Source organism: Schistocerca piceifrons, chromosome 9 (assembly GCF_021461385.2).
Source record: "Schistocerca piceifrons isolate TAMUIC-IGC-003096 chromosome 9, iqSchPice1.1, whole genome shotgun sequence".
NCBI lineage: Eukaryota > Metazoa > Arthropoda > Insecta > Orthoptera > Acrididae > Schistocerca > Schistocerca piceifrons.
The window spans coordinates 157,201,931-157,272,954 of NC_060146.1; the positions used below are offsets into that span (position 1 = coordinate 157,201,931).

At 44.4% G+C, this 71,024-nt stretch overlaps 1 protein-coding gene and 1 pseudogene across 1 annotated transcript; both read right to left on the reverse strand.

The window, feature by feature from the left end:
- Positions 1 to 19,651: 19,651 nt before the first annotated feature.
- On the reverse strand, positions 19,652 to 54,603 carry LOC124716792 (myogenesis-regulating glycosidase-like). The gene is made up of 5 exons (XM_047243341.1): positions 54,492 to 54,603; positions 43,488 to 44,467; positions 29,821 to 30,255; positions 24,645 to 24,801; positions 19,652 to 19,851 (listed from the first exon to the last, which is right to left on the reverse strand). Exons 1-5 carry the CDS (start codon positions 54,601 to 54,603, stop codon positions 19,652 to 19,654), a joined length of 1,884 nt encoding a protein of 627 aa, XP_047099297.1.
- Positions 24,282 to 24,398, reverse strand: LOC124717419 (annotated as a pseudogene).
- Positions 54,604 to 71,024: the final 16,421 nt, after the last annotated feature.

Consider the following 71,024-nt stretch of genomic DNA (forward strand, 5'->3'; position numbering starts at 1 on the left):
ACGTAGTGTAGGCAGTCTCTTTAGTAGATCTGTTACGGTTTCTAAGTGTCCTGCCAATAAAACGCAGTTTTTGGTTAGCCTTCCCTATAATATTTTGTGTTTGTTCCTTCCAATTTAAGTTGTTCGTAATTGTAATTCATAGGTATTTAGTTGAATTTATGGCCTCTAGAATTGACTGATTTATCGTGTACAGATTCCTTTTAGCACTCATGTAGACGACCTCACACTTTTCGTTATTTAAGGTCAAGTGCGAATTTTCGCACCATACAACAAGGCCCCGGGAGTAGACAACATTCCATTAGAACTACTGATGGCCTTGGGAGAGCCAGTCATGACAAAACTCTACCATCTGGTGAGCAAGATGTATGAGACAGGGGAAATACCCACAGACTTCAAGAAGAATATAATAATTCCAATACCAAAGAAAGCAGGTGTTGACACATGTGAAAATTACCGAACAATCAGTTTAATAAGTCACAGCTGCAAAATACTAACGCGAATTCTTTACAGACGAATGGAAAAACTGGTAGAAGCGGACCTCGGGGAAGATCAGTTTGGATTCCGTAGAAATGTTGGAACACGTGAGGCAATACTAACCTTACGACTTATCTTAGAAGAGAGATTAAGAAAAGGCAAACCTACGTTTCTAGCATTTGTAGACTTAGAGAAAGCTTTTGACAACGTTAACTGGAATACTCTCTTTCAAATTCTGAAGGTGGCAGGGGTAAAATACAGGGAGCGAAAGGCTATTTACAATTTGTACAGAAAACAGATGGCAGTTATAAGAGTCGAGGGGCATGAAAGGGAAGCAGTGGTTGGGAAGGGAGTGAGACAGGGTTGTAGCCTCTCCCCGATGTTATTCAATCTGTATATTGAGCAAGCAGTAAAGGAAACAAAAGAAAAATTCGGAATAGGTATTACAATTCATGGAGAAGAAGTAAAAACTTTGAGGTTCGCCGATGACATTGTAGTTCTGTCAGAGACAGCAAAGGAGTTGGAAGAGCAGTTGAACGGAATGGACAGTGTCTTGAAAGGAGGATATAAGATGAACATCAACAAAAGCAAAACGAGGATAATGGAATGTAGTCAAATTAAATCGGGTGATGCTGAGGGGATTAGATTAGGAAATAAGACACTTAAAGTAGTAAAGGAGTTTTGCTATTTGGGGAGTAAAATAACTGATGATGATCGAAGTAGAGAGGATATAAAATGTAGACTGGCAATGGAAAGGAAATCGTTTCTGAAGAAGAGAAATTTGTTAACATCGAGTATAGATTTAAGTGTCAGGAAGTCGTTTCTGAAAGTATTTGTATGGAGTGTAGCCATGTATGGAAGTGAAACATGGACGATAAATAGTTTGGACAAGAAGAGAATAGAAGCTTTCGAAATGTGGTGCTACAGAAGAATGTTGAAGATAAGGTGGGTAGATCACGTAACTAATGAGGAGGTATTGAACAGGATTGGGGAGAAGAGAAGTTTGTGGCACAACTTGACTAGAAGAAGGGATCGGTTGGTAGGACATGTTTTGAGGCATCAAGGGATCACAAATTTAGCATTGGAGGGCAGTGTGGAGGGTAAAAATCGTAGAGGGAGACCAAGAGATGAATGCACTAAGCAGATTCAGAAGGATGTAGGTTGCAGTAGGTACTGGGAGATGAAGAAGCTTGCACAGGATAGAGTAGCATGGAGAGCTGCATCAAACCAGTCTCAGGACTGAAGACCACAACAACAACAACAACATGTCTTTTCTAAAACGTTTTTGAATGTGCTTTGATCTTCTGATGACTTTACTAGTCGTTAAATAACAGTGTCATCTGCAAACATCCTAAGACGGCTGCTCAAATTGTCTCCCAAATCGTTTATGTAAATAAAAACAGCAAAGGGTCTACAGTACCTTGGGGAACGCCAGAAATCACTTCTGTTTTACTCGATGACTTTCCGTCAATTACTATGAACTGTGACATCTTTAACAGGAAATCACGAATCCAGTCGCATAACTGAGACAATATTCCATAAGCATGCAATTTCACTACAAGCAGCTTGGGTGGTACACTGTCAAAAGCCTTCCGAAAATCCAGAGAACGATGTTTTCTAAATCCATGTTGAATGTGTGTCAATAGATAGTATCTTCGAGGTAATTCATAATGTTCGAATACAATATATGTCCCAAAATCCTGCTGTATATCGACGTTAAAGATATGGACCTGTAATTTAGTGGATTACTCCTACTACCTTTCTTGAATATTGGTGTGACTAATATCTGACTCCTAGTCCCCATAGGTGTTGAAGAAACTGAAGGAAGAAGAAAAGAAGTATGATAATACAAAATAAATTATGCAGTACGCAAGGGGGTCGCATATTTAATTGTGATCAGGGACTGGGAGAAGGAAGATAATGAAAACTCGACTATATTATATTACCCTGTTGATATTCATATTGCCAACGCCATTGCCGCAGTGGTGACACAAATCACCGAAGATAGACGCTGTCAGACTCAGCTAGCAATTGGATGGGTCACCGTCCGGGTCTGCAGAGTGCTATGGGCTAGTGGGGAGCTCTCACCCCTTGCGAGGCCAACTGAGGAGCTACTTGATAGAGAAGTAGCGACACTGGTCACGAAAACTGACAACAGCCGGAACAGAGGTGTGCTGACCACATGGCCCTCCGTATCCAAATCCGGTAACGGCTCAGGGCTGAGGGTGACACGGCAGCCGGTTGGTAAAGTTGGATCCTCAAGGCCTGTTCCGGCGGTATTTGTTTTTTTATATATATTCATCTGATAACATCTTTTCTATACTCTCTCCACACTGTCACTGGATGACACTAGAGGCAGTGGATTTAATTGCTTAAAGGAGAAAATATAAAAATGCAGCAAGTGATGCAGTGAAAGGGAATACAAACATTTATCATTTGGATTTGCAGCTCCTTGTGTTTACCATGTTTGCAATTAAAATTGCAGGATGTGAGGTCCGCCAGTTATGCAAAATACCGTTTTCTCAAGTACTCAAACATGTTTCAACACCACTGTGCCATCATCAGTGGCTTTCCGTTTTACTTAGTCTGTAATGTGAAGATTTTTACTAAAAGATTACAAAATTATGTGGATATTTAGTTCAAACAATAGTTCGTTTCTTTTTATTAATACATTTACACTTGGTGTACATGATTTTTCAGGACCACTTGTGTATTATTTATTGCAGGTAGCTCGTCATCTGCAATCAAAAGATGTCGATGAGAAATTTTGTTGGGAGTTAAACTATCATACAAACGTAATTTAGTTTGTCGAGATATTTCGCGCTTATATTCGTTTTTACTTACGTTTTCCTGTGGCAAACCTTTTTATTCTCAGCATCATGAGGAGGTGTCGTGATGCAGACGTAAATATAACACTTGTTTTCACAAATAAGGTCGTAAAACCACTTTGCACTTCACCAAAACACAGTGCAATTGTGGTTGTTGTGTGTCCCAGTCCAGTCAGTGTTCATTTGTTCACCAGAGAGTTTGGCGCCAAATTTGAATTTTGTTTACATTTTATCTCTCTCTCTCTCACTCTCTCTCTCTCTCTCTCTCCGTGTGTGTGTGTGTGTGTGTGTGTGTGTGTGTGTGTGTGTGTGTGTCTGTGTATTTTCAGTACGCTTCTTAGCTGTTGGTGTTGTCTTTTACATGGTGCTTCTTTTATATATAAATGGTAAGTCTTTGCAGTGTGTAGTGTATCCATCTTTCGTGTGTCTGTGTGTGTGTGTGTGTGTGTGTGTGTATGTGTATGTCTGTGTGTGTGTTTGTGTGTCCATGTGTGTGGTTAGACTTTATCTGTCTGTGTTGTCTTTTTTGTTGAGTTCCTTTAATGTGTTAAATAGTGTGCCCTTGCAGAGTATAGTGTATTTATTTATGACCTGTTTTCCTTCTGCTATTGCATTCTGTATGTGGAAGTTTTCCTCAGTAGTCAGTTTGGTGAATATGCTGTGGCTGGTTTTTCTATTGTAGTTGGGTGGTGATTGTGCGCTATAAGGTGGTCAGCAAATGTGCTATGGGAGCTGTTGCGTTCTGAATATCTGGTTACGAAGTTTCTGCATGTTTGTCCTATGTACACTGACTGGCAAGTGTTACATGTGAGTTCATATATTCCTTATCTGTTAAATTTATCTGTGGGTGTTTCTTGTGTTCTGATCTTTTTCTGTGTTGTGTTCTCTGTCTCGTATCCTATTTGGAGTCCCTGTTTCTTTGCTGCCTATTCTGTGAAGAGTGTTGTTATTGTAGGTGGGTATGTGCCATTTCGTTTTGTGTGTATGTTGTTGTTCTGTTGTGTCTTTTGTGTGGCCATTGTTTGTTTTTTGTGTTGTTCTGTGTTGGGTGAGGATTTCTGTGTGTGTGTGGTCCAAAAATTACCGACAGGAAGTGTATACAAAATGGCTAAGCAGGGAAGGCTAGAGGACAAATGTAAGGATTTAGAAGCTTATTTCATTAGGGTAAAGATAGACACCGCCTACATGAAAATTGAACAGGCTTTTGAAGAAAAGAGAAGCAGCTGTACGAATATCGAGAGCTCAGATGTAAAACCAGTCGTAAGCAAAGGAGGAAAAGATGAAAAGTGGAAGGAGTATACAGGGTGTTCGCAATTCCCGTTACAAATCCTAGGACTTGCAGAGGGGAGTGAGCACCTGATATTTTGAACAGGAAGTCTTGTCCGGAAACGTAATGTTTCCGTTCTACGACGGTTTCAATTCAAAGACAGAGGAAGCTCTGCTGGCACGAGTCCTGGTCGCTGCACTAGAAACTGAAGAGATACCAGGTGAGATGGACAGTGTGTAACAGAGCGTGCTTCAAAGGTAGAATGTCTTGTGAAATCATTATTATTTAACAAAGCTTGTAATTTTGTAGGGTGTACTCATCCATTTTCTTTAAATCTGCTGCTGCCTCAGGCTCATGTTGTCCCCTGCAAATGGTTGTTACGCCATGTGTAATAAATACAAACATTAAGTTTCAGAATTTTTATTGTGTCACTTCATAATTGTTCTGACATGCTTACAACACTGACGTATATTACATGCTTCTTGCATGAAAATTAATAAGACACTGCTCTCCCATGCCAACATGGCTGTCCCTTTATATATAAATCCGAACAATTCTCGGTATTGTTATGAAGGATTTTTAATAAAATTACATTTAAAACTGTTATCTTAACATTAATGACAAATTTCAACAGTTGCACTGGCACTTATAGAGCAAATACATTTTCCGAATTTTACGCATTTAACGTTTTAGAGGTGTAAAAATATTCAGATATGAAATATTAACAATACTTTTACTGTTTTTATAAAATGCAAAAGATACATGGGTCGGAAAATGTTCCTACCAATATATATGTTCCCAAGTCTCCCATTGAGTGTGGCAAAATAGGTCTTTTATTTATTATTGAGAAAATACGTAAAGAACTACCGATGTTTGCACGCCATTTATAACATTTTCACTAATTAAATTTTAATTTTTTAATCAATTCTGATTCTCTCAGTTGGTTTTTCGTTTAAATACTCCATACTTTCATTTAATTATTGTTTTAACACAAAGCCGTCTCAGTTTCAAAGAAATGACTTCGACTAATGTACTCGATCATTTGTTCCAGGTTTCACCCAATTACGTTAATCCTAAATGTTCCTACCAATTACAGGACTTACATACTTTAAATGGGTTTCAATGGACTGTTACGTCACAGTCTGTAACAACGTTGGTGGTCACCACTTCGAGCCGCTGTTGCCATGCATCAGTACTGCTCTATAGGTACAGTATGCTGAGTCCTTTTTTGTTTTGGGATAATATAAACACGTAATGTTTAAGTGTTAACACACACAAATGTTTTAAGTGATAGTGAATGTTTCGTTACGTTTCCTTTCTAATCGCTACCTAACAATTGTACCGAGTCAGCCTAATTCGGTTCTTCGATTAGAAGTGGATGAGTTAAACATCTGAACTGAAACCGCCGTAGAACTGAAACGGTGCGTTTACGGACATGAGTTCCTGTTTAGAATATGATGCAATAACCCCGCTCTACAAGTCCGAGAAGTTTGTCACGGAAGAACCCCCTGTATACAAGTGGAATGAACTTACTTGACGGCAATATTACAGAAACTGAGTAAGAAGAGATGGGAGATATGATACTGTGAGAAGAATTTGATAGAGCACTGACAGACATAAATAGAAAAGAAAACGCGCGTAGACGACATTCCGCCACAGCTGCTGATAGCTTTGGGAGTGCCAGCCATGACAAAGCTATTCTACCTTGCATGTAAGATGTATGAGACGGGAGGAATACCCTCAGACTTCACTAATTCCAATTCCAAAGACAGCAGGTGTTGACAGGTGTGATAATTACAGAACTAGTCATGATTGCAAGACACTAACACGAATTCCTTACCGAAGATTTGAAAAATTGGCAGAAGCCGACATCGGAGAAGCTCAGTTTGGATTCCGATGAAATGTAGGAATACGCGAGGCAATACTGATCTTACAACTTACCATAGAAGATAGGTTAAGGAAAGACAAACCCACATTAATAGCATTTGTAGACTTAGAAAGCTTTTGACAATTTTGACTGGAATATTTTGTTTGAGATTCTGGAGGAAACAGGGGTAAAATACAGGGAGCAAAAGGCTATTTACAACGTGTACAAACGGTACAGAAACCAGTTGGCAGTCATAAGAGTCGAGAGACTTGAAAGGGAAAGTGTGGTTGAGAAGTGAGTGAGACATGGTTGTAGCCTAGACGTGATTTTATTCAGTTAGTACACTGAGCAAGCAGGAGTAGGAAAAATCAGAAGTAGGAAGTAAGGCTCTGGGAGAAGAAATAAAACTTCGAGGTTTGGTGATGAGATTGTAATTCTGTCAGAGATGCCAAAGGACCTGAAACGGCTGTTGAATGGAAAGGACAATGTTTTGAAAGGAGGATATAATACGAAATTTAACAAAAACAAAACTAGAATAATGGAACGCAGTCGAATTAAATCAGGTGATGCAGACCGCATTAGATTAGGAAATGAGACATTAAAATTAGTAGATGAGTTTTCCATTTGGGCACTAAAACAGACGATGGCCGAACTAGAGAGGATATAAAATGTTTTTGAAAAAGAGAAATTTATTAACATCGAAAACAGGTTCAAGCGTTAGGAAGTTTTTTCTGAAGGTATTTTTCTGGAGTAAAGCATTGTACAGAAGCGGCATATGGACAGTAAACAGCTTAGTCGAGAGGAGAAGTTTTTGACGTGTGGTGCTAAAGAAAATGGTGAAGATTAGATGTGTAGATGACATAACTAACGATGAGGTAACAGAAATGTGGAGAAAAGACGTTTGTTGTATAACTTGAGTAAAAGTTGGGGTTTGTAGGTAGGATCCGTTATGAGATCAAGGGATCACCGATTTAATATTGAGGGGAGTGTGGGGAGGGTTAAAAATTGTAGAGTTAGACGAAGAGATGAATACAGGAACAGAATCAGAAGGATGTTAGTTGCAATAGTTATTCGAATGTGAAGAAGCTTGCTAGGTTACAGGAGCATGGAGAGCTGCATCAAATCAGTCTTCAGACCACAACAATAACAACAGCAACAATCCACTCTGTGCAATTGCTCTTCCAAGTTCTTTGCCATTTCTGCCTCATTTTTTTTAAAAATATTACGTAACAAGAATGTTCCTAATGTCCTGCAAAATATTATTTACATATTTGGTTACGTAATGGGTTTCGATTTGTTATGCCACCTTGAGGTGAGAGCTGAAACAAATGCAGATTTAATGATGTGCTAGTTGCACACATATTACTTACACAGAAGATACAAATAATGATGAGATTAGAGTGCTTACGAAGTAAAATATTACACTTTTATGTCATGGAAAAGTAGTTACGTTTATATTTATTTATTTATTTACATATTATGGCCTTCATTGGACTACTCTAGCCAACTTAATACAAAGAATTTTTCAGTTTCCTGTCAGTCCAGTACTTCTTTATTCTCTCTGGTCTCATCCTTCTTTCTTCATCGGAAGTCACCCTTCCTATTGTCTGTTTGTTGATTCTTGTTTGCAGTCTGGTTTGTTTGTCTGTGAGTTTCTTGATTTCGTCAGGCTTGTTTCTTAGGTCTTCCAATGTAATCTGTAGCTCATCCATATCTTCCTTGAGTTCTGTAATCCACTTAATGTTGTACTTACTACTCCACAATTTTTCTATTATTCTCCTGATGATCCTGTTCTCTGGTGTTCTGATTAGATGTGCGAAAAATGAAATGCGTTTCTTCCTGATTGTACTCATTAGTTACGTTTAACTAATGAAAAATAAATTTTTATGTAGGTATTGTTACATTCAACAACAGATGAAATATAACGCTGAATTTACAGTATTGTAATCTAATATCTGTATAAATCAAACTCAGCGTAACAGAGGGCAAAAAGGGGACTGTGTTTCGTCATAAACAAAGCTGTCATTCTGAGTAGCACGTTTATTCTTTTCATGTTCTTCCCTTAGAGTCATCTCTCTGCTTTTCTTAAACGGTACGTAAGTCTTCGCAATATACTTTGTATGGACGATGTTTTCGCTAAAATAAATTATTATAGTCTCATTTAATGATGAATAGTATAAGTAACCATAATATAAAATGACCTCTGTTTGAATTTGCCTCACAGGATCTCCACAAACGACAGGTGTCTTTCCTGATCTTCGTGATGCTCGACCACTATTCCTCTGTATGCTACGTAAAAGAATCTTCAACAGTGTTACACCATATCTGATAATTTTTACAAACAAAATTATGTCAAAATCTAGGAGACACGTCCTTTTATCCAGATACATGATACGTTGTCAGGACATATACAAGTACGTCTAGGACAAATATACAAAGGTTTATCAACAGCAACAGATGCACTAACAGAACGTAGTGTCAACTACACATTTGTCCAGACAACAGATTTTAAATAATTTTGACACAATTTCTACGAAAAAAATACGAATCGCTCATTTATCTGTGGTAATGCAGCACAGATCTATACATTAATGAACGTTTTACACCGGTGATCCTTCCTTTTGTCATTAGCGCTAGCTTGTCAACTTCGACTAGACAGAGCTTACTGCTCTCTCTTGTTAGCATTGCTTTAAGACGTACGAGAGTAGATGAAAAGTGATGCCTCAAAATTTCTTACGTGAAAACTCTCAAAGCTTTATGAATAAAACATTGTTAACATTCTACATCTTCATCTTCATGTCTACATATTTACTTCTCAATATCTGGGCGACGAGCACATTTCTCCTAACGAGAGACCAGTTTGCTGGTACCGTCGCTGTAGAATGTTAGACTTTGTTGATGGAGCCACAACACCACATGTGCTTGCACCGCTTCAGCGCTATCAAAATGATGTCCTCGAAGGTGGTACACTATGTGATCAAAAGTATCCGGACACCCCCAAAAACATACGTTTTTCATATTAGGTGCATTGCGCTGCCACCTACTGCCAGGTACTCCATATCAGCGACCTCAGTAGTCATTAGACATAGTGAGAGAGCGGAATGTGGCGCTCCGCGGAACTCGCGGACTTCGAACGTGGCCAGGTGGTTGGGTGTCACTTGTGTCACACGTCCACACTGCTAAACATCCCTAGGTCCACTGCTTCCGATGTGGTAGTGAAGTGGAAACGTGAAGGGACACGTACAGCACTAAAGCGTGCAGGCCGACCTCGTCTGCTGACTGACGGAGACCGCCGACAGTTGAAGAGGTCGTAATTTGTAATAGGCAGACATCTATCCAGACCATCACACAGGAATTCCAAACTGCATCAAGATCCACTGCAAGTACTATAACAGTTAGGCAGGAGGTGAGAAAACTTGGATTTCATGATCGAGCGGCTGCTCATAAGCGACACATCACGTCGCTAAATGGCAAACGACGCCTCGTTTGGTATAAGGAGCGTTAACATAGGGCAACTGAACAGTGGAAAAACGTTGTGTGGAGTGGCGAATCACGGTACACTATGTGGCGATCTAATGGAAGGGTGTGGGTATGGTGAATACCCGGTGAACGTCAACTGCCACCGTGTGTAGTGCCAACAGATAAATTCGGAGGCGGTGGTGTTATGATGTGGTCTTGTTTTTCATGGAGTGGTTTAAGTAACTTCTTGGTTCAAATGGCTCTAAGCACTATGGGACTTAATATCTGAGGTCATCAGTCCCCTAAACGTAGAACTACTTAAACCTAAGGATATCAAACACATCCATGCCCGAGGCGGGATTCGAACCTGCGATAGCAGCGGCAGCGCGCTTCCGGACTGAAGCACCTAGAACCGCTCGACCACAGCGGCCTGCGCAACTTCTTGCTTTCCTCTGTAAGTAGCCTGTTTAGGTTTTTATGTTGGTAACGCCACGTAACGCTCTGTATGAAAATCACTGACTGTGCTGTGTGCAGTCTGTGCCTGGTTGGCATTGTTGGAATATTCGCTATTAGAGATGGGCAAACTGAAACACGTAACTGTTTCGAAACAAATGAAACAGTACAATGTAATGTTTCTATACGCTGTTTCGAAACAGTGAAACAGTTCGTCTTTAGTAATCTAATAAACCTACACATTTTATCATCTTGAATGTCTACTGTATAAGTATGTTTATATAAGCACAAATGAGGAGCGAGAGCGCTAATCATATTGCAGAAAGTATGAAACTATCACTTAGGCGTATAGGCATTTCGTATTTCTTGCAGCAAATGCACTGCTTTCGTGTCGTGTGACTTTCATACTTTTCAATTGGCTGAGGACAGCCATAGCTGAAGACAGAAGAACCACCACGAACGGAACTGGAGGTGGGAGCAAACTGCAGAAACTACGGACGTGCTACTGGGATTCCCACATTCCGTTAGTACGGGTAATATACCCATCCTGCTAATTTCCATGCACACAAAGGGAATCATTGTGGATAATAGGCACATTGACTATAGACTCACAGATAATTCGAATAAATAACAAAATATAACAGTAAAAAATTTTGTCTTTCAATGTGTTTCGAACCGTTACTATAAATTCACCATGCTCCCTAGCCCTTCCCGTTCACCATTACACTATAAGTGATATGTCAAACAGATTGCTTGCAATTATACCTACGTCAGATTTATGTATGTGTCTAATAACTGTCACTCTACGCCTTCTTTATTCAAAATGTAGGTTTACTTGTGTTTCTTAATATGATTACTGTGCATGAACAGAGAAGCGTATGTTATAAGAAAAGTGTAATTTAACTGAATGATTTTCACATATTTATTATTTTGAATGTGAATAGTATGCGTTGTTTTACTGTTTGATTAGTGTTTATAAAGCAGATGTTACGCCATTTCGGAATAGAGCAGTCAGCTAGAAACGAAGCTTTATTTTCGGACATCTTAAGCTTCATGCTATTGCCTGTCAAAAAGATTTCGACACTCTTGAAAGTGTTTCATGAAGTGGTATGTTGTGTTTCAGTACCTGTGCCGGCCCGAATCTCGTCCGACACAGAGCGGAATGAAACATCACTGTTTCGATACAATTAGTCCGTTCCAAGCACAGGTGGACTGAAACAGCCTCATTTTGAAACAACGATACAGTTTCTGTGTCTGGCTCGAGATCGAATCTGGTCCGGTTATCCGAGACAGGGGCGGAATGAAACACCACTGTTTCGAAACAGTGATCCACAGCCGTTCCGAAACACTGAAACAGTTCCACGTATCGATACACTGTATCGAAACATAGGAACAGTGGCCAAGTCTATTCGCTATTGTAGTGTTGGGCAGTTGGATGTGAAGAGCGCGTAGCGTTGAGCAGTGGTGGATGTGGAGAGAGAGATGCCAGAGTTTTGAGAGGTTACTAAAGCGGACGATCTGGATATATATACAGGGTGTCCCAGCTATCTTGTCCACCCAAAATATCTCTGGAACAATAACAGCTATTGGAAAACGACTTTCACCGGTATCAATGTAGGGCTGGGGCCCATGAATGTACATATTTGGAAACATTCTAAAACGAAAGCATGTGTGTTTTTTAACACAAACTTATGCTTTTTTAAATGGACCTCCTATATTTTTTCTTCAGCAATCCATAGCATGACAAAGCACATACACAATGGCGTTGATTGCATGGCAAAATTCCCATTACATCCCGAGATATTGAGACGCGAAGTTGACGCTTGAAACACCCGACAGGCGCTGCTAGCGCACGTCCTGAGGCTCAGGCGTGAACCCCATGCAGCCCGTAGTCGCGATGTGATTGACGTGTATAATCACACCTCCATACTTATCAAGAGGTCCGAAACGAATAATACGGTCTGCTGCCATCAACTCTCATAAGCACATAATGGTTTCCCTCTTGCACGTTTTACGTATCTACGTACACAATATGAACCAGTACCGATCGGTGTACACCCGTCAGGTTGTCTTATTTATCCTGCACACTCAAAATAAGGTTTATCTAATGCGTTATATGACCCATTGTGCCTGTCGCGCAGGGCCTGGCTCTACCTATTCAAGTGTCCAACGTAGTTCCCACTACTGCCCCAGTTACCACTTCGCCTTGTTTATGATTTGCGACCCATGCAAACTCCTGTACTCCACCACCCTCCGAGCATCCCATTTGTTGTTGCTTTGGCGTGCAGTACACCGCTTGCCAGTGTAGTCGTGCATCAGAGTAATCTAGTGACGGCACGGAGGTAGTACACATTGTGAATAAACGTTGTGTTGTGGAACTTATACTGTACAGTATAATGTACACACATGAAGATATGGTAGAAATGCTGCTGATCTATGGAGAATGTACGTTGACGGGAAATACGTTATGAGATTGCTTGTTTGTTGATAGTACTGTTAGCGAACATTATGATTATTAAGTTAATATGTTTGTTTTCTACCCTACTCTACATACCTGTACTGTACCCTGTTGTAGGTGGACGAAATGCTGTTAAGGCAGAACGACTGTACAGAAGACGTTTCCCTGACAAGCCATCGCCTTCGCGCCGGATGTTTGGTCGTCTCACATCTCGTCTACGTGAAACGGGAAGCTTAAATCCAAGACCTCGACATCGTCCTAGAACACGCACAGATGAACGTGCTGAAGTTGCTGTGCTCGCTACCATAGCTGTGAATCCTCAAATCCGCACACGTCAAATTGAACGTGAAGTTGCTGTGTCGAAATCAAGTGCACAGCGTATTCTTAAACGTCATAAATTTCATCCTTACCATGTTCATTTACACCAGGATCTTCATGGAAATGACTTCCGCAATAGGGTAATATTTTGTTGGTGGGCTCAGCAAAAACTTCTGACTAATTCAAATTTTTTTGCAGATGTTCTCTTTACCGACGAGGCATCATTCTCCAACAAAGGAATTGTCAATATGAGGAATATGCATTACTGGTCCGCAGACAATCCAAAATGGCTCCGTCAGGTAGAGCATCAACGTCCGTGGAAAGTTAATGTTTGGTGTGGGATTATTGGAGATACCATTATCGGACCTTTCTTTATAAATGGCATCCAAAATGCCAGACAATACTCCAGATTTATACGACACAATCTTCCTGTTCTCTTGGACACCGTACCTCTGAACCGGAGAATGGTCATGTGGTATCAGTATGACGGATGCCCTGCACATAACGCCTTACGAGCATGACGGCTTCTGAACCGTAAGTTCCCTGGTAGGTGGATTGGACGAGGTGGCCCAGTCAGGTGGCCTGCCCGATCTCCGGACCTTACACCGCTGGATTATTTTCCTTGGGGAGCAGTGAAGGATGCTGTTTACCAACATGAACCAACAACACCAGAGGACATGAAGCAACGCATTATTGATGCTTGTACAGCCATCGAAGAGTAAACAGTAGCACGAAGTAGGGCATCCTTCATCCGCAGAGTGACCCTATGTATGCAAGCCAATGGGTATCACTTTGAGCATGAGATGTGAACGATATGTTTAGTATGTAGTGCTGGTATCACAGTGGAAGTTTCTACAAAGAGCCATTTTACCCAGTGATGTTAAGAAACAGTTGTTTGCAACAATTTGTCATTTAACGCATTAGATAAACATGACATTGATAATTATGTGATAATATAACTAATTGGTTAAACATGTTTACATTCATTTTCTATGTCCTACCTGAACTTCCAAAATCAAAACATTTTTACCTAAACAACGGTAAAACTTTGTCCACTTGCTCGTTTCACTAAAACCATCAACATGAATTTTACTATTACGAGAGAATGATTAACTGTCACTTGCGCTAGATCTACAGTAAAGTAAAGTTTTAACGTTGAACGGCATTACCTTTTTAGTAACGGATTAACGATAAGCGAAGTTAGCTTTGTGACTAACGTTGCGGTACACAGATATGTTACAGAACCGCATCACCCCTAGCCTATGGGATAAATACCTGCTGGAATGTACGACGTTAATTCAGGATGGCAGCAGACCGTATTATTCGTTTCGGACCTCTTGATAAGTATGGAAGTGTGATTACATATGTCAATCACATCGCGATTACGGGCAGCATGGGGTTCACGCCTGAGCCTCAGGACATGCGCTAGCAGCGCATGTCGGGTGTTTCAAGCGTCAACTTCGCATCTCAATATCTCGGGATGTAATGGGAATTTTGCCATGCAATCAACGCCATTGTGTATGTGCTTTGTCATGCTATGGATTGCTGAAGAAAAAATACAGGAGGTCAATTTAAAAAAGCATAAGTTTGTGTTAAAAAACACATATGCTTTCGTTTTAGAATGTTTCCAAATATGTACATTCATGGGCCCCAGCCCTACATTGATACCGGTGAAAGTCGTTTCCCAATAGCTGTTATTGTTCCACAGATATTTTGGGTGGACAAGATAGCTGCTGGGCCACCCTGTGTATATATATGATGACTTTTGAACATTATTAAGGTAAATACATTGTTTGTTCTCTATCAGAATCTTTCATTTGCTAACTATGCCTATCAGTAGTTTGTGCCTTCAGTAGTTAGAATCTTTTATTTAGCTGGCAGTATTGGCGCTCGCTGTATTGCAGTAGTTCAAGATTTTTGTGAGGTAAGTGATTCATGAAAGGTATAGGTTAATGTCAGTCAGGGCCATTCTTTTGTAGGGATTTTTGAAAGTCAGACTGCGTTGCGCTAAAAATATTGTGTGTCAATTTAGTGATGATCAGAATAAGTAAAGAGAGAAATGTCTGAGTACGTTCAGTTTTGCTCAGCTGTTTGAAAATCAAATAACGTAGAAGTTTACCAGCACAGTCATTCTTAATTTTTCAAAGGGGACGTTTCACCACGTGTTGAAGAACAATTCGGTGATGGCGCGACTGCGTGTTTCAAAACGATCGAGCACCAGTTCATAATGCACGGCCTGTGGCGGAATGGTTGCACAACAATAACATCCCTGTAATAGATTGGCCTGCACAAACTCCTGACTTGAATCCTATTGAATACCTTTGGGATGTTTTGGAACGCCGACTTCGTCCTAGGCCTCACTGACCGACATCGATACCTCTCCTCAGTGCAGCACTCCTTGAAGAATGGTTTTGCCAGTCCCTAAGAAACCTTCCAGCACCTGCGAGAGTGGAAGCTGTCGTCAGGGCTAAGGGTGGGCCAACACCATATTGAATTCCAGCATTACCGATGGAGGGCGGCACTAACTTGTAAGTCTTTTTCAGCCAGGTGCCCGGATACTTTTGATCACATAGTGTTTTTAAGTTTTGAAAACAGATAAAAATCAGATGGAGCCAAATCGGATCTGTTTGGAGGATGACTGATAACAGCAAACTCTAGGCATCGTACTGTCGCAGATGTCATAGCGCTCATGTGTGGTCAGTGCTCATGTGTGGTCTAGCATTGTCGTGCTGAAAGAGACGGTGCTCCATGTGTGAACGAATTCCTCGAGAATTCATACTTTCAGTTTTCTGAGGCTCTCACAGTACACCAACATAGTTTCTTTACACTCCGTTATGTTAAAAAAATGGCTCTGAGCAGTATGCGACTTAACTTCTGAGGTCATCAGTCGCCTAGAACTTAAAACTAATTAAACCTAACTAACCTAAGGACATCACACACATACATGCCCGAGGCAGGATTCGAACCTGCGACCGTAGCGGTCGCTCGGTTCCAGACTGTAGCGCCTAGAGCCGCACGGCCACTCCGGCCGGCTTCCGTTATGTTACACGCTACAGTTCAGAGCACTGTAGTGGCAGTGGGTTGCAACTTGCTCCAGCAAAGCAGGAAAGCGACTGAGCAATAGGCGCGACATGTAATGTGTCAACTGATATTGAGGACAGAATAAACATTGCGGAGCCGTTACTTCTCTGCACGCCCTCTTGTGACTGAACTTCTTTGTTCTCATTATTATAATCCCTATATGCACGGAGCACAGCAGTGCTATTACCCACTTTCTTATGGGCTCGATATGATGCGAAATTATCATTATTGCATGCATGTCAATTCACATATGAATAAAATAAGGTTTTTTGAGTCATCAGTCTTCTGTCTGGGTTGATGCGGCCCGCCACGAATTCCTCTCCAGTGCCAACTTCTTCATCTCAGAGTAGCACTTGCAACTTATGTCCTCAATTATTTGCTGGATGTATTCAAATCTCTGTTTTCCTCTATAGTTCTTGCCTTTTATTTGGTCGATGTATTCCAATCTCTGTCTTTCTCTACAGCTTTTTTCCTCGACAGCTCCCTCTAGTTCCATGAAAGTTGCGCACTAAAACAAAACAAAACTAAAACCATGAAAGTCATTCCTTGATGTCTTAACAGATGTCCTATCATCCAGTCCCTTCTCCTTCTCAGTGTTTTCCGTATATTACTTTCCTCTCCGATTTTGAGCAGAACCTCCTCATTCCTTACCTTATCAGTCCACTCTATTTTCAACATTCGTCTGTAGCGTCACATCTCAAATGCTTCGATTCTCTTCTGTTCTGGTTTTCCCACAGTCCATGTTTCACTACAAGCTGTGCTCCAGACATACATTTTCAGAAATTTCTTCTTCAAATTAAGGCCTACGTTTGATACTAGTAGACTTTTCTTGGCCAGGAATGCCCTTTTTGCCAGTGCTAATCTGTTTTTGATGTTCTTGTTCCGTCCGTCAAGGGTTAGTTTGCTGCCTAGGTAGTAGAATTCCTTAGCTTCACCTACTTCGTGATCATTAGTCCTGATGTTAAGTTTTTCACTGTTCTCATTCCTCTAAGGTAAAGCACCGATTTGCTGTTCTCATTCGTAGTCATTCAAACACCTACCGATGGTGTTACTTATAAGCGTTAATAGAATAAGTTCTAGAGTTCCCTGCAAATGGAGAGAGCTTTCAGGGAGTAATAATTGTTGCGATGTGATCCACCAACGTTAAGCAAAAAGCAGGGAAGTTGTACACACACATTATCTAATCGAAATATTTAAAAATCCACATTCATTCATTTATTTAGAAAAAAAGTAATGTTTTTAGTTATGGGGTGTTAGAAGGAGCAGTAGAAGACCACACAGCATCACGCAACATCGTAGTCTTATAAGCGATTACATCCCACGTAGGAAAGTTTTCCAGTGCCGTAATACCTTTTCCACATGAACAAAGGATAAAGTCACCCCATTTTGCCATCCATTAACATCGATTAAGGTTCAGTTTAAAAATATTCTCGTAATACGCTACTTTTTCTCGCGACGCATGTGAACAGCAAGAAGGCGTAATGTTTTGGACTACGAACAAGGTGCAAAAGTTATATTTCTTTGTGTTTAAAAGCAGCTGCAAGCCATCTAACGAACGTGAGTACGTGAGGAGTTGGGTTGGTTTGTTTGGGGGAAGAGACCAAACAGCGAGGTCATCGGTCTCATCGGATTAGGGAAGGATGGGGAAGGAAGTCGGCCGTGCCCTTTCGAAGGAATCATCCCAGCATTTGCCTGAAGCGATGTAGGGAAATCACGGGAAACCTAAATCAGGATGGCCAGACGCGGGACTGAACCGTCGTCCTCCCGAATGCGAGTCCAGTGTCTAACCACTGCGCCACCTCGCTCGGTACTGAGTACACGACAAGCTACACAGCTTCCTATTGCACACCAAACCTGTATCCGCAGCACTACTGCAATAGTATAACGCTATCACACGTAAGTTCACTTTTGCATATTTCTTTACTAACGGCATATTTCTTTACTAACAGAAAATATGCCGAAAACAGCGGCGACAAACGTAAAAAAACCATGTCGTGACGTAAAGTAAATAAGGTATTATGGAACGATTCACAGAACGCTTATTTTGGAAGCAAACAGTACACATGTAATAATGCATTACAATGTTTCCATAAGAATACTATTTTTTAGAATTAAGGAAATCACTGACGTGGTGATATTGTTGCTGAAACTAGTTTGGGAACTTGTTGCCCACTGTATAATTTGCTGTCTCGTTTGGCACCATATTGCATGCGTAACTACAGTTAATAGCAAGATATGTTTATAAGCATACGAGTACCTATAATATGGACGTACATTACTGTAAGACACGTACTTCGTAATATTTAGGTGTATGCTTTGAGAATGAGCGTGTCAGGCAGAAACCGGTAACTGTATTACACAGGGTGTTACAAAAAGGTACGGCCAAACTTTCAGGAAACATTCTTCATACACAAATAAAGAAAAAATGTTATGTGGACATGTGTCCGGAAACGCTTAATTTCCATGTTAGAGCTCATTTTAGTTTCGTCAGTATGTACTGTACTTCCTCGATTCACCGCCAGTTGGCCCAATTGAAGGAAGGTAATGTTGACTTCGGTGCTTGTGTTGACACGCGACTCATTGCTCTACAGTACTAGCATCAAGCACATCAGTACGTAGCATCAACAGGTTAGTGTTCATCACGAACGTGGTTTTGCAGTCAGTGCAATGTTTACAAATGCGGAGTTGGCAGATGCCCATTTGATGTATGTATTAGCACGGGGCAATAGGCGTGGCGCGGTACGTTCGTATCGAGACAGATTTCCAGAACGAAGCTGTCCCGACAGGAAGACGTTCGAAGCAATTGATCGGCGTCTTAGGGAGCACGGAACATTCCAGCCTATGACTCGCAACTGGGAAAGACCTAGAACGACGAGGACACCTGCAATGGACGAGACAGTTCTTCGTGGAGTTGACGATAATCCTAATATCAGCGTCAGAGAAGCTGCTGCTGTACAAGGTAACGTTGACCACGTCACTGTATGGAGAGTGCTACGGGAGAACCAGTTGTTTCCGTACCATGTACAGCGTGTGCAGGCACTATCAGCAGCTGATTGGCCTCCACGGGTACACTTCTGCGAATGGTTCATCCAACAATGTGTCAATCCTCATTTCAGTGCAAATGTTCTCTTTACGGATGGGGCTTCATTCCAACGTGATACAACATACTGACGAAACTAAAATGAGCTCTAACATGGAAATTAAGCGTTTCCGGACACATGTCCACATAACATCTTTTCTTTATTTGCGTGTGAGGAATCTTTCCTGAAAGTTTGGCCGTACCTTTTGTAACACCCTGTATATCAGTGCAACTGATAAGGACGAAATAAAAAAAAATTATCCAGTGTCCTCAGTGAAGTTTATTTCATTCATTTCTGTGGAATATGTTCCGCCGACTCAGAGGTGGACCTGGGTGTGAAGAGCCTTCGAGGGCGGGGTCAGCGGCCTCAGTCCTCCGTAAGCCTCGTGAAGTAGGGCAGCACGCTGAGCGGGGCGGAGTAGTTGGCGACCCAGGCGGGCCCCTCCAGCACCGGGTGGTCCGGGTCCGCCTCGTCCCTCCAGCGGCCGGAGGGCAGGTAGATGTCGCGCGTCACGGCGCCCTCCTCCAGCACCGGGGCCACCAGCAGGTCCTCGCCCAGCAGGAACTCTGTGAGGGAAAAGCCTTTCCTTGTAGTCGGAGACAACTTCTAACAATTAGGGACAGGAAAAAACTGTTTTATTTCGTGACAAAGTTCGCCGTTATTTTTAGCCAAATTTGGTGTCATTTTTTTGCCAAATTCGCTGTTATTTTTCGCCAAATTTGGTATAATTCTTGGCAAGTTTAATATAGTTCTTTTCTGTAAGAAAATTGTTGTAGCTGCGACCAGGACGGTCGCGGAGTAGCACTGACGGAAGGCGCGGCGGGACCCGCGGAGAGGCCCGCGAACAATAACACAACGGAAAAAGACGGACACGACCAACGTAGGACAGAACGAATACGACAAGACCGAAAACAGAGTCACAAGGAAACAAACTCGTACACGAACCAGGAAGAAAGCAGTCTAGCGCAAGCGAGGTGTAAACCGACGTAAGCGAGATTAGATTGACTGGCTGAGCTTTTTTTTTCCTTTATTGTTATTTTCAACACCTTGTACAAAGGTGGGCTGTCAGCAGCATAATACGCTGCTCTTCAGCCGAGAGTGATACAATATAAAACATAACGGTGGTACAGATGATACAAGACAAATGGCGGGTAAAAAACTGTAGACACTGAAAAACAATATACACGAAGCCGTTCACGCTGGACAAGAAAAAACACTAAAACCTTTTGACACGGCGCACATAACACGGATGACTGCGACGGCACACGTGAACAGTGGTGGCGTGACGGCGAAAGAACACTAAACACAAAACGAAGGCACACACACGACACACACTGATGGCGATGATCTCCGGCGCGCGAAAATCTACTGAGTGTGTGAGTGTGTATGAGTCCGGGGACCTGCCAGGAGAGGAGGAAGGGGGGGGGGGGTTGGGAGAGGGAGAGGGGTGAGCATAGATGCCATGGGCAGGGGAGATAGGGGGAAGAGAGGAAGGGGGAGGTGAAGCCCGGGGGAAGAGGGGTGGAGGAAGGGGGATGGGGAAAAAGGAGAGAGAGAGGATGGAGGGTGCCCAAAGGAAAAGACACTGGAAGTGGGAGGGGAGGATCAAAGTTGATAGGAGGCGTAGATGGAGGGGAGGAGGACATCATCAGGGAGGGGGAGCTGGCGGAAGCCACCTTGGGAGAGGGTAAGGAGGGTGGAGAGATGGAGACCGGGTGGGACGTGGGAATACAGGCGCGGCAGTGGGCGGGGGTGGGAGAGGATGGGTGAGACAAGTGGGTGAGGAGGATCGAGTATACAGGAGGTGTACAGGATCCGTATCCTTTCAAGGAAAAGGAGGAGGTGGGGGAACGGAATGAGGTCGTAACTGGCTGAGCGAGAGGCCGGCGCTATAGTATTCTATCGGGGGCGCCGCTATTGGCTGCTGGGACCACGTGTTCCACTGTGGCGCCCTCACACTAAAAGCGGGCCAGGAGGCGAGCGCCGCCACAGCTAGCGGCGCGATGGTGCAGAGACCTCTATGGGTCTTCGACGTCCATGACGTCTGGCGCAGATTCAAATTCTGCGGCACGCGGTACCAGAAAAATAATAAGTAACCAGTTGCATAAAAGAAATATAATTGCCTGCCGGTGTGGCCGAGCGGTTCTAGGAGCTTCAGTCTGGAACCACGCGACCGCTACGGTCGCAGGTTCGAATCCTGCCTCGGGCATGGATGTGTGTGATGTCCTTAGGTTAGTCGGGTTTAAGTGGTTCAAATGGCTCTGAGCACTATGGGACTTAACTTCTGAGGTCATCAGTCCCCTAGAACTTAGAACTTCTTAAACCTAACTAACCTAAGGACATCACACACATCCATGCCCGAGGCAGGATTTGAACCTGCGACCGTACCGGTCACTCGGCTCCAGACTGTAGCGCCTAGAACCGCACGGCCACTCCGGCCGGCCTGCGTTTAAGTAGTTCTAAGTTCTAGGGGACTGACGACCTCAGATGTTAAGTCCCATAGTGCTCAGAGCCATTTTTTTTTAAATATAATTTCTGTACCTGTTTCGGGCACTTACACCCAACCCTCCAGATGTCAGATACTCAGATCGATACTGAACGTTGTGTGTCGATAGAGTATTAACCAAAATACCAGTTTCGTTCGTGCTGTATGCTGTCGTCCAGTAGCATACGGGTAAACTGCAATTAAAAGTAATGCCAGAACTACAGAGCGCAGGAAAAGCAGAACTGTGGTTAAGGGGACATTGTACGTGAAATTCGTCGAAATTTGACATTTTCTGTTTTCTACTCCATAATGTGCTTTGGACCTTCCTAAACATTTTGGTATACAGTACATTAAAATCAGACAATTGTGAGGCCTTCAAATAATATTCTGAATGTTGACGTGTGATTGTCAAACTTAGCAGCTACGCGTATACTGCCACAGTTCATTCACTTTATCTTGTGTCGTTTCTCTTTTTTTATGTGTCCATCACTATATATATTTTAATTATATTTGTCGTCTTCTGAAAGCTTCTCCTTCTTGTTAATCTTGCGAAAATTTGCCTGTGGACTTCCTTTCCTACATTTCAATTGTAGATGCAAGCAGCCACTCCAGGGAACACTAGTGCCTCTCAAGATGATATACAATATGAAGGAAATTCCTGCCAACTTGGTTCCACTTCACTTCAGTAAAAACACTTAACACTATTATTAAGTCTTCTCTTATTCAGAATCACATATAATACAAAACAATCATAGCACGTCATTCTCGGAAGAATATATCTTAACCATCCTTCTACATACGAGAGAGTGAAACAAAAAAAGAAAACAAAAAAGTGAATGATGTTTTTTGTTCATTTGTCTGCGCCTTACTGCGCATACACAATTAATGTCTCTGCCGGCGCTTATGGTCGGTCTTTGATTCTGTTATTATCGGTATTTCATTTTTTAATAAATTTTAACTTTACCGTACTGGAGGGTCTTTCAACATGCATCTACACACTACCTACCCGATTAAGGGATCTGAAAGTCGACAGTCCGATCCGTAGGACGCCAGTTTTCATTCTTCTGATAACAACGTCCTCCTGAGTAGTCCCCTCCCGGAGATCCGAATGGAGGACTGTTTTACCTCTGGAATATTTTACCCAAGAGGACGCCATCATCATTTAACCATACAGTAAAGCTGCTATTATGCAGGGCATGCGTCAAACGTAAAAATCAGCTACAAAAGGAAGGCAAGTTCATACAGAGAAGTTAAATCTGGAGAAAGTTAGATGTAATAGTGATGGACGAACAGGAGATAAGCAGATGGTTACAAAACGCGTTCTGGTACAGGATTTTGAGAGGGAGAGAGAAACAGAGGAGGAAAGAGAATGACCCAGGAAGAGAGTCCATACACACTGAGGTGATAAAAGTCACTGGATACCTCCTAATAACGTCTCGGATCTCCTTTTGCCCAGCGTAGTGGAGCAGCTCGACATGGCATGGAGTCAACAAGTCACTGGAAGTCTCTTCCAGCAATACTGAGCGATGCTGCCCCTACAGTCGTGTATAATTGTGAAAGGGCTGCGGTGCAGCATTTTGTGCACGAGCTGACCTCTAGATTACTTCCAAAAAATGTTCCATATGATTCATGTCAGGCGATATGGGTGACCAAGTCATCGCTCGAATTGTCCACAATGTTCTTGAAACCAATCGCAAACAATTGCGGTCCGTGATGTGGTGCATTGTCATCCATAAAAATTCCATCTTCGTTTGGGATCATTAGGTTCATGAGTGGCTGCAAATGGTCTAAAGGTAGCGGAACATAACCATTTCCAGTCAATGATCGGTTCAGTTGGACCAGAGGATTCAGTCCATTCCGTGTCAACACAGCCCACACCATTATGGAGTCACCACCAGCTCGCTTGGATCCACGGCTTCTTAGGATCTGCGCCACATTCCAACCATACCATCAGCTATTACCAACTGAATTCATGACTCATCTGACCAGCCCACGGTTATCCAGTCGTACAGGGTCGAACAGATATGGTCACGAGCAGAGGAGAGGCGTTGCATGCGACGTCATGCTGTTAGGAAAGGCACTCGCGCTACTTGTATGCTGCCGTAGCCCAGCACTGACAACTCCACATAGACGCCGCTGCTCTCGGTCGTTAAGTGAAAACCGTCAGCCACTCCGTTGTCCATCGTGAGAGATAATAGCTGAAATTTGGTATTCTCGGCACATTATTGACACTGTGGATCTCGGAATATTGAATTTCTTAACGCTTCTGAAATGGAATGTCCCATGCATATAGCTCCAACTAGCATAAAGCACTCCATCTTCAGGCCACAAGTGGCCCATCGCGACCATCCGACCGCCGTATCATCCTCAGTCGAGGATGCGGATAGGAGGGGCGTGTTGTCACCACACCGCTCTCCCGGTCGTTATGATGGTTTTCTTTGACCGGAGCCGCTACTATTCGGTCGAGTAGCTCCTCAATTGGCATCACGAGGCTGAGTGCACCCCGAAAAATGGCAACAGCACATGGCGACTGTATGGTCACCCAGCCAAGTGCCGACCACGCCCAACAGCGCTTAACTTCGGTGATCTCACGGGAACCGGTGTATCCACTGCGGCAAGGCCGTTGCCTTCCAACTAGCATACCGTGTCAAAAGTCTGTTAATTCCTGTCATGCGGCCATAATCACGACGCTACCTATTTCACATGCATCACCTGAGTACAAAACGTAGTTCTGCCAATGGACTGCCGTTTTATGCCTTGTGTACGCGATACTACCGCTATCTACATATGCGATTGTCGGTATCCCATGACTTTCATCACCTCAGTGTTTAACGGCGGGTAGAGAGTGGCTACGGAAGGGCCGTTGAGTCGCACCTGAGTTGATGACCTGCGCAGTGGCGTCCGTCGCGTTGATCCACCAGATGGGTGGGTTGACGGGGCTGCCGTCCTCCACGGCTCTGCCCATCAGCTCCAGGATGCGTGGTGCGTAGGCTGCGTGAAGCGCCGTCAGATTACGACTCAGCTCCACCGTCTGAAACACACTCACTTAGTGAGGCCCTGATTCACCGCACTGGCACGGGGTGGATCACTAGCCGAGAGAGGCGCGGACAGTAAATTCAAACACATTCACACTGGAGAGGCAACTGAATAGACACTTGTGAAATATGTACACAGGATGTCCAGCAAGTACACTGATGACCTGGATCATTACGACCTCTGTACACCGCGAGACAATCCCAGCTGATGGCACTGTGGGTACTAGACGCGGTAAGGAAAGTACATGAGTGAAGCAGAGACGAATGGTGAATAATTCTAGCGATGATACAGGCCGCTAATGAGGAAATCCCCTGACACAGGTGATTTTGACAATGGACAGATCTTCACTGACAAGCTGGAGGACGATGACGATTATGGTGACCATTTTTACTTAGCATCAGTAGTAAGGTGTTTGGACCACTTTTCATGGCCTGTATGGGTGTAACTGGGCAGTCCATTCTGTAGGGTAAGTCGATGATGATGATGATGATGATGACCATCATCATCGACTTACCCTACAGAATGGACTGCCCAGTTACACCCATACCATCATCATCATCATCATCATCGACTTACCCTACAGAATGGACTGCCCAGTTACACCCATACAGGACATGAAAAGTGGTCCAAACACCTTACTACTGATGCTAAGTAAAAATGGTCACCATAATCGTCATCGTCCTCCAACTTGTCAGTGAAGATCTGTCCATTGTCAAAATCACCTATGTCAGGGGATTTCCTCATTAGCGGCCTCTATCATCGCTAGGAATATTCACCATTCGTCTCTGATGGCCATCATCTTCATCATCATCATCATCATCATCATCAGCGACTTACCCTACAGAATGGACTGCCTGATTACACCCATACAGGCCATGAAAAGTGGTTCAAACACCTTACTCCTCATGCTAAGTAAAACCGGTAGCAATATGACACCATAATTATCTTTGCTTTTGTAAACATCACTTTCGAACTAAACGAATTCTATGGACCAAATTACCCAAAAGCTCTCAAATAAAATTTTTATAAACCCACCCATATTACTTATCTCCAATAAAAATTAAAGAAAAAGGAAGTGATTCGTCTAGGAAGATCATGACTAGAAAGATTAAAGAGCTATACTGGGATATCACTCTATGTAGTTGTTACAGAGAACACATCTATTGTTAGGATGCCAGTTTCCTCATCAGCCATTTCCGGCTTTCCTAAAACTGTCACTGAATCAGAGAAGTTACTTGTTTTGAACAGTTAACAAGCTTTTCCTGTCAGACATTCTATAGTCATTTACCTATCTTTCCAAACCTGAAGAATAGAATTCTGAATTCGACACTTGCCTCCTTATTACCCCAAGTCATCTTTAAATTAGCATCTGGAACAGATTAAAAAACTCAATCAAATTTCTCTACGTTGCTGCTTTGGAGAACTTCGAAACTAATGGTGTCAACTTATGTAATACCCTTCAATATACACACCTGTTTCCGCTGACAGGTTATCTCTGTGGGAAAGTGAAAGTGTGTATAAAGGTAGCTTGGGTGCCAGCTATTGCAGATTTATGTAATTGTTGAAATATGGACAAGACGGAGGAAACAAACAAATGTAAAGAAAAATTAAAACTTGAAACACAAAGTTCATTTTCAACAGGAAGAAAGCATAAGCCAAACACACACAGGAATTGCAAATGTCTGAAATTAAAGATAATATTGAAGAAGAAATGGAAAGGTAAAAAATAGCAATGTTAAAGATAGCTACTGAAGCACTAAGGAAAAGTAAAGTATCAAACCAGAAAGGGGTCTAAAAATACGGAATACAGAAATGGCTAACAATAGTAAAAGAAACGAAATGCTTATAACATCTATTTACAAACACGAAGAAATGAAGCATGTGAAATACACCAACAGAAAAAAAATAAAACAAAGAATTTAATAAAAAGATACCACAGATTCACAGAAGCCAGAATACAGTGTTTAAATTAGTGATGCATATCAGTAAAATGAAGAGACACTACAAACCTTAACAGGAAATCAATGAATGCATCATTACAGAAATTTATGGTATGATGAAGATAGTGAAGAAAGTTAGTCTATAGAAATGAACAACAATTTTCTAGATCAAATAGATATAAAATAAGTAAAAGTAGGCTTAAACATAACAAAAAATAGAAAAGCTAGTGGCCTAGATGGCATTAATTCTGAATTAATCAAATATGGAAGAACCATTTTAGAATTCTGCATCATCCACTTTTAAATATTTGTTGGAAGAACTCTTATGTGACTGAAGAATGAACACAGATAAAATAATTTTTATGTTTAAAAAAGGCAATAGGAAAGACACAGGAAATTACTGAGGAATAACTTTACTCTGATACTTAATCTCAGAAGAACAATCAGGCTTCAGAAAGGAACGTTCGTGTGGTGATAGTATATTTGTAATAAAACAAACTATTGAAAAACATCAGAAATTTGGCTTCTAAAAACATTTAGTACTTATAGATTTTGAGAAAGTTTTTGATATGGCAAAATACCCTATTTGTGCAGAACGTGAGAAATAAAAGGCTTTCCAAAATATTAATGTCGTAAAGAATCTATATGCAAATACAAAAACAGTTATAATTTCACTTTCGAAAATGTCAGATGAAACTTTATTAACTCAATATATTTGACAAGGATGCAGTCTATCTCCCACTTCATTTAATCTATATTCAGGACGACCTAGTTACGAATTGGAAAGACGAAATACACATAGGAATTACCTAAAACTGGATCTAACATACCATTTAACACTCTTTTATACGCTGATTACCAGATAAATATAGAGGAAACAGAAAGTAAATTACAAAGAGCAGCAAATAGATTGAGCTAAAACAATATATTAAAACTTAATTATATCTGCAAATAACGCAAAGATAATGACTCTGAAAGAAAAGAATCCAATCAGATCGAAAAATAATAAATGAGAAAATTTTAGAAAGAGTATTCCACAAAAATTTATCTGGGACAAAGGCATTGAGTAGAAGGTTAATAAATATCAAGCTAGCTACCTAACAATTGGAAGAACCTTGTGAAGAAAAACAAGAAAAGAAATACAAATGAAACTCTATAAAGTTATGTCTGTACCCACTCTTGCTTATTGTTACGAGTCATGAACAGTAACAAGGAAAGAAAAAAAAAGACGTATACAAGCAGCAGATATGTTCATGATATATGTAAGAGGCTGGAATAAAATAGATAAAATAAGGAATGAAACAATAATATTAGACTTAAAATATTTTTAGTTACTCACAATATAGAAGTGAATAGAAGGAAATGGAAGTATTGTGTTGGCGGAATAACAGAAAATAGATTGTCCAAAAGGGTGATGAATGATTGGCCTACTGGAAAGAGACGACTAGGTAGACCTCAGAAGAGATATCTGGATGGACAGATCATAGAGGCCAGAGCAGGTGATTATAACACCTAATGATTGGAAGGAGATGATGATTTTGATGATGACAGATTGCTATCACTTGGAGCCTAGGAACGAGCATTTCGGAAACGACGAAGGTGGTCGGTTTCTCGTGTACTGCTGTCGTGAGGATCCATGGAAAGTACACTATTGGCCATTAAAATTACTACACCAAGAAGAAATGCAGATGATAAACGGGTATTCATTGGACAAATATATTGTACCAGAACTGACATGTGATTACATTTTCACGCAATATGGGTGCATAGATCCTGAGAAATCAGTACCCAGAACAACCACGTCTGGCCGTAATGACGGCCTTGATGCGCCTTGGCATTGAGTCAAACAGAGCTTGGATGGCGTGTACAGGTACAGCTGCCCATGCAGCTTCAACACGATACCACAGTTCATCAAGAGTAGTGACTCGCGTATTGTGACGAGCCAGTTACTCGGCCACCATTGACCAGACGTTTTCAATTGCTAAGAGATCTGGAGAATTTACTGGCCAGGGCAGCAGTCGAACATTTTCTGTATCCAGAAAGGATCGTACAGGACCGGCAACATGCGGTCGTGCATTATTCTGTTGAAGTGTAGGGTTTCGCAGGGATCGAGTGCAGGGTAGAGCCACGTGTCGTAACACAACTGAAATGTAACGTCCACTGTTCAAAGTGCCGTCAATGCGAACAAGCGGTGAACGAGACGTGTAACCAATGGCACCCCATACCATAACGCCGGGTGAATACACGCTTCCTATGTGCGTTCACCGCGATGTCGTCAAACACGGATGCGACCATCATGATGCTGTAAACAGAACTTGGATTCATCCGGAAAAAAACGTTTTGCCATTCGTGCACCCAGGTTTCTCGCTGAGTACACCATCGCAAGGCGCTCCTGTCTCTGATGCAGCGTCGAGGGTAACCGCAGCCATAGTCTCCGAGCTGATAGTCCATGCTGCTGCAAACGTCGTTGAACTGTTCGGGCAGATGGTTGTTGTCTTGCAAACGTCCCCCTGTTGACTCAGGGATCGAGACGTGGCTGCACGATCCATTACAGCCATGTGGATAAGATGCCTGTCATCTCTACTGCTAGTGATACGAGGCCGTTGGGATCCAGCACGGCGTTCCGTATTACCCTCCTGAACCCACCGATTCCATATTCTGCTAACAGTCATTGGATCCCGACCAACGCGAGCAGCAATGTCTCGATACGATAAACCGCAATCGCGATAGGCTACAATCCGACCTTTATCAAAGTCGGAAACGTGATGGTACGCATTTCTTCTCCTTACACAAGGCATCACAACAACGTCTCACCAGGCAACGCCGGTCAACTGCTGTTTGTGTATGAGAAATCGGTTGGAAACTTTCCTCATGTCAGCACGTTGTAGGTGTCGCCAGCGGCACCACCCTTGTGTGAATGCTCTGAAACGCTAAGCATTTGCATATCACAGCATCTTCTTCCTGTCGGGTAAATTTCGCGTCTGTAGCACGTCATCTTTGTGGTGTAGCAATTTTAATGGCCAGTAGTGTAATAAAAAATCTGGACAAGGTACAATGTCTAGATGGCAACGTACCTCATCGTCGAAGTCCCACGGCGTGTAGGAGAACTGTATGGCCGGCATGAAAACGGTGGCCTGCAGCCAGCGTATAAAGAGCTCCTTGGTGGGCGTGTCGCTGCCGTAGCCATTGCCGCCCACCATGTCTGGCAGCACGAAAGGATAGCCCACCATGTTCATCTGCAGCAAAGTCGTCACCAGCGTCGGCAGTCCGTTGTCGAAGCCCCACCTGGAGTCCTTGTCGAGCATGCGCACAAACACTGGCAAGTCCTGGGTTCGTGCGGCTACGCGCACTTCTATCATAGAGCCGAATTGCGAGACAGTCCTCACGTAGTCCTCAGTGAACTGCATCGGACTCAGTTCTTCGGGCTCTATGTCTGGCAACTGTGGCAGCCAGCTGGTCTCTCCTGCATCGAACTTGAACGAGTCGATCCCAGTCTCGTTTCGCAGTGTCTGGAAATAAAATGAGAATCGTGGACGAACGTTATAGTCAGGTTGACTGATTGTACGAGTTAAATGTATTGATATATACACAGTGAATCACCTAAAACTTGCACTGCAGATATTTCAGAAATGGAAAATGCTTATAAAATGACCTTTATCTTAGTAATATGAATATTTATATATGTGTTTGGAGAGAGAGAGATTGATTTTTGATTGAGATTTTTACTTTAAGTCGTAACTGGTACCTGAATTTTGGTTGCTGCCACTTTGAATGATCAGCTCCTGCACCAGTTGGTGACGTATTACAATTTGGAGGAAGTTATTGTTCTATAAGGTTAAAAAAACGACTCTGTTAGTTACTTGGCCGTATTGCGGATAGTTTTGAGCCCAAGTTTTCGTAGCTTATCATACCTAAGGGACCACTGTTGTAAGTAAGAAAGATCAAACAGCAATCTGCTTTTCGTGGGAAAAGGAGATTGCTTGGCACACAAACTTCCTTCAAACTACACGTCCTGCTACATCAAAATTGGTCAGTGGAGTTCAGCACCATACTATTGTACAAGAACGTAATCCAATTACTGTAATTAAGAAATTATCAGAGGTTGTTACTTATTGAATGAAAACTATAGAGAATGGATTTCCTTTCCTGTATTTTAGTGAACTCTGTACACTTATAATTCTGTCGATTGATAGACGGCAACGACAATGAAGTTCACCTCCTTTTCCAAAAACAAGATATTTCTATTCTTCACTTCCAGAAAATTTGTGTACATAAATGTTTGGCTACTATTACACATGCTTCACTCGGTTTTATCACTAAAATATCAATTTTCATGAAATGTAACAATACGGTCTGAGCGACGGCCTAGCAACACGTCCTCTTTCCACAAGATACAGATAAACAGTCATTTTTTTAATAAAATCAATTGTCTTTTTTTTAGAGTCCATACTCACAGATTCTCTAATAGTATCGTTGCGGAGATTGCGCGCTAAAGAGTTGCTTGCTGTCCAGATGCGCTTCACTTCACTTCAAGTACTTTGTGAATCACATTTACATTTACGGTATTTACATACATAGCTGAGCACCTCAGAATAAAATCAGGCACAAATTAATTAAAGAAAAAAAAGCGGTGAGGCACACATAACATTACATGCTACTGATGTGCGGTTATCACAAAATGAATTAGCAGTCAGGGGTTCGTATTGTCAGCAAGTAAACAGATTTTAATAATACTTAGAAAGTTTATTTTTGTGCAAACATACACTTTTGAAATGTAACAATGCCTGTTGACAGAAAAAATTAAAAGTAGTGTAAACCAGAATGTCAGTGGTGCTTATTGCAGGACTCTAGTACGAGTCGTTCACGAGATATCGTATTTTAAAAAGTTCCCACACCAACACTTGTACAATACCTGTGGTAGCACATAATAAAGAACAACAAAAACACATTCATTAGCTATGCAGATTCTGACTAGTAACGAGAAAAATGACCATCATAGGTTGTGTGCAAAATGACCATCAGCAACGGCAGTTCGTGCTTCCAGACCAGTGTGGAACGACTGCTGCACACATGCTAGGATTTCAGCAGAGATGTCTGAGCAAGTTGCAGAAATACATCGGTACATATCATTGGGTGTAAAGTCCGCCTGCTTAGCTGGGTGGTAACGTGCTCGCCTCTCATGCAAGCGGGCCCGGGTTCGATTACCGGGTGGGTACGAGATTTTCTCCGCTTACGGATTTGGTGTTGTGTTGTCCTCATCGTCATTTCATCCTCATCCCTGGCGCGCAAGCCGCCCAATGCGGCGTCGAATGAAATAAGGTTTGCACTTGGCGGCCGAACTTCCCCGAATAAGGGCCTCACAGCCAACGATGCCATACGCTCATTTCAATTTTTTATCGGGTGTACGACCAACCTATAGCCCCAAACACCAGGAGCTTCTTATATGCTGACGACCTCGCTCTAGCCACCCAGAGCACAGATTTTGAATCAGTGGAGAACAACTTCACGAATGCCCTTGAACATCTATCCAGATACTACAACACAAACCAGCTTAAACCAGACCCTTCAAACACCCAATTGTGTGCTTTTCATTTGAGAAACGAGGAAGCCACTCGAAAGTTGAAAATAGTATGGTCGGGGGTTGAACTGGAGCACTATGAGACTCCAAAATACCAAGGAGTGACACTTGACAGATCTCAACTTTCAAAAAGCACTGCGTGAAATGAAAGTGGTAAGTCTCCACCAAGAACAATCTCCTACGGACCCTGGCCAGATCACAGTGGGGTAGTCAACCTGAAACAATCCGAACATCTGCAATGGCACACTATACTATTCTGCGGCAGAGTATGCCTGTCCTGCTTGGTATTCTACTCATGTCAAAGAGGTGGATATAGCTCTTAACGAAACCTGCAAAATTATAACAGGTTGCTTGAAATCCATTCCAGGCGAATGGCTTTACTATCTTGCAGGATTAGCACCACCATCTGTTGGAAGAGAGATAGCTGCGAATAAGGACAGAAAGACAGCGGAACAGGAAATTACCAGTCTTCTGTATGGGCATGAACCGCATCCGCAACGACTGAAGTAAAGGAAGAGTTTGGTTAGGACATCAAAGGAACTTAGAACCACTGCTGAAAAAGCCTGATTACAACTGTGGAGGGCTTTGAAATGTCTTCGCCCTGCTTGGAAAAGAGTTCTTGAACCTTTACCTCCATCCCATGACAGGGAATGAACAACTTGGAAGTCCCTGAACAGACTGAGATCTGGAGTTGGAAGATCAAAAGTCAACCTGGCAAAATGGGGAAACACTGATCCAAATGATATTCGGTGTGACTGTGGAGAAGAACAGTCCAGCGCACGCTTCGGTGTCGATTGTGTCCGGTCTCCTGTACAGGAGATGACCTTCAACAAGCAATTGAAAATACACTGGAAGTGGCCAAGTTTTGGTCAAAAGTAATTTAATCATAACTGTGTAAAATGTACATACATGTATCTGTATGTTTCTGACACGAGAATAATAATAATCTGGCGTATTCGATATGTCCTTGTGAATAGCATCTTTCAGTATTCCCCAGTATTCCCCAGAAAAGTCTGCAGCTGTCAAATACGAGGAATGGGCTGACCAAGGTACAGGTCCTCTGCATCCAATCAAACGATTTTAAAAAAATTCGTAAAGACATGCTGCAGTACTTTGTCCACCATGGCCTGGACAGCTATCATGGAGTGCCACAGACTCCTCTTAGTCTGCAGGGGAATGCCTTCAGGCATCCGTGGAAGATGGTCCGTTAAGAGACTACGATACTTGTGCGCGTTCAGTGTTTCCTCTCTGAAAAACGGGCCTATGAGCTGATGGCTCACTATTTCAGCGTGGTGTGTTCCGAAAGAACTGACACCACTTCCACAATTAAGGCGAGGATGGGCAATGATCCCTTCAGTGCAGATGCACACCAAGCTCGAATTCTTACGGGAATCAACGAAATGCCGCGAGTAATGATGATTAAGGTACAAATGGCTCCGAGCACTATGGACTTAACATCTGAGGTCATCAGTCCCCTAGAACTTAGAACTACTTAAACCTAAGTAACCTAAGGACATCACACACATCCATGCCCGAGGCAGGATTCGAACCTGCGACCGTAGCGGTCGCGCGGTTCCAGACTGTAGCGCCTAGAACCGCTCGGCCACTTCGGCCGGCGAGGATTAAGGGCAAGGGGCACTACGTCAGTAGCGTTGAGAAGTTGAGTCTGACGGGACGCGAGCTAGGATAGTCCGCGCACTTGCGATGACCACTGCTGCCAGATGGCACACTGGTAAGCAGGAGACGCCAGTTCTAATCCTGATCTGGCACAAATTTTCACTCTTGACCTACATCAATGGCCACTGGCAGCTGATGTCTTTGATTTTTTTGTGTCTTGAGTCATAATGGCGGCAGACCAAAAACGGTGTCTACTCTTTGGGACACTTTCGGACATGTCCGAAAGAACATAAACCACACAGATAACTTATCCATAAGCTAGCACAACACCAAAATTTCATGTTTAGTTGCCCAACTAACCGTCCGTCCCACTTAAATGTTGCCGGAAATACGAGGGTTGGAAATTTAACAGTGGCAACTATTTATTTACAGCTTTTACGAAATAGATGCGTGTTTCAAAGTTTTACTGACTTCCAAAGTAGTCACCAGCATTCTGCATAGCCCGTTGCCAGCGACGTGGAAGTCGTAGGATACTGTTAGAAGTGCCAGTTGTGTTGACAGTTCGAGCGGCGCGGTCTATTGCACGACGAATTTGTAGTAGCTCTGAAGCGAATGCCGTGAAGTCTTTCCTTCAGTTTAAAAATCGAGTTGAACTCACGAGAGCTTAAGTCAGGGGAGTGCAGTAGGTGGTATAGCACTTAGCAGCCCCATCAGTCAAACAAATCAGTAACAGCTTGCACTTTACGTGCTTGAGCATTGTCCTGCAGAATGATGGTCAGGTCCTGCAGAAAGTGTCATCATTTATGTCTCTATGCTTTTCATTTTTGGAACACAACCTACGATTAGGCCAGTATTACACTATCAAATTTCTTTGACAAAGAAATATTGTCAGACATTCGTCAAATTTCTTTGACATAGATCTTTGATGTGGCGCTTAAAAGGGCTGTTATACAGTCATCATATTTGTCGTCAAAGTTCAAGATGGCGGACAACAATAACAAATTATTATGCGCTGTGGCTGCTTGTACCACTACTGCAGTGTGCATGCATTTTAACGAGAAGCGGTGGACAGACAGGAAACATGCTTGAATGAAACAGTCTGTTTTATGACGAGATAATAAAAACATTCAGTAAAATTTGTTACGAGAGCTCCAAGTGGAAGACGTCAAATCAAATATAAATTGCTCACGAATGGAAAAGAGTACATTTCAGTATTTGCTCAGTGAAGTGGCTCCTAATATTACAAAGCAGAATACTCACTGCATGTGCAGAAGACAGATTCACAATAATATTGCGATTTATTGGTACAGGAGAGAACTGCTCCAGTCGAATACCGCAGTGCACTTTAACCAAAATAACTTTAGGAACGTTTGAAGTGATTTGTAAAGCACAGAAGGAGGAATATATAAAGATAAATAAATGTTTAGTGCACTATGCGGGCTTTAAGAAATACTTTTATCTTTGAATAATTTAATCAATAGAATTAGTGTTTCAACAAGTACAAAATTAATAGAAAATACGAAACAGGTGAAGCACGTTTTAACTTGTGGCCTCTAGAGTTAAAAAATAGACAAACTATAATGGTGAGTTGAGAAGAAAATTAATTTTAGAGTGTGCCATCCTCTATTCCAGCTTGCTGAAAAGCTCCACGGGTGTTTCCTGATGTAAAGGGGGATGGCTGTAGCTTTGATTGGGATTTTGAAGTTACCTGCAGCAGATCCCACTTCAACACCAGCACACGATTAATAGCATGCATTGCGCCCCTTGATCACTCCCCCATCCCTGTCGAAGTAAGGTTATTATAAAATGTCGAAGGAACATTCCAATTAAGCTTTGCAGCCATGTTTATGAACACACTACGGACGACAAATGCGCACATCAAAAAAGTTTTGGATCACCCGCATTCCCAGAACTCCTCAAGGTAGACGTTGACTGTGGATATTGTATCACAGACACAGTCCCTTCAGAGATGTCTCTAAACCCGCCTAAAAGTGTAAACAACCATGCATGAGCAGCGCCTGTTAGACGGAGGAGGCCCGACAGCCGATCAGTTCCAGTCATTCCACCAGGAAGGAGGTACGCGGCTCTTGTTGTCTGTAATTGAACCATGCTTAGACGGTCAATACCGCGGGTCGATCGCGTCAGCATTGTTACTTTGTGCCAGGAAGGGCTCTCGAAAAGGGGAATGTCCAGGCGTCTCGGAGTGAACCAAAGCGATGTTGTTCGGACATGAAGGAGACACACAGAGACAGGAAATGTCGGTGACATGCCTGGCTCAGGCCACCCCAGGTCTACTACTGCAGTGGATGACCGCTACCTACAGATTATGGCTCGGAGGAACCATAACACGACCGCCACCATGTTAAATAATGCTTTTCGTGCAGCCACGGGACGTCGTGTTACGACTCAGATTGTGAGCAATATGCTGCATGATGCGCAACTTCACTTCCGTCGTCCGTAGCGAGGTCCATCTTTGCAACCACAACCCATGCAGCGCGGTACAGATGGGCCCAACAACATGACGAATGAACCGCTCAGGACTGGCATCACGTTTTCTACACCGATGAGTGTCGCGTATGTCTTCAATAGGACAATCTTCGGAGACGTGTTTGGAGGCAACCCAGTCAGGCTGAACGCCTTAGACACACTGTCCAGCGAGTGCGGTAAGATGGAGGTTCCCTGCTGTTTTAGGGTGGCATTATGTGGGGACGACGTACGCCGCTTGCGGTCATGGAAGGCGCCGTAACGGCTGTACGATACGTGAATGCCATTTTCCGACCGATAGTGCAATCATATCGGCAGCATGCTGGCGAGGCATTCGTCTTCATGGACGACAATTCGCACCCCCATCGTGCACATCTTGTGAATGACTCCCTTCAGGATAACGACTTCGCTCGGCTAGAGTGGCCAGCATAACCTCCAGACATGAACCCTATAGAACATGCCTGGGATAGATTGAAAAGGGCTGTTTATGGACGACGTGACCCCACTAACCACTCTCAGGGATCTACACCGAATCGCCGTTGAGGTGTGGGACAATCTGGACCAACAGTGCCTTGCTGAACTTGTGGATAGTATGCCAAGACGAATACAGGCATGCATCAATGCAAGAGCACGCGCTACTGGGTATTAGAGGTACCAGTGTGTACAGCAATCTGGACCACCGCCAGAGAAGGTCTCGCTGTATGACCGTACAACATGCAATGTGCGGTTTTCATGAGTGAATAAAAAGGGCGGAAATGATGTTTATGTTGATCTCTATTCCAATTTTTTGTACAGGTTCCGGAACTCTCGGAACCGAGGTGATGCAAAACTCTTTTTTCATGTGTGTAGCTGTGGCGATGCCAATGCCCCAGGCGGGTGCGTTTCTCACTTTAGTGAAGAGAAGACGAACGACTTTCATGATGAAATGAACGGCGAGCCCCTAGCTTTGATCATATTTCTTTGACGAAAGTCAAGATTCGACAAAGTTTCTTATTACACTATCAAATTTCTGTGACATAAATATTTGACATCAACTTTGACAAAGAAATATGATAAGTGTAATAGCGGCCTTACAATTGTCGGTCCCATGGATGGCCAGGTGAACGTCCCCCTTAGTACAGAACGACCTGGGTCGTAACTTCCCTTTGAAAGCTCGTAGACACGAGAACGTTGTTCTAATGTTCTCAGTACCTCTGAGGGAATCTGAAGTGCCACCCGTTGTTGAAAAGTTGATTGTTGTTTCTGCGCAAGAGGACCTTTGTCCGGTATACTGCTGCACAAGCTCGGCTCGTCTTCGTTCGTTCGATACCTGTCAGTCGCTGTTTGTGAAGTCGGCGGGTGTGTAGTTCGGGCCGTGGGAGAATGACGATCAACTCAGTGACTCTTTTTCTGCCTTTTAGCTGACAGAGACATGCTGGTTTTTACTGTGAAAACATACTGGAAGACAGACCCATTGGTTATAACAAAACGGGCATGCCACAGAGAATTCAATGTGCGTGATGTTCCAACAAAAGCAACAATTTTACCGATTGCTAGGAAACTGTAGACAACTTGTGTACTAAACAGTGACAGTGGTCAACATAAAACATTACCGAGTGCAGAGGTTACTGATAATGTTCGAAGACAGTTAGACAACACACTAAGGAAATCGTTGCGTTGATCGAGCCACGAGGCAGGCATTTCACATGGCATGTTCATCTACATCTACATCTACATGGATACTCTGCAAATCCCATGGAAGTGCCTGGCAGAGGGTTCATCGAGCCACCTTCACAATTCTCTGTTATTCCAATCTCGTATAGCGCGCGAAAATAATGAACACCTATATCTTTCCTTACGAGCTCTGATTTCCCTTTTTTATCTTGGTGATCGTTTCTCCCTATGTAGGTCGGTGTCAACAAAATATTTTCGCATTCGGAGGATAAAGTTGGTGATTGGAATTTCGTGAGAAGGTTCCGTCGCAACGGAAAACGCCTTTCTTCTAATGATGTCCAGCCCAAATCCTGTATCATTTCTGTGACGCTCTCTCCGATATTTTGCGATAATACAAAACGTGCTGCCTTTCTTGAAGTTTTCGATGTACTCCGTCAGTTCTATCTGGTAAGTATCCCACACCGCGCAGCAGTGTTCTAAATGAGGACGGACAAAAGTAGTACAGGCAGTCTCGTTTGTAGGTCTGTTACATTTTCTAAGTGTTCTGCCAATAAAACGCAGTCTTTGGTTAGCCTTCCCCCACAACATTTTCTGTGTGTTCCTTCCAACTGAAGTTGTTCGTAATTGTAATACCTAGGTATTCAGTTGAATTTACGGCTTTTAGGTTAGACTGATTTATCGTGTAAGTGAAGTTTAACGAGTTCCTTTTAGCACTCATGTGGGTGACCTAACATTTTACGTTATTTAGGGTCAACTGCCACTTTTCGCACCATTCAGATATCTTTTCTAAATCGTTTTGCAGTTTGTTTTGGTCTTCTGATGACTTTATTAGTCGATAAACGACAGCGTCATCTGCAAACAACCGAAGACGGCTGCTCAGATTGTCTCCAAAATCGTTAATATAGATAAGGAACACCAAAGGGCCTATAACACTGCCTTGGGAACGCCAGAAATCACTTCTGTTTTACTCGATGACTTTCCGTCAATTACTACGAACTTTGACCTCTCTGACAGAGAATCACAAATACAGTCACTTAACTGAGACGATATTCCACAAGCACGCAATTTCACTACGAGCCGCTTGCGTGGTGCAGAAACCTGCGGAGAAATTGGCACTGCGACCGTACAGAGCGCATGTGATGCAAGATACAGATCGTGAGAAAAGAACGCATTATTGTCAATGATTTCAAGAGTTTCATATTCAAGTTCCAGACATTCTCAGCCTAACTTGGTTTACGGGTGAGTAATGGTTCCATCTGTTAGGTTACATCAACACACAACACAGCTGATAATGGGTTGGTGCAAACCCCCGTATCATCCAAAGAAACACCACTGCATGATCAAAAGGCTGGATTGGGGTGCACAGTGTCAGCATTGAAGATTGTTTGCATCATTTTCTTTGATACGACCGTAGACACTACAGTTTTTCTGGGTATCTTCAACACATTTGTGAAGCAAATGAATGACGCCGAACTTAAACAAGGTTATTTTCAACAAGATGGAGCAATGTGCCAAACGTCTAACGCTTTCATGCAACCTGTAAATACACTCATGCTCACAAATTAAGGATAATGCTGAGACATGGTGAAACAACGCTCTGGTGGGTGGTTTGCGGGCTTAAATCAGCTCGGGGTATGACCGTGCGGTGCATTTGACCTGCGGTCGTTGCACGGTGGTGCTGGCAGCGGTCCACATACGCACAGGTCAGAGTAAGGTGCAGTGAGTAAATGTGCAGACGTTTTCAGACATGCTAATGGTGACTGTGTGTTGAAAATGGCTCAAAGAAAACATATTGTTGACGTTATGAGGGGTAGAATACTAGGGCGACTGGAGGCTGGTCAAACAAAGAAGGTCGTAGCACGGGCTCTTCGTGTGCCACAAAGTGTTATCTCAAGATTATGGCAACGATTCCAGCAGACAGGAAACGTATCCAGGCGCTACAGTATGGAACGTCCACAGTGTACAACACCACAAGAAGACCGATTTCTCACCATCAGTGCCCACAGACGGCCACGGAGTACTGCAGGTAGCCTTGCTCGAGACCTTACCGCAGCCACTGGAACAGTTATCTCCAGTCACACAGTCTATAGAATACTGAACAGACTTGGTTTATTCGCCCGGAGACCTGCAAGTTGCATTCCACTGACCCCTGATCACAGGAGAGCCCGTAAAGCCTGGTGTCAAGAACACAGTACATGGTCATTGGAACAGTGGTCCCAGGTTATGTTCATGAAAGAGTCCAGGTATAGTCTGAACAGTGATTCCCGCCAGGTTTTCATCTGGCGTGAACCAGGAACGAGATACCAGCCCCATAATGTCCTTAAAAGGGACCTGTATGGAGGTCGTGGTTTGATGGCGTGGGGTGGGATTATGATTGGTGGACGTACACCCCTGCATGTCTTTGACAGAGAAACTGTAACAGGTCAGGTCTATCGGGACGTCATTTTGCACCAGTATGTCCGCCTTTTCAGGGGTGCAGTGGGTCCTACCTTCCTCCAGACAGATGCGGCCACACGGCCCCACCGAGCTGCCATCGTGGAGGAGTACCTTGAAACAGAAGATATCAGGCGAACGGAGTGGCCTGCCTGTTCTCCAGACATAAACCCCATCGAGCTCGTCTGGGATGCTCTCGGTCGACGTATCGCTGCACGTCTTCAAACCACTACGAAACTTCAGGAGCTCCGACAAGCACTGCTGCAAGATTGGGAGGCTATGCCCCAGCAGCTGCTCGATCACCTGATCCAGAGTATGCCAACCCGTTGTGCGGCCTGTGTACGTGTGCATGGTGATCATATCCCATATTGATGTCGGGGTACATGCGCAGGAAACAGTGGCGCTTTGTAGCACACGTGTTTTGGGATGGTTTTCTCAACTTATCACCAATACCGTGGACTCACAGATCTGTGTCGTGTGTGATCGCTATATGCCTATGCTATTACCGCCAGTTTTGTGTAGTGCCACGTTGTGTAGCAACACATTGTGCAATTACTCTTAATTTATGTGCATGAGTGTTGTTTCTTTGGAGACTTTGTGGGGGGGGGAGAGGGGGGGATTTTGTCAGGTGATCCGAGAGCCACAAATTTTTTTCAGATTATTCAGATAGTTTATCTTAGGGGTATCTTAAAAATTGAGTGTAGAAGAAAAGACCTTGATCAACTGCAGAACTCCGCGAAGCCATTACACAGAAAAAAGCAACATCGGCGAGGACACATCTCACAGAGCGTCGCGGAATATGGTGAAACGAGTACAGCTGTGTGTCGACGATGGTAAACGAAATTTTCAACATCTTCAATGAGAACTTTGTGTCTATCTACATAACTTCCCAATTGCATATTATCATCTCCCAAAATTGGAAATGTGTCATAATGATGTTATGACTGATTAAAGTAGTTCAAGTTTATATCGATGCACGGGGAGAGTGCTTGAACAGGTGCTGTGATATCAGAGATATCACACGCTCACAGCAGCTATCCACGAGCTTCAACACAAGGTGATTCCAATGCCCGAAAAAAAGTTTCTCGCAGTCATTTTCTCCTTTTCCTCACTGTTTTAACCTCCAGTCGTTGTGACTTTGCTCTTGGCAGAGCAAAGATGACTGATGGAACACGAGAAAAGCATTTTTGTCTTTCCCAATCCTTCTGATACTTCCTACAGTTAGTACAGCCAATAATGCTCAAAGATTTTTTACAACATGGTTGTGGAGATTAGCAGCGATTAGTATGATTAATCAATTTTTCAAAAACAGTCTTAATCGCATTTAGTATTATTATACCCCCAACCGGTTTCAACCCGACGAAGGGGTCATCTTCTGGGCGTTTACACTGTGAAATTACAGATATCCGCCAGAAATACTCCATTATGCAACAGCTAAAATTTCGTAAATTTAAAATATGTTACCCATTGGTCGACTGCTGGTGGTGTCACTCCTGTCTACATAACTGCATACAACTATGCGAGACTAACCCTTCGTATGGGCTTAAATAGCGTGCTGAGATCACGTGAATAGACGGCGTCCTCACCACAAGGAGAAGAGAGCTTTGTAGTCCTTCCATATTAACCGTTTTAGTAAATTGACTCAAATGTTTTCTATGTAAATGTACGAATAGATATAATACAAGACGACACCAGTTTGTGTGTCTCAAATTGTTTTACTTTATATTATAGCACATAATGTAATATAATTTTACGAATTTTTCGAGTTTACTACGGAACATTTGTTACTATTTTATAATTAACACTATAATTGTAACTCTTTTTTAATGGAATGGTTCCGTTTTCTGTTATTTACTGCCACTTAAATTTATGTTAAACCAAGGTGACTAGTAATTACATATAAGAAACTGTATTAAACGCGGTTGGTCGCAGCTGGGGGTGTTCCCGTCTAATCACGTGATCTCAGCACGCTATTCAAGCCCATACGAAGGGTTAGTCTCGCATAGTTGCCTGCCGTTATGTAGACAGGAGTGACACCACCAGCAGTCGACCAATGGGTAACATATTTTAAGAAACTTCCTGGCAGATTAAAACTGTGTGGCGGACCGAGACTCGAACTCGGGACCTTCGCCTTTCGCGGGCAAGAGCTCTACCAACTGAGCTACCCAAGCACGACTCACGCCGCGTTCCTCACAGCTTTACTTCTGCCAGTATCTCGTCTCCTACCTTCAAAACTTTACAGAAGCTCTCCTGCGAACCTTGCAGAACTAGCACTCCTGAAAGAAGGATATTGTGGAGACATGGCTTAGCCACAGCCTGGGGGATGTTTCCAGAATGAGCACTTGCCCGCGAAAGGCAAAGGTCCCGAGCTCGAGTCTCGGTCCGACACACAGTTTTAATCTGCCAGGAAGTTTCACATCAGCGCACACTCCGCTGCAGAGTGAAAATCTCATTCTGGAAACATCCCCCAGGCTGAGGCTAAGCCATGTCTCCGCAATATCCTTTCTTTCAGGAGTGCTAGTTCAGCAAGTTTCGCAGGAGAGCTTCTGTAAAGTTTGGAAGGTAGGAGACGAGATACTGGCAGAAGTAAAGCTGTGAGGAGGGGGCGTGAGTCGTGCTTGGGTAGCTCAGTGGTAGAGCACTTGCCCGCGAAAAGCAAAGGTCCCGAGTTCGAGTCTCGGTCCGGCACACAGTTTTAATCTGCCAGGAAGTTTCATATCAGCGCACACTCCGCTGCAGAGTGAAAATCTTATTCTGGAAACATATTTTAAATTTACTTAATTTTAGCTGTTGTGTAGTGGAGTCATTCTGACGGATATCTATAATTTATAGTGTAAACGCCCAGAAGATGACCCCTACGTCGGGTTGAAACCCGTTGGCGGTATAATAATTGAATAATCCTCAGTCTATCGGAGGAAGGGCTACTGGCACTGCATTGTCACGTGATACCTCGTTACGACTCTGGAGAGTACTCACCCACAGCCTGTCGGTCCACCAGGCTGCCGCATCAGGGTTCGTGAAGTCGACGACGCCGGCTTCGCCGTTCCACCAGGAGGTATTGGCACTGCCGTTTGTATTGGTGACGAAGTACCCACTGGCGAGGGCCTCGGAATAGAACGGCTCGCAGTCGATGTTAACGAACGGGTGCACCCACAGTGTGACGCGGAAGCCCAGGTCGTGGAGATCCCGCGTGAGGTTGCTCACGCTGGGGAACCTGGTCGCGTCGAACGTCAGACTGCCGTAGCAGCTCTCCCACAAGTCGTCTATCTCGATCTGGCTGTTGTTGAAGCCGTTGGCGACCACTTCCGCGGCCAGCTGCCTCACCGTCGAGTCGTCGATGTCCCGCTTGTAGCGCGCCCACGTCGACCAGATGGGGTGCGTGACCATGCGCTGGTCCGGCACGCCCGAGGGCTTGCCCAGGAACCTCTCGACGGCGTCCTCGTGGGCCAACCTCGCGTCCTCGAACACGCACGTCGTCTCGTTGAGCACGATGATGTCTCCCTCCAGGGGGTACGGGGGCTCCAACTGAGCGGCCACGCCCAGGCAGCCGACCGAGTCGTTCTCGTTCTGGTTGACGAACAGCTGCATTTCCGGCGCCGCGTGCATGTACCTGCCGTCGGAGAAGAGCCAGTAGCGCTCGGCCACGCCCACGTTGTCCTCCTGCTTGGTGACGTACGCGTAGTTGCTGTACACGACAGACTCTGTGGGCCAGTACTGGTAGTACTGCTCCGGGCCGCCGTAGAGGTGGCTACCGCTGAAAGGAGTGCACGTCTGTACAAAGTATATTGATGAGACGTTGAACGACATGTAAGTCGTGACACACTCTCCCGCCCTTGCCAAATGCTCGACGACAACCCTCGATTCCTGGAACTCGAAACAGTTACTGGACCCAGCACCATCGCATGGACTAGGAACACCCTCGTATCCCAATACAACGACCGAGCCGACGTCTCCACCTGCAAAAATCAAAATACATTTGTCTCACAGCAACACTATTTATTCCTAAAGCAAATCCGTAGTCAACAGTATATGTAGAGTAGAAATGTACACTGAAGCGCCAGTTCCCCACAGTCGTTTATTGAACAAAGTAAGAGCATATGGACTATCAGACCAATTGTGTGATTGGATTGAAGAGTTCCTAGATAACAGAACGCAGCATGTCATTCTCAATGGAGATAAGTCTTCCGAAGTAAGAGTGATGTCAGACGTGCCGCAGGGGGGTGTCGTAGGACCATTGCTATTCACAATATACATAAATGACCTTGTGGATGACATCGGAAGTTCACTGAGGCTTTTTGCGGATGATGCTGTGGTATATCGAGAGGTTGTAACAATGGAAAATTGTACTGAAATGCAGGAGGATCTGCAGCGAATTGATGCATGGTGCAGGGAATGGCAATTGAATCTCAATGTAGACAAGTGTAATGTGCTGCGAATACATAGAAAGATAGACCCCTTATCATTTAGCTACAAAATAGCAGGTCAGCAACTGGAAGCAGTTAATTCCATAAATTATCTGGGAGTACGCATTAGGAGTGATTTAAAATGGAATGATCATATAAAGTTGATCGTCGGTAAAGCAGATGCCACACTGAGATTCATTGGAAGAATCCTAAGGAAATGCAATCCGAAAACAAAGGAAGTAGGTTACAGTACGCTTGTTCGTCCACTGCTTGAATACTACTGAGCAGTGTGGGATCCGTACCAGATAGGGTTGATAGAAGAGATAGAGAAAATCCAACGGAGAGCAGCGCGCTTCGTTACAGGATCATTTAGTAATAGCGAAAGCGTTACGGAGATGATAGATAAACTCCATTGGAAGACTCTGCAGGAGAGACGCTCAGTAGCTCGATAAGGGGATTTGTTGAAGTTTCGAGAACTTACCTTCACCGAAGAGTCAAGCAGTATATTGCTCCCTCCTATGTATATCTCGCGAAGAGACCATGAAGATAAAATCAGAGAGATTAGAGCCCACACAGAAGCATACCGACAATCCTACTTTCCACGAATAATACGAGACTGGAATAGAAGGGAGAACCGATAGAGGTACTCAAGGTACCCTCCGCTACACACCGTGAGCTGGCTTGCGGAGTATGGATGTAGATGTAGATGTAGAAAGAAACTGATACAGGCATGCCTGTTCAAATACAGATATATGTAAACAGGCAGAAGACGGCGCTGCGATCTTCATCGCCTGTATGAGACAAGTGTCTGGCGTAGTTGTTAGATCGGTTACCGCTGATAAAATGACAGATTATCAAGATTTAAGTCACTGGAATGAAACATCCCCCAGGCTGTGACTAAGCCATGTCTCCGCAATATCCTTTCTTCCAGGAGTGCTAGTTCTGCAGGTTCGCAGGAGATGTTCTGTGAAGTTTGGAAGGTAGGAGACGAGGTACTGGCGGTATTAGGGCTGTGAGGACGGGGCGTGAGTCGTACTTGGGTAGCTCAGCTGGTAGAGCACTTGCCCGCGAAAGGCAAAAGTCCCGAGTTCGAGTCTCGGTCCGGCACACAGTTTTAATCTGCCAGGAAGTTTCAAGATTTAAGTGAGTTTGAACGTGGCGTTATAGTCGGTGCACGAGCGATTGGATACAGCGTCTCAGAGGTAGCGATGAAGTGGGGATTTTGCCCTACGACCATTTCACGAGTGAACCGTGAATATCAGGAATCAGGTAAAACATCAGATCCCCGACATCGCTGCGGTCGAAAAAAGATCCTGCAAGAACGGGACCAACGACGACTGAACAGAATCGTTCAACGTGACCTAAGTGCAGTCCTTCCGGAAATTGCTGCAGATTTCATTGCGGGGCCATCAACAAGTGTCAGCGTGCGAACCGTTCAACGAAACACCATCGATATGGGCTTTCGGAGTCGAAAGCCTACTCGTGTGCCCTTGATGATTTCACGACACAAAGCTTTATGCCTCGTCTGTGCGCGTCAACACCGACATTGGACTGTTGCTGACTGGAAAAATGTTGTCTGGTCGGACGAGTCTCGTTTGAAATTGTATCGAGCAGATGGGCGTGTACGAATATGGAGACAGCCTCACGAATCCATGGACCCTGCATTTCAATTGGGGACTATTCAGGCTGGTGGAGGGTCTGTAATGGTGTGAGGCGTGCGCAGTTGGAGTGATATGTGACTCCTGATACGTCTAGATACGACTCTGGCAGGTGACACTTACGTAAGCAGCCTCTCTGATCACCTGCATCCATTCATGTCCTTTGTGAACTCCGACGGAGTTGGGCATTTCCAGCAGGACAGTGTGAAACCCGATAGGTCCAGAATTGCTGCACAATGGCTCCAGGAGCACTCTTCCGAGTTTAAACACTTCCACTGGCCACCAGACTCTCCAGACATGATCGTTATTGAGCATATCTGGGATGCCTTGCAACGTGCTGTTCAGAAGAGACCTCCACCCCCTCGTACTCTTACGGATTTATGGACATCCCTGCAGGATGCGTGGCGTCAGTTTCCTCCAGCACAACTTCAGACATTAGTCGAGTCCATGCCACGTCGTGTTGCGGCACTTCTGCGGTCTCGCCGGTGCTCAACATGATATTAGGCAGGCGTACCAGTTTCTTTGGCTCCTCAGTGTGTAACAGGCTAAGTGCCAAAACACTGATTCCGAGTTATTTAGCTTTTTTGTTTTACAAAAGTATTTTAATGAAAAACGTCTACAGTATTTCCATTTATTATCTACTGTTGCAATTTTTTAAGTTATCTTTCTTTTATCAATGAAAATAGGCATTAATTCAGAAAAACTCAGTATGTACTAAATGCCATTCGGGTATCAGCAAAAACGAGATAACTGCCAATGAAAGAAAACTCAAGCACTTATCAGTTTTCTTAAAAATAGACATTTCAGAGATAAATTTTACACATACTTTACCCTGTGATTAAATTATTTTTAATCCTTCTTTTAATTCTATAGAGCACAAAGCAGTTTAAATTGATTAACTCTTCGTAATACTTTTATGTTAGGTACTTTCAAATACGACAGCATCTGTTTCAGGTCATTTTTCTGTTCAGCTGACAAGTTATTTTTACATTTTTGTGACCGTAAAACAAAGTTTTTTTTATTTTGTCAGTGGTAAAGTTGTACGTGCTCTGGTCTCCAGGTTCACTGAACATTGTTCTTGTCTTTAAGACAGCAGGACCAATTTCTTTCATTTGAATCCAACTACATTTGGAAATATTTATTTTCATTCGTGTATCGGCTGCTTTTTTTAAATAAAAGGTGTTCAGGCTGGAGAATAGTAACCACAAACATGTGGATACGTGCCGCATTCCCTATTCGTTTTGCACGGTCCTTAGGTACGTGGTAGTTTGACATCCTTCCAGCCTCTTTAAGTTTTCTCACTCTGGGCTAAATGTCTGCTGTCACACGCTGCGAACAATTGCAAAGCTCTGGACACCTAGTCCGTTTTAGCCTCACCAGTGTGCCGGCACATACCGCTCATGCTGTCCTTCCCGCCTTATATGCACTACTAGAACTGATCATAATGCGCAGAGCTTTTTGGGTTGTTAGCTGTCCATAAGAAATACATTGGAGAGAAATTATTCCAAGTCCGAGGTACGGAGGAAATCTTGCAGGCCCTGTTCCGAATGCGTTCGGAATTGACAGTACCCCCGTCTGGGAAACCCGATAGCAAAAATAACTGACAATTATTTATAAGTGTTAAAAGTAATTGGTTTTGACGGTGTGATGATCCTATGGTTGACATAAGCCACTTGCATTTGATTTTACTGCCACAATTGAACGCTTCACGACCCTCAAGCAGTGTAGTGTCCTGCGGTCGGCAGGGAAGAACTAAGAGTCATTTGAGTTCCGATTGGTGTAACACTGTTGCATGTTGTCTGGTGAAGTAGTTCTGTGTGGTTTTCGAAAGTCTGTTACTGTTTCAGTCCGATGGCGATGTTTCTCTCTACACTGCTGAAAGGGGTTAGCAACCCATCTTGCGTGTCGGTTCTGCGGGCCCTCTAACAATAAGGGGCCGCTACGACATTTCTCCAACTGGGAAAAAACGCACAGCAGCCAAACGTCCATAGGAGTAGGGGCGTCCTGGTCGACGTCCATGGGTTCATGGTTGCAAGGGGCGCGAGGCGGCAACGCAACGCAGCACGGGCAGCTGGCGGCGGAGACAGCGGCGGAGGCGGAGGCGGAGGCGGAGGTTCCGCCACAGGGGGGGCGGTGACAGGCACTGGCAGCTACCCCCCCCCCCCCCCCCGGCCAGGGCGTCGTTGTCCACCAGACTGGGGCATAGCTGGTTGAGGTGCTCACGACGGCGGAACCGTCGGCCCACCTGAGAGACACCATCGCTCGGCCGCAGAGCTCGGTGATGGCGCAGGCACCCAGCGCACCCATGGATGAGAGAAGGTCCTCGACCAGACCTCCTGCCCTACGCGAAAGGAGTGTGTCGGCGTGTGGGCGGAAGGGAGGGTAAGAAGCCTCAGGAACCAGGAGAGATAAGGGTTAGTGGAATGGTCAACTGTGAAGTACCTCTGCTGGACTTTCTGGACTTTTACCGACGGGGGGGGGGGGGGTGGGGGGGGTGGGGGGGAGGAGGGGGGCGCAGTACATAGCCAAGGAAAGAAGAAGAAGTTGGTCTCCTCCAGTGGGTGATGGCTCTGCAGCTTATAGGGCTGGGTCTCGAATGTCTGCTCAAAACGTTCCACCCGGCCGTTTGATGCAGGGTGAAATGGGGTGGTGTGGGCGAGGGAAATTTCATTGGCAGTACAGAATTGCTTAAAATTGGTCGAAGTAAACTGTGGACCGTTATCCGTAACAATCGTTTCAGGAAGTCCCTCGAGAGCAAAGAGGCGCCGGAGAATATTGATAGTCTCAGCAGAGCTGGTGTTCGTCATGCGGGAGACATAAGGGTATCCCGACCCGGAGTCGATCAGTATGAGCCACTGGGAAAGAAACGGCTCTGCGAAATCCAAATGGAGACGTTCCCATGGAGCGACAGCATCTGGCCACGAAAAATACTAGCGTGGGGTGCTGCCTGACGTCTTTGGCACGTGGTGCAGGCTGACATGAAGTGGGCAATGTCTTTATCCATACCGCGCCAATAAAGGTGTCGGCGGGCAAGCTGTTTGGTGAGCACGATGCCCCAATGGCCTCTTGGAGAAGGTCGAGGACACAGCGGCGCAAATCACGCCGCATGACCACCCGAGGAACGTCGGAATCACTGTGCAAAAGGATAACGTCACTGCAGAAAAAGAGACTGCGCCGATGATCCCAAAAGTGCTGGACCTCTGCATTGCGGACGCTACTACGGATGGTCGGCCAATCCGCAGCGGTTTGGTGGCGGAGACCTTGCAGTGTCTGATCCCGAGCGGTGGCCTACTGGACCACATCAGCATCCAATGGAAGCGCGTCCAGAGCTGCGTCCACGTCCGGGACCACATGGAAACAAACCGAGAGCGAAGCGTCAAACTCACGGTCCGCCCCAGCAGGCAGCCAGGACAGAAAATCGGCGTTTGCGTGCCGTTCAGAGACGCGGTAGACAATATCAAATTCGAACGTCGCCAGGAAGAGCACCCAACGCTGGAGGCGGCGCGCTGTCCGGGTGGGTGCTGCAGCACCTGTATGAAACAAAGAAACCAAAGCTTTGTGATCTATCTGCAGCGTTTAATGACGACCGTACACGAAATCGTAGACCTCCACTAGGGCAAAAACCAGACCCAAAGCTTCCGTTTCAATTTGACTATGTAGGGCGTCCGAAAAGTCTTTCCCTGATTACATAAATTGATAACTCAACTATCAAAGTTTTTTTCACACATCAGTAAACTTCCACATGAGCACCCTTGGTAGCACGTAGCACATCTAGGGGATATTCAATTTCCGTCCACACATTAGCCAACATCACTGGAGGGATCGATTCAACGACTGTGGATATCCGTTGCCGCAGGGTTTCAAGATCTGGTTCACGTGTTCGATAGACCTCGTCCTTGACATAACCCCATAAAAAGAAGTCTAATGGGGTTATGTCAGGAGAGCGTGGATGCCAAACCATTGGCCCATCACGACCAATCCATCGCCCAGGAAAGGTCATATCGAGATAGGCACAGACGTCCAAACCCCAATGAGGCGGTGCATCGTCTTGCTGAAACAAGACATCGGGGTGATACTGAAGCAGCTGAGGAACAGCATACAGTTACAACATGTCCAGATACACTGCAGATGTGATGGTTGCCTCAGCATAGAAGAATGGCCCGATAATTCGATTGTGCAATAGCGCGCACCAAACATTCACCTTTGGACTGCCCCTGATGAACTCCATGACCTCGCCAGGGGGTTGTGAACCCCAAATGCGCACATTATGGCGATTCACTACTCCACTGACAAAAAAGGTCGCTTCGTCGGAAAAGGCAATTCGTCTGAGATAACCATCATCGTCCTCATTACGTGATAGCATTTCGACATCAAAGTCATATCAACGTGAACTGTCATTGGGCAACAAGGCCTGAGCGATTTTCACTTTGTATGCACGAAACAATAAATGTTTGTGTAAAATGTCATAGAGAGAGCTTTTTGGCATCTGTAATTGTCGTGAGGCCCTGCGCACCGATTTCTTCGGACTTCGCAGAAAAGACTGCCTTACAGCTTCCGCCCTGTCTGCTGAGGTTCTTGGTCGAAGGTCAGCAACCGATCCTGTGTTCTTGAACTTCCCATACCAGGCGTTAATGCTCTTGACATCAGGCGAATTCCTTCCAAATGTTGTCTGGAAGTGTCTCTGCACTGTGGTTGGTGATCGTGTCTCATGGTACCACAGGACACACTGTGCCTTCTCCTGATTGGTTAACATGGCTTCTTGGGCACTGCACCTCATCCACTACTTACGTACTGCAAACCTAAAACAGAAAAACACTGTGATAGTTGTAAACAATTGGACACAAGTTTCATATTTGTATCTTACTTCTAGCCTGAGTTGTCAATTTATGTAATCGGGGAAAGTCTTTTCGGACACCCTGTATTTGCTTTCAGCCTCGGTCAGTTTTTTCGATGCAAAAACCACCGGCCTCTCAAAGCCGTCGACTACTTGTGAGGCGACCGCAGCCAGGCCAGAGTTCAAGGCGTCGGCGGCGACGATGAGTGGCAGGGAAGGATCGTAAGCGGCCAGACAACGAGGGCGGGAGACAGCTGACTTGAGACGTGTGAAAGCCGGCTCATACGCCGTATCCCAAACCCAACGTGCGCCCTTGCGCAATAACCTGGTCAGGGGCGCCGAAATCTCGGTGGTATGGGGTATGAAACGCCGATAATAGTTTATTTGACCGAGGACGGTCTACAGTTGCTTCACGTTGGTAGGAGGAGGCAGGTTTTGAATCACCGTGACATACTCCCTAGAGACGTGTAGGCTGCGGGCATCAATCGTGAGCCCGAGATAGCTGATCTGTCGCACAAAAAAGTCACACTTTTCTTTCCGGCAACGCAGGTTAGCCTCGGAAAAAACATAGAACAGTCGGTCCAGCTTGTCCGCGTGGTCCAACGCGGACGAGCGACCGCGCGATGACATCGTCCAGATAATTGGCCGCCCCGGGCACCTGGCTTATGAGGCGTTCCAAATAACGTTGGAAAATGGCGGCGCGCTTGCAGTGCCAAACGGGAGGCGGTCACACTAGGTATTGATGACTAGGATCTGCTGCGATTCTTTGTCCAACGGCAGCTGGAAATAAGCATCACGCAAATCAATTTTGACGAAAACGGTCGAGCTCGCAAGACTATGTCATCCACCGATGGGACGGGATAGGCATTGATGACGAACTGGGAATTTACCGTGACCTTAAAATCGCCACAGATGCGTAAATCACCGTTCGGCGTCTCGACTATCACGATAGGCGTCGGCCAGCGAGTGTGCGCGAAGGGAGAAAGGATGCCCTCATCCTCTAAGTGGCGAAATTCCACCTGGAACCTGTCTCGGAGAGAAAAGGGGACCGGACGGGCCCTTCCTGGGGTGGAGAATGAAAGCACCATGTCGTATTTTCTGAGTAACTTGGCGAGGAGGGTATCCGACGAGGGAATCGACTCCGCTTGCACTGATAAACCCAGATGATCAAAAATGTCCACACTGAGAAGATTAGTAGCTCAAGGGGATCCGACCACCAAAAACAGAGCAGTGAAGGAACGACCATTGTAGGAGATATTAGTGTGGATAAAACGCCGTCGGCGAATATAGAGTGATTACTGAAACTGCGCAAGGCGCGCGTGTACGGGGATAAAACCGGCGAGCCCAAAACGTTGGTATGTAGCACTGTCTACAATAGAGACGGATGATGCCATGTTAGTTTGGAAGACCACCAGAATATGCGCGACGTCCAAGGTAATGAGAAAACGGTCACCCGACTGGGGAATGATGGAGAATACTTGGCCGTCAATGGAATACGAGGATTCCAGGTCCTGAGGTGACAATTCGTGACGATCCCGTGCATCCGCAGGAAGCGTGGCATCGACGTGATGTTTTTGTGAAGCCTAACACACCACGGCGATATGGCCCGCTCGGCTGCAAGCCGTGCATCTTGCTCGCCAGTGGGGGCACTCCGACAGTTGGTGAGTCCGGAAACAGTCTGGCAGGATGGACGCTGGGTGAAAGACTTCCTGTCACGGAATGGGACAACGGATCGACGAGGCTCCCGCTCGGTGCTAGGCAACTGGAGAGCCGCGAAAACAGCTGGATCAAGATGCGATGGTTGTAGACGGTAAGACTGTTCAAACGCACGAGTGATCGGCAGACATGTGTCGAGGTATGGGTACTGTAACTTCAAAATATCAGCCCAAAGACCATCGTCTGGTGCGTGAAACACCACCACATCGCGAATCACCGAAGAGGCATAAGACTGATTGCAGGCGACGTTGGCGTAGCGGAATTTACAATCGAGGGAGAGATCCTGGAGCGTCGTAATCCATTCCCAATAAGTCTGACCTGGAGACTTTCGACAAGAAAAGAAAGTCTGACGGGTGGAGGTGACGCGTATTTGTGCGTCAAAGTACTGAAAGGGTAGTCCTTAATGTGAGTAAATGAGAGATCTCGAGGGGGAGTGCTGAGGGTTCAATTGTTGAATTAAACGATACACCTGTGGACCGAATGCTGCTTTAAAAAAAAAAAAACTCGTCATCGATTTTCGTCGTGGATTCCACGTGCCAGTAAATGTTGTTCCAACCGTTCGACATAACGTGACTATGGTTCTACAGACCTATCGAAAGTTGGAAAAGTCGGTGAAGCCCTGTGCAACGTGTTCATTTTACCTACGATGGAATCGACCCTATGGACAACTCCTTGCAACTCTGGCGAGTGAGAGCGAAGTTCTGAACGTGTGAGCATTGCCTGAATCCTCTGAAGAAGCTCCTCAGAGGAGCTGTGTTTGACCAGCCTCCACTCGCCATAGTATTCTACCCCTGATAACGTCATCAATATGTGTTCTTTGAGTCATTTTCAACACACAGTCACCACTATCTCGTCTGAAAACGTCTGCACACTTACTCGCTGCACCGTACTCTGACATGCACCAACACACCACTGCGTATGTGGACTGCTGCCAGCACCATCGTGCAACGACCGCAGGTCAAATGCACCGCATGGTCATACCCCGAGGTGATTTTAACCCCCAAACCACCCAACAGAGCGTTGTTTCACCATGTATCAGCATTATCCTTAATTTATGAGCATTATTTATTGTCCTTTCTGAACAATAAATCTCTTGCTTTAGAGTGAAATAGTGAAAAACAAAGTAGTCGAATATCGTGCAGTTTCACTGGCAGACAACCAGTTCTGGTAGTTCATTGTGAAACCACAGGTGCGTCTGTGAGTATGCACGTAGGGGCCTAATTTGGAAATTTCCTAATCGTAACAGGTAGCAACTACCTGTGATGTACACTATGCAGTGTTATTCAAACCTAGTGTGTGACTCTAACTATTGTTCAAGCAGTAGCAGGGTTTAATCATTTCTATAGCTGCAATGGAGGAGTGACGTCACCTCTTTCGATGGAGAGGACAGTGCGGCCGGTATTCTCGTCGTATCGAGTGATGACGTCACCCGCAACTGTCGTCATCAGCACCAGCAGCGACAGCAATGGCGGCACCCCCATTCTGCAGAAAAAAAAACAGCAAACGTCATGCTCTGACATGCATATGTGTGTATGCCCTGATAGAAAAAATAATCGCAGCAACAAAAATATTTAATGTAAGTGATGAAATTTGGGTATACATTTGTCTAGGTACAATATTTAAGAGATTAATATTAAAAAATCACAGGTTAATGGAAGTGCGAGTTGAGTCATTCCAAATGTGAAATGCTGGTACATTAATAACCGGTGTAGCTGCCAGAACGTTGAGGGCAAACATGCAAATGTGCAAGCATTGTGTTGTACAGGCGCCCAATGTCAGTTTGTGCGATGAAATTCCATGCCTTGGTCGGTCAACAGAGAAGCCGTTAATGCTGTTTGTGGATGACGCTGGACATGTCGTCCAATGATGTTCCATATGTGCTCGACAGGAGACAGATCTGGTGAACGAGCACGCCAAAGCAACATGCGGACACGCTGTAGAGCATGTTCGTTTACAACAGCGGTATGTGTGCGACCGTTATCCTGTTGAAAACACCCTCATCCCCCCCAGGATTGCTGTTCATGAATGGCAGAAAGACAGGTCGAATCACCAGACTGACGTACAATTTTGAAGTCAGAGAGCAGAGGATAACCACGAGAGTGCTCCTGCTGGCCTACGAAATCGCATCGCAGGCTATAACTCTAACTGTCGGACCAGTGTGTCTAGAATGCAGACAGGTTGGTTGCAGGCACCCAGCTGACATCCTTCTAACCAACACACGGTCATCACTGGCACAGAGGCAGTGAGATTTCTCTCACTCTACAATACTAGATCACTTTCTATGTCACTCTCAAGCACCACTTAACTCCTTTTTCATTTACTTTCTTTACACTACTGGCCATTAAAACTGCTACGCCAAGAAGAAATGCAGATGATAAACGGGCATTCATTGGACAAATATATTATACTAGAACTGACATGTGATTACATTTTCACGTAATTTGGGTGCATAGATCCTAAGAAATGAGTACCCAGAACAACCACCTCTGGCCGTAATAACGGCCTTGATACGGCTGGGCATTGAGTCAAACAGAGCTTGGATGGCGCGTGCAAGTACAGCTACCCATGCACCTTCAACACGATACCACAGTTCATCAAGAGTAGTGACTGGCATATTGTGACGAGCCACTTGCTCGGCCACGGGTGGCCAGATGTTTTCAATTGGTGAGATATCTGGAGAATGTGCTGGCCATGGCAGCAGTCGAACATTTTCTGTATCCAGAAAGGCCCGCACACGATCTGGAACATGCGGTCGTGCATTATCCTGCTGAATTGTAGGGTTTCGCAGGGATTGAATGAAGGGTAGAGCCACGGGTCGTAACACATCTGAAATGTAACTTCCACTGTTCAAAGTGCCGTCAATGCGAGCAAGAGGTGACAGAGACGGGTCACCAATGGAACCTATACCATCACGCCGGTTGATACGCCAGTATGGTGCTGACGAATACACGCTTCCAATGTGCGTTCACCGCGATGTCGCCAAACACGGATGCGACCATCATGATGCTGTAAACAGAACCTGGATTCATCCGAAAAAATGACGTTTTGCCACTGTCGCACCCAGGTTCGTCGTCGAGTACACCATCGCAGGCACTCCTGTCTGTGATGCAGCGTCAAGGGTAACCGCAGCCATGGTCTCCGAGCTGATAGTACATGCTGCTGCAAACGTCGTCGAACTGTTGGTGCAGATGGTTGTTGTCTTGCAATCGTCTCCATCTGTTGACTCAGGGATCGAGACGTGCCTGCACGGTCAGTTACAGCCATGAGGATAAGATGCCTGTCATCTCGACTGCTAGTGATACGAGGCCGTTGAGATCCAGCACAGCGTTCCGTATTACCATCCAGAATCCACCGATTCCATATTCTGCTAACAGTCATTGGATCTCGACCAACGCGAGCAGCAATGTCGCGATACGATAAACCGCAATCGCGATAGGCTACAATCCGATCTCTATCAAAGTCGGAAACGTGATGGTACGCATTTGTCCTCCTTACGCGAGGCATCACAACAATGTTTCACCAGGCAACGCCGGTCAACTGTTGTTTGTGTATGAGAAATCGGTTGGAAACTTTCCTCATGTCAGCACGTTGTAGGTGCCAACCTTGTGTGAATGCTCTGAAAAGCTAATCATTTGCATATCACAGCATCTTCTTCCTGTCGGTTAAATTTCGCGTCTGTAGCACGTCATCTTCGTGGTGTAGCAATTTTAATGGCCGGTAGTGTATTTGTGATATCAAGATGCAAGCATGTGTGTGTGTGTGTGTGTGTGTGTTGTGTGTGTGTGTGTGTGTGTGTGTGTGTGTGTAGAACTTAATTTTCCTACCGTGGATATGCGAATATGTGCACCTACGGAAATTTTATCTAATCACAACAGACCTCCACTCTTGCCTTCCTGTGAGCTTTTGCTAGACACCACTGAAGTCCGAAATGTCGGTTGTTTGGGGTCAGTGGGATGTACGGTACAGAGCCTCTGGTTCGGAGCTTTACGTAAAGTAACCGATTTGCACCAGTTCGTTGTGTCACTGTGGTGCCAACTGCTGCTCAGACTTCTGCTGCTGATGCAGTAGGGTGCGCCAGAGCCACACGCCGAATACGACACTCTTCCTTCTCGGTGCTGCGACACGAGCGCCAGAAATACGGTCTTCTCGCGACCGTACATTCTCGTGATCACCGCTGCCAGCAGTCATGTACAGCGACTACATTCCTGATGAGTATTTCTGCAATATTGCAGAAGGAACATCCAGGTTTTCATAGCCCTATTACATGGCCTTGTTCAAGCTCAGTGAGGTACTGATAATGGCGTCTTTGTCGCCTTAAAAGCATTCTTGACTACAATCAACTCACCACGTCCAGTCTCAACAGTAACTAACCATCAACAGCGTTAGAGCGCGTACTGAAAGGAAGCCTGATTTACACTCACACAGTGGCGCTACTAGAGCTACTTTTATGCGACTGGCGCTAAGTTTGAACAGACATCATCTTTCGGATGGAGAAACACGCGTACCAGGTTTTGTGTATGTCGTACAACCCCTTCTACATCTACATTTATACTCCGCAAGCCACCCAACGACGTGTGGAAGAGGGCACTTTACGTGCCACTGTCATTACCTCCCTTTCCTCTTCCACTCGCGTATGGTTCGCGGGAAGAACGACTGTCTGAAAGCCTCCGTGGGTCCTCGAATCTGTCTAATTTTACATTCGTGATCTCCTCGGGAGGTGTAAATAGGGGGAAGCAATATATTCGATACCTCATCCAGAAACGCACCCTCTCGAAACCTGGCGAGCAATCTACACCGCGATTCAGAGCGCCTCTCTTGCAGAGTCTGCCACTTGAGTTTATTAAACATCTCCGTAACGCTATCACGGTTACCAAATAACCCTGTGACGAAACGCGCCGCTCTTCTTTGGATCTTCTCTATCTCCTCCGTCAAACCGATCTGGTACGGATCCCACACTGATGAGCAATACTCAAGTATAAGTCGAACGAGTGTTTTGTAAGCCACCTCCTTTGTTGATGGACTACACTTTCTAAGCACTCTCCCAATGAATCTCAACCTGGTACCCGCCTTACCAACAATTAATTTTATATGATCATTCCACTTCAAATCGTTCCGCACGCATACTCCCAGATATTTTACAGAAGTAACTGCTACCAGTGTTTGTTCCGCTATCATATAATCATACAATAAAGGATCCTTCTTTCTATGTATTCGCAATACATTACATTTGTCTATGTTAAGGGACAGTTGCCACTCCCTGCACCAAGTGCCTATCCGCTGCAGATCTTCCTGCATTTCGCTACAATTTTCTAATGCTGCAACTTCTCTGTATACTACAGCATCAGCCGCGAAAAGCCGCATGGAACTTCCGACACTATCTACTAGGTCATTTATATATATTGTGAAAAGCAATGGCCCCTTCTTGACGTTGCGACTTTTTTTCCGTATATACAGGGTGAGTCAGGAGGAAAGGTACATGCTTTGACGGGTGATACTACTGGTGATTCTGAACAACAAAAATTTCAAATGGCTCCAAACACTATAGGACTTAACATCTAAGGTCATCAGTCCCCTAGACTTAGAACTACTTAAGCCTAACTAACCTAAGGACATCACACATATCTATGCCTGAGGCAGGATTCGAACCTGCGACCGTAGCAGCAACGCGGTTCTGGACTGAAGCGCCTAGAACCGCTCGGCCAACGCGGCCGGCTCTGAACAACAAACTTCTAATAAACATAGCCGCTTTTCTTAACCATCTCCAGGTAAACCAATGAAAACAGCTAGGAACGGGAAAGGTGCAGGTGACGGTAAATTAAGATACCGTTATGTTATGGTTTGTTTAATTGTGTACGTTTCCTCAGAGAAGATGTTCAAACAGTCCACCGTCAACTTCAATGCATGTTGCTGCTCTTGTAGACATGTGTTATGTCGCCAATCAGAAATCAGCTTTAGAGAGAGAAGACTTATGTAAAACACCTACATTTGTGAACTCGGAATAGCTCATTATCGTAATAAAGAAGAGTCAGCTAACATTCAAAAGGGGTATGTCAAGGTTGCTCCCTGATCTCTGTACTTGTTTAATCTGTACATACAGAAGGCAATCGACAGGATGAGAGAAGAAGTAAACGTAGGAGTAACAACTTATGGACATACGACGGACATACTGCGATTCGCTTGATGATATAGCATTAATTGTAGAAAGTGAAGAAGACCTGAAAAAAATCCCGGACACACTGGATAGATAAACAGTGGAGAAATTCCATATGACAATAAACGCGCATAAAACAAATGTTCTAGTCTTCTGTAGAAATTAAAAAAAGCAAGACAGTGCTAAAGTTGGAAAATGGAACAACTGAGTAAGTGAACAAGTTTAATTACCTCGAATGTAAAATTACAAGTGATGAAAGAAGCTACAAGGAGATAGTATGCAGAACTGCCCAGGCCAAGAATCTTTTTAATAAGAAGAAAAACATATTCACTACAAAAGAACTTAGGCCCTGACGAGAGAAAACAAATGTTGAAGACCTACGTGTGATTCACTGAAGCGAAGTGGGAGTGAGAGAGGAGAGGAATGATACAGAAGAGCGATGAAAATCATCCGGAGAGAAATGACCACGAACGAGGAAGTTTTCACGAGAGCAAGAGAGAAAAGATGCTTCATGAAACACCTATAAAACAACACCTGTAAAGAAGAAAGACTCAGTTGGTAAGCCATGTACTCCAAAGCGATGGTCTATTGAAAAGCATAATTGAGCGAGCAGTAGAAGGCAGAAATTACAGAGAAAGACCCAGACTGGAGTACAGTACACAGATGATGAAGGATATGAACAGTTATTCATACTACGAGCTGAAACGGAAGGTGGTCAAGTGAGAAGAATGGGGAACTGCCGCCAGCGAGCCTCACAGAGAGAGAGAGAGAGAGAGAGAGAGAGAGCGATAAAGATGTTAACCCTGCGATTATGTTCAGACTTCTTCAATGGTCCCCTCTAGTGTGTAACTTTCTTCAGGGGCTGCCCATTTCAAGAGCTTCTATTCCATTTTTATGTCTACGATTTTTCGTAGACCTTACATACAAAGCTACACAAAAAAAAGAATCAAGTGGGAATGAGGAAGAAGGAAGAAATAGGACGGCAATAGCTGTGAGAGGAAGGTTGAAAGAAGAAGCGAAGGAAATAAGTGACAAGATAATGAAGGTTGGAGTGAAAGTAAAAGTGTATCTTATTTGCATCACATGTTTGATGTTCTCCTTAAGTGAAGTAGATCTTTGAAGAGGAAATGCAGAGGCAAATATGATAAAGGGAGATGTAAATCCACTTGTGGACAGGGAAGCAGAAGAGCATGAGTAAGTACTGGGAGAGGAAGGATGGGAAGGAAGAAATGAGATAGGATGAAAACGTTTAACGTGACGTACAAGGAATGGATAGACAGTCGACAACAAGTGGTTTAATAACAAGGAAAGTTTTAAGATAGCGTCGTGCATGATTTGTCGAATAAATCTGTGGCAGACTGCATCATACATGAGCAGAACAGTAAGATAACAGTCACAGACGTCGAGGTAAAACTTTCCGAAGCCCTAGATATCGATCAGAGTACCAACAGTTACAGAGTTTAAACCGGAAAAGCGTGCAGAAAGACAGGAAACAACAATAACAGTGTGGAAGTTAAAAAGAAGAAACATTTAAAGAGGAATTTCAAATAACAGTAAAGATCAACGAACCAAGGGATCAAATAAACTCAGCAGAAGAAAAATGGGGAAGGTTCAAAACAACGATGGTGGAAGCTGCTGAAAAAATGTGCGAAAGAACCTGTGATAAACGCCCTGGTGAAATTATGCAATATGTAAGGAAGAAATTCAACCCCTAAGGGAATGCAATTGGGGATTAAAATGTTGAAGAAAATGTTTACGTACATTAAAATAATTTTAAAGCTAAATTTTTCATAACTCGTATTTCACTTCTCGGTTAGATATAAAGATTTGTTGAGGGATCACAGTTGCTATAGAAATATCTCCACAAGAAAGCAAAAGGCATGATTACAAAAACTTTGGACTCCAGCTACCAAATCGCTTTTTCGTCAAAAGTACATTCGAAAAGGACCATGCTTATATAGCCTTAATTAACGTGAAAAACGTAGGTGTTGCAGTTCGTGGATAACATGAAAATTCGATTAAATAAAACCAAAAAAAATCTCTGCTGGCCATACAGTCTACGCGAGAGAATTAGCGGGCGCTCAGCTAGGTATGTACACACACCAAAAAAAGTTTTCCATCACCTCGGTTCCGAGAGTTCCGGAACCTGTACAGAACATTGGATTAGAGAGCAATACAAACATCATTTCCACCCTTTTTATTCCTCATGAAAACCACACTTGCATGTTGTACCACTATACAGCGAGACCTTCAGAGGTCGTGGTCCAGATTGCTGTACACACCGATACCTCTAGTAGCCAGTAGCACGTCCTCTTGCATTAATGCAAGTCTGCATTTGTTGTGGCTTACTATCCATAAGTTCATCAAGGCACTGTTGGTCCAGATTGACCCACTCCTCAACAGCGATTCGGCGTAGATCCCTCCGAGTGGTTGGTGGGTTACGTCCTCTATAAACAGCCCTTTTCTAACCATCCCAGGCATGTTCGATAGGGTTCATGTCTGGAGAACATGCTGGCCACTCTAGTCGAGCAATGTCGTTATCCTGAAGGAAGCTATTCACAAGATGTCCACAATGGGGGCGCGAATCGTACAGCCGTTACGGCGCCTTCCATGACCGCCAGCGGCGTAAGTCGGCCCCACATAATGTCACCCGAAAACAGCAGGGAACCTGCACTTTGCTGCACTCGCTGGACAGTGTGTCTAAGGCGTTCAGCCTGACTGGGTTGCCTCAAGACACGTCTCCAACGATTGTCTGGTTGAAGGCATATGCGACACTCATCGGTGAAGAGAACGTGATGTCAATCTTGAGCAATCCATTCGGCATGTTGTTGGGCCCATCTGTACCGCTCTGCATGGCGTCGTGGTTGCAAAGAAGGACCTCGCCATGGACGTCGGGAGTGAATTGCGCATCATGCAGCCTACTGCGCACAGTTTGAGTTGTAACACGACGTCCTGTGGCTGCACGAAAAGCTTTATTCAGCATGGTGGTGTTGCTGTCAGCGTTCCTTCGAGCCATAATGCGTAGGTAGTGGTCATCCACTGCAGTAGTAGCTCTTGGGCGGCCTGAGCGTGGCATGTCATCGACAGTTCCTGTCTCTCTGTATCTCCTGCATGTCCGAACAACACCACTTTGGTTCACTCCGACACCCCTGGATATTTTCCTTTTTGAGAGTCCTTCCTTGCACAGAGTAACAACGCGGACGCCACCGAACCGTGGTGTTGACCGTCTTGGCTTGATTGAACTACAGACATCATGAGCCGTGTACCTTCTTCCTGGAGGAATGACTGGAACTGATCGGCTGTCGGAACCCCTCCGTCTAACAGGCGCTGCTCATGCATGGTTGTTTACATCTTTGGGTGGGTTTAGTAACAACTCTGAACAGTCAAAGGGACTGTGTCTGTGATACTATATCCACCGTCAACGTCTATCTTCAAGAGTTCTGGGAACTGGGGTGATGTAAAGCTTTTTTTGATGTGTGTATAAAGAAGGCTTACTCATCCTGAGAATCGATCATGTAAACGATATTTGCCTGTTATCGACATGGATACTGGCAAGATATCGGTCCCGGGAGTTCCAAGGTCGTATCAGTGTAGTTCCTCAAACTAGCCCGCACATACAAGAAGAAGCGAGCAGGTTACTCCGGCTTATACACAGGGTGTTCGGAAATTCCCGTTACAAACTTCTAGGGCGTGTACAAGGGAGTGAGTACGTAATATTTTGAACGGGAACATATGTCCAGAAACGTACCATTTGCGTCCTGCGATAGTTCCAATTCAGATGTTTAACTCGTCAATTTTCACTTGAGCAACTGAATTAGGCGGGACGCAGGACTGTTGATAGGTAATAATTTGAAAAGAAATATAACGAAACATACATTTATAACTCAAGCATATTTCTTTGCATCAACACTTAAATTTTACGTGTTTACTTTATTCTTAAACAAAAAAGAACCCAGCTTACCGTACATGCAGAAGGTCATGTTTAAGTGGTAATAGAAATAAATGTGTCATAGCGATAAACGCACGTTTCGTTACGTTTCCTTTCGAAATGTTGCCTAATAAACGTCACACCTGATTCAGTTCCTCCAGCAGAAGTGTATGAGTTAAACATCTGAACTGAAATCGTTGGAGAACGAAAACGGTACCTTTCTGGACATGGGTTCCCATTCAAAACATTATGTACTCACTCCCCTTTACAAGCCACAGACGTTTGTAACGGGAATTTCCGAACACCCTGTATGTGGACAGAGAAGATTTACCGAAGCATTTTTTAATTTGCTTACTAAAACATGACAACAAATTAAATTTTATGTTTGCATGAAGTAATGTTCGTCTATTATGCGTTTGACGTTCTAATGGCAAAAACATATTTTTATGTCATATAATTACAATTGAACCATTTACAGATATTTTTACTTGTACTGTGAAATCTTGCAACTTGCACAGTTTCATGATTCTAGGGCAACGGAAAGTACCTGATAGGTTTTGATGATTACGTTTGCGAGTATCAACGTGTGAGACATAAATGTCCGAATCTATTCAGTTCATTCACTCATAAACTTATTTTTTTTACGCCATCAAGGGAGTTTTGATGATTAAGTTTGCGAGTATTGGCAGCATCCTTCTGTGTTTTGTGGATGCATACTGAATTTTACACTCATGCTAGTGCACATGGTAATGGTTGGGTTACTGTGGCTCTAGTTCTTGGTGGTAAAGTGGAGAGTGTATCAGGGCTGGAGACTTTTAACAACCGAGAAGTTACTGCTTTCGTACATTTCAGATATGTGAAGTGCATAAGGGAGATCGTGGTTCGTCTTACTATATGGCTACAATGCCACTGGTTCTTAGGACAAGGAATCGTCGTAAAGTAAATGAATCTGTGGCCGTATGGGTTAAAGGTGCACTGAATTGTGTCAAGATTAAAGTTGTTGGTGATGTGACACATTACTATAGAAACTGAAATAAAGTACTTGTCCTTTCCTTGAGAAAATAAAAAAATGATAATAAATACTGCACGACAGCAAAAAAAGAAACCTGTTGGGTCATGGTAAATGACCCATCCCAAGTCATTCAGATACTGATTCACCAACAGATACTGACATCTCAGAGGGGGGGGGGGGGGACCATGGCAATGGGGGGAGCTGTGCTCCCATCTTTGATTATATATATTCACTTGCCGTCAGTTGCTACGATATATATCTCCAAATCTTTTCATTTGATTCACTTATCAGCTTAAAATTTTTACACCGTAGACTTTAGTATGTGATATGAATTTTAACTTGAACGTCTACCAGTTCCTGAGGAAGGGCATCTTAAAATTCTGACAGACAGACGGACAACAAAGTAATCTCATATGCGTTCTGTTTTTACACATTAAGGCGCAGCACCCCAAAAAACCGGATCAAAATCCCTGAGATCGGCCGGTGCATACAGACAGAAGGGAGAGGGAACCTCAATTTATACATATATACAGAAGACCACTTGAAATTAAATGTAGCTGTCATAAGCGCGAATAGCAACAAGCGTTACAGTGATGTTTCGCTGTTAAATACAGAATACATACAATGAGGTGACAAATGTCACGGGATAGCTATATGCACATAAACAGATGGCGGTAGTACCGCGTGCAGAAGGTATAAAGGGCGGTGCATTGGAGGAGCCGTCTTTTGAACTCCGGTGATTCCTGTGAAAAGGTTTCTGACGTGATTATCGCCGCACGATGGGACTTAACAGACTTTGAACACCGAATGGTAGTCGAGAGTCTGTTCGATGGGATATTACATTTAGGAAACCGTCAATGAATTCAATAACGCGAAATCCATAAGAGTGTGTCGAGAATACAAAATTTCAGGCTTTACCTCTCACCACGGACATCGCTGTGGCCGAGGGCCTTCACTTAACGACCGAGAGCAGCTATGTTAGCGTACAGTTGTAAGTGCTAACAGACAAGCAACACTGCATTAAATAACAGCTGAAACCAGTGTGGGGCATGAGGCAAACGTATTCGTCAGGACTATGCGGCGAAATCTGGCGTATGTAGACTGTGTCAGAAAAAGACCGACACGAATGCTTCTGTTAACAGCACAACATCGCCTGCAGCGCTTCTCCTTGGTTCGTGACCCTATCGCTTGCACCCTAGACAACTCGAAAACCCGTGCCTTGTCAGATGACTCCACATTTCAGTTGGTGAGATCTGATGGTAGGGTTTGAGTGTGGTGCAGACCCCACGAACTTGTCAACAAGGCACTCTCTAAGCTGGTGGTGACTTCCTAATATTGCGTTTGCATAGAATGGACTGGGACCCCTGTTCCAACTGAACCGATCCTTAACTGGAAATAGTTTTGTTTGGGTACTTGGAGACCATATGCGGCCATTCATGCACTTCGTATTTCCAAACAACAATGGAGCTTTTATGGATGACAATGCGCTATCTCACAAGGCCACAATTGCCAATCAGTTTCAAGAACATACTGGACAGTTCGAGCGAACGATTTGGCCACCCAGATCGCCCGGTATAGGACATAATTGAGAGGACTGTGCCATGTCGAGTAGCTGTACTACGCCGGGCAAAAGGAGATCCTAAACGACATTAGGAAGTTACCCCATGACTTCTGTCACCTCAGTGCGTTAATTTTCTATGATTTACCTGTCTTTTGTCAACGAATACCATGACTCATCCCATATCCGTGACTGCCCTCCTGCTTCGTGGGATCTACAGAACACGATGAAAGTGTAAATGCAGAATAATGTATCATCTTCAGCAACACCACGTCCAGTGAATCGGTGTTGTGTTGAAGTGAAAATGCTTCCCGTATACTTTTGATAAAGAAAAATGTCAACAATTTCGGCCTCTTTTTTTCTCTGTTTCGAAACTGAAACAGATGCTAGCGCTATTGCAAACGTTGTCGCTCGACATAATCCTTTCAGGCGTAACATGAATACAACATTACACCTCCTGACTAAAATTGAGAAGCATTATTTATCTCTTACTGAAGTTCATATTGAAAACTAAAAAGTCAATACTTTACTGAAAAGAAACGTGTCAATTTCTTCAAAATGTACTCAGTATCGCAGCTCACCTTTGTCTCTTCCAATTGGTGATCAATGAGGCACGGATAATGTGATTAATGTGATAAGTTTTCAATCTCATCTCTTTTTATAAGCAGCACTTACATATCAGTGCATCTTATCATGACTGCTATCAGGCACTTCGGCGGGTGCTGTATCAACTACTCGAAACCCACTTCACATATCGTGATTGAACTTCAGCGATCCATTTGGAAAGCTGTGTTTATACTAGATAATTTATGTCTCGTCGCTTCCTTCTGTTTCGTGACCATATCGTATCTCTCTGTATTTCATCTTATACGACTTCGACATTTCAGGCGACATATTGCAGTCTGTGACTCTGATACCTATTCAGTCTAGTTCCGGTTCGACATCAAAAAAAGTTTTGCATCACCCCGATTACCAGAACTCCTGAAGATAGACGTCGACTGTGGATACTGTATCACAGACATAGTCCCTTTAACTGTTCAAAGATGACACTAAACCCGTCCAAAGATGTAAAGAACCATGCATGAGCAGCGCCTATTAGACGGAGGGGGTCCGACAGCCGATCAGTTCCAGTCATTCCACTAGGAAGGAGGTACACGGCTCGTGTTCACTGTATTTTAACCATGCCCAGAAGGGTCAATACCGCGGTTCGATCGCGTCCGCGTCGTTACTTTGTACCAGGAAGGACTCTCAACAAGGAAAGCATCCAGGCGTCTCGGAGTGAACCAAAGCGATGTTGTTCGGACGTGGAAGTGATACGGAGAGACAGGAACTATCGATGACATACCTCGCTCAGGCCGCCCAAGGGCTACTACTGCAGTGGATGACCGCTACCTACGGATTATGGCTCACAGGAACCCTGACAGCAACGCCACCATGCTGAATAATGCTTTTCGTGCAGCCACAGGACGTCATGTTACGACTCAAACTGTGCGCAGTAGGCTGCATGATGCGCAACTTCACTTCCGACGTCCATGGCGAGGTCCATGTTCGCAACCACGACACCATGAAGTGCGGTACAGATGGGCCCAACAACATGCCGAATGGACTGCTCAAGATTGGCATCACGTTCTCTTCACCGATGAGTGTCGCATATGCCTTCAACCAGACAATTGTCGGAGGCGTGTCTGGAGGCAACCCAGTCAGGCTGAACGCCTTAGACACACTGTCCAGCGAGTGCAGCAAAGTGCAGGTTCCCTGCTGTTTTCGGGTGACATTATGTGGGGCCGACGTACGCCGCTGGTGGTCATGGAAGGCGCCGTAACGGCTGCACGATACGTGAATGCCATCCTGCGACCCATAGTGCAACGATATTGGCAGCATATTGGCGAGGCATTCGTCTTCATGGACGACAATTCGCGCTCCCATCGTGCACATCTTGTGAATGACTCCCTTCAGGATAACGACATCGCTCGTCTAGAGTGGCCAGCATGTTCTCCATACATGAACCCTATCAAACATGCCTGGAATAGATTGAAAAGGACTGTATGGGTGACGTGACCCACCAACCACTCTGAGGGATGTACGCCGAATCGCCGTTGGGGAGTGGGTCAATCTGGAACTTGATGAACTTGGGGATAGTATGCCACGACGAGTACAGGCATCCATCAATGCAAGAGGACATGCTACTGTTTATTAGAGCTACCGGTGTGTAGAGCAATCTGGACCGCCACCTCTGAAGGTCTCAGTTGGCTCTGAGCACTATGGGACTTAACATCTGTGGTCATCAGTCCCCTAGAACTTAGAACTACTTAAACCTAACTAACCTAAAGACATCACACACATCCATGCCCGAGGCAGGATTCGAACCTGCGACCGTAGCGGTCACTCGGTTCCAAACTGAAGCCCATAGAACCGCACGGCCACACCAGCCGGCTCTGAAGGTCTCGCAGTATAGTGGTACAACATGCAATGTGTGGTTTTCATGAGCAATAAAAAGGGCGGAAATGATGTTTATGTTGATCTCTGTTCCAGTTTTCTGTACAGGTTTCGGAACTCTCGGAACCGAGGTGATGCAAAACTTTTTTTGATATCTGTATTAATAGAGCTCGGCGACTCCAATGATTTATAAAGTAAAGAGAGCTGAGAAGTTATCGATAAAATTTGATTTGAATCTGCGTCCTTTGCTCTAACACAATTTCCAACAAAACACAGCTAGAAGGTTACATAAGTGCTGATATGAAGCCCTAAATTGTTATAGTCGTAAGTGCGTTAACGGCTCTAACGATGCTGCTTGTGGGAAAAAAAGTGTGAAATTACTCGCTAAACGTATTAAGGTAAGAGAGTTTCCTCGCATTACGTTATCTATGAAAAGAAAAGAAAGCTATTTTACCTGATTTAAAAGTTTTATACAAACGCAAATGTAAAATTATCTTCCAAGAATTGTTTAGTCTGAGCAAATTGATAGCACAACTGAGTTTCAGTTTGATTCCTGAATACGAAATTGTCGTGCACGAACAGTTTAATGAGTCTTTGCAAGCTGTAAGTAATAAATACAACTAGACTCTGAATTAAAACACCAAAGATAACTTGAAGACATACTACCTGAACATAGGAATCAATGGAGATGCCTGTTAAGTACGTGAGTTGTAATATGACCGGTAAGTTATAAAACAAGCAACATTCCTGTAGACATGGTCGTACTGTGATTGCTATGTTCGTTCCTTTATCAGCCTTAACTTTTCGTACCCACCCAAGACATAGTCGCAGATTAAAGTTCACTGTAAGTGCCACAAAAAATGTGATCATTGTGTAGGATAGTCCTCCATTGTTTGAAATTGAAGTTTATACACTGAAAAAATGGGAAGGACAATGTAAATAAATGAAAATGTAGTAAAATCTGCAGAAGCTATAAAATTCCTCGTCGTACACGAGCAAATATTGGAAATTGCGACATTTCTTGTCCACAGTTTCAGTCAAATGTTAACGACGCTTCTTGTAATATGGGCAGTTGATCTACTTTTCACATTTAAGAAACATTTTTTAAATTTTTTTCTCTCTTGGTATCATTTACAAATACTTCACCGGTTGTCTCTGACCACAAGGTTCTAGAACAAAAATTTGTTGAAAGAGTTGGAGGTAAGGAAAATATGTGCTCAAGAAGGAAGCCGGATCGAGCTACGCAGTGCTTTTCTGGCATCCGCGTAACGAAACCACGTGAGCAGCGCAGACTACCCATCAGCCGCTTCGTATGTGCACGCGCAAGCACGCGGCCGGCAGTTTCCACACTCTATATCACGCGTTTTCACTCGGTATCAAGGCACAAAGGAATTAAAGACGTTAGCTGCCAATGGGCATCGAGTTATATCAATGGGGCGTGTGCCAGACCAGAATTCGAACCCAGGTCCCCTGCTTAGTAGGCAGGTACGCTGACCACTACGCCCTCTGGACACAGTGGTTACCGTAACTGCACGGAGTCCTCTAGCACACCTGCCGTCAAACCCAGATCCACAAGTTCTACCACACACTACTAACGTAGTGGCCCTAACCCATTAGCATCATTACCTGTGCAATCCCCGTAAGCGTTCCATTGGCAATGTCGTCACGGGACGCCCAAGTTTCACGCACCTTCAGGCGGTACGCGCGTTTGTAATAGGGCCCACAGGCGAAAGCCGACTCACTCGTTGTATTTTGGATGCAAGCAGCCAATCAACGTTCATCTGCAGAGATCTGACTGATAATCTAAACCTGTAGGTTATCGATACTCGACCTCTGTCAGTAGATGCGCTGGAAACTTCTTTGATGTCCGTGTCTCGCAGATTTGCGCATTTCGAGCTAAACAGCGCATGGAAGAACGCTCGTGTCTGGCTCAATGTTTCGAGAGTTTACGTGCCTTCACGAAACATCCGATTATGCCCAAGAATGTCAAGATAAATCAAAACATCGAACATTTACAGTTGGCAGATCCCACTGAATGTGAATGTGACAACCCTGCAGAATTACTTATCGGAGCGAAATAATGGACGACGCAGCACCAATACGCATTACTCCGCCTCGTGTATCACTTCTTGCGATAACGTTCCCAAACTAATGGGTAGGAAAAGTAGATTAGCGTCCATAAAGAAAATAACACTTACTAGCTTGAACTGCTAGCAACACTAACAGGTGCCGGAATATTACACTACTGCAATGATAAGTAAATCAAGACCCTAAGCTGCCGACAGGTGTTGATATACATCAACGGGGACAGTTGAAAATGTGTTCCCCAACCGGCATTCGAACCCGGGATCTCCTGCTTACATGGCAGACACTCTGTCCATCTGAGCCACCGAGGGCACAGAGGACAGTGCGACTGCAGGGATTTATCCGTTGCACGCTCCCCGTGAGACCCACATTCCCAGCTTAATGTTCACACACTACATTCGTAGTGCCCCTGCCCATTACACTCATTGCTCGCTGCAGACAATCTTACCGAGTCCCCGCAATGCGTGTGCATCCGCACAGAAGAAGGTCAATGGCCAGTTAGCCTTAACTATATGAAGATGGCATCTTCATATATTCATATATTACACTACTGTCGCCGGAATATTGCACTGCTATCGCGAAGTGACAACTTCTGACCTTAGCAGAACGATACTTTGGATTAATTCTGTTGTTATCCTTGGATGGATAAACCGTGATCCCGCCATTGGAAAACGTTTGTATGTAACGGAGTGACAGAAACACAAACACTCACCACACCTTCTGAGTGGAGAC

Bases quoted from the DNA above. Each gene is read 5' to 3' on its own strand.
- LOC124716792 (XM_047243341.1), bottom strand. From the start codon at position 54,603: ATGGGGGTGCCGCCATTGCTGTCGCTGCTGGTGCTGATGACGACAGTT. The intron at 24,802-29,820 runs GTACGTTGCCAT...AGTGTGTTTCAG, and splicing joins CGTGGGACTTCGACGATGAG to ACGGTGGAGCTGAGTCGTAA. The intron at 19,852-24,644 runs GTGCGACTCAAC...TTTCCCTCACAG, and splicing joins TGCGCAGGTCATCAACTCAG to AGTTCCTGCTGGGCGAGGAC.